At 32.4% G+C, this 72,089-nt stretch overlaps 2 protein-coding genes, 1 long non-coding RNA gene and 1 pseudogene across 4 annotated transcripts; 1 reads left to right on the top strand and 3 right to left on the bottom strand.

The window, feature by feature from the left end:
• LOC129891361 (uncharacterized) overlaps nt 1-7,152 on the top strand; it is a 14,886-nt pseudogene extending 7,734 nt beyond the window's left edge.
• A 27,812-nt stretch (nt 7,153-34,964) lies between these two features.
• LOC129886921 (uncharacterized) lies at nt 34,965-36,712 on the bottom strand. Its single transcript, XR_008766270.1, has 3 exons — nt 36,625-36,712; nt 35,640-35,692; nt 34,965-35,078 (listed from the first exon to the last, which is right to left on the bottom strand). It is a non-coding gene; the product is annotated as an uncharacterized LOC129886921 (long non-coding RNA).
• Nucleotides 36,713-46,316: 9,604 nt separating this feature from the next.
• Nucleotides 46,317-49,611, bottom strand: LOC129886908 (fibrillin-5, chloroplastic). 2 transcript variants are annotated; one of them, XM_055961808.1, is made up of 7 exons: nt 49,283-49,598; nt 48,337-48,452; nt 48,112-48,234; nt 47,834-47,932; nt 47,696-47,740; nt 46,724-46,797; nt 46,320-46,526 (listed from the first exon to the last, which is right to left on the bottom strand). In XM_055961808.1, exons 1-7 carry the CDS (start codon nt 49,527-49,529, stop codon nt 46,454-46,456), a joined length of 777 nt encoding a protein of 258 aa, XP_055817783.1. In that variant the 5' UTR covers nt 49,530-49,598; the 3' UTR covers nt 46,320-46,453. The 2 variants fall into 2 exon arrangements, with proteins under 2 accessions (XP_055817792.1, XP_055817783.1); XM_055961817.1 differs by lacking the exon at nt 46,724-46,797 and having other exon boundaries at nt 46,317-46,526; nt 49,283-49,611.
• Nucleotides 49,612-52,039: 2,428 nt separating this feature from the next.
• LOC129901334 (WAT1-related protein At1g68170-like) lies at nt 52,040-60,798 on the bottom strand. Its single transcript, XM_055976486.1, has 8 exons — nt 60,488-60,798; nt 58,594-58,656; nt 56,926-57,042; nt 56,166-56,418; nt 55,761-55,919; nt 54,904-55,055; nt 54,432-54,574; nt 52,040-52,328 (listed from the first exon to the last, which is right to left on the bottom strand). The coding sequence occupies exons 1-8, from the start codon at nt 60,685-60,687 to the stop codon at nt 52,291-52,293; spliced, it is 1,125 nt and encodes a 374-aa protein (XP_055832461.1). The 5' UTR covers nt 60,688-60,798; the 3' UTR covers nt 52,040-52,290.
• Nucleotides 60,799-72,089: the final 11,291 nt, after the last annotated feature.

Below are 72,089 nucleotides of genomic sequence, written 5' to 3'. Positions count from 1 at the left end.
CTTACATACTTTATTATTATTTTGTTTGTTTCTCAACATCACAAGTTAGATTCTATTTGCCTTTCTTCCTAACTAAGGTATCCAGGGTTTAGATTTCAAAGTTCAAGACATGAAGAGTTCATTTGGAACAGGATTCAAATAGTTCTAGTTTCTTGTTTTATTATTTCTATTTGAAAATTATTCTCTCTTAATTATTTTGGCATGTAATAATAAATTTTGTATATAATAAAAAGGGGAAGATATATGGGAGGGGATATACTTGCTACTTGCTTTATTTATTTATTTTTTAGTTTATCATAAATTTATGTGTGTTTTAGATACTGTGATCTAGTTATAATATTCATATCCCATGCTTAGGTCCATTTATTCACGATACGAAAATTTCATTTTTTACAAGAGGTTTGCTTTAATAAAAAATAATAAAATAAAAATGATCTAAGAATAGTTTGTTAAATATTGTTTATCATCATATATGTTTTAAAAAATAATTTATCTATTTTATATGTCTTATATTTGTTTATGACAAATCTCATTAAATAATTACTTTGATGATATTTCTACTTTATACCTGTATTTTAAGTTTAAAACCATGAATATAGTTTCAAATAATAGCTTTATAATATTAACTATTTAGACATTATATATGTAGGATCTACTAAATAATTTTAAATGTGATGATAATCATATTTAGATTTAAATGCCATTTTGTGTAACATCATGTTCATAGGATTTACAATTTTAATTATATCCTGTTTAAATATATTTTAATTAATATTTTTAACATGCTAGTCATTTGGAAATCATATAGCAAATCATGTCTATAGGACTCAATGAATATTTAAGTATTTATAATATTATAGGCCTTACGGAATATTTTTTAAGCTCATTATATGAATGTAATAAATATTTGCAAAATGTTATTAGGTAGTTTCAATATGAAATAATTCCTAGCTTGAAAGATTTTCCTTTGATATTTTATTTAGAGATCACACCAATAGAATTTTAATAATTATTTATCATATTATTTTTACATCGAAACTATGCCAAGAACCTTAATAAATATTTTACCATGATATTATGTATTGAAACCATGTTTATAAGATTCTAATAAATATTTATTATATTATTCCATTTTTGAAACCATGTCTACGTTTTAATGAATTTTCATCTCATTTAAAAATCATATCTATAGTATTTTAATAAATCTTCAGCATGTTATTAACTAAAACTCATGTTAGTAGGATTTTATAAATGTTATTAGTTAATAATTAAAAATTATCAAGAATGTCTTTATTTTATCATGTTTGAATTTTTCATTAAATCTCGTACATCTGATTGTATGCACACACATATAATTATTATAATTTTCACTATTTATTTGTGTTTTTAAGCATGCTAAATAATTAATTTAGAGGCTTACTTAAGATTTTATCTGCTAACTGCTCGTCCCATCTGTTTTGTTTGGCGATGTGTCTAATTAGGATGACTATATTTTCTTTAGTCTAAAACTCACCCTAATAGTACGTTCAATGCCTTTTGGATATTAAGTTGGGACGTTAGACACCTTTTAGGACGTTAATTTTATTATTTCTTTTAGATCGCTCTAGGATTATAATAACAAATGAACATAGGAGGGGTAGGGGTAGTTAGGCCCTTCGGAAATGATGGAAGTCGACCCGAGCAGAAAAATGACAAAATACTATATTTTTGTCTCCCGATTAATAAGCCAGCGTTGATCCGAAGAATATGAGTACATAAATATTTTTACCCTATTTTTAAATATTTCTGTTTGTATATATTTGGGGTAGTTTAAATATTATTTTGTTTGTCTTTTACCATTATTTAATTAGTTGGTGATATTTATTTATCATGTACTAATGCTACCATTAATTGTTTAATTTAACTTAATTAAATCCCCTAAAGAGAAACCATTTTGTTTCATTGATTTACTAAAATTATCTCTCCTTTATTTAATCATTTTTCGTACAAAATCTATTTTTATTCTAAATATTTTAAAATTTTATATTTTTCAAATTGCTTAATGCTCCAATTATTGTTAAAATACATTCTTCCAAAGTTAGTCAAATAAATTTTAAATCGTCGGACAACCGCATGTTAACGGCTATTTTAAGTGCTAAAACCTTCTAAAAATAGTAATATGAACCTCGTACCTTTTTCTCTAAATTTTTAAGACTTAAATCTGTTAGAGTTTTTTAAATTAAGTTTTCTTAATTTCTTTAAAAAATTAAGTGGCGACTCTTCTTTTACTAAAATTGATTCTTTCTCTAAAAGATGAAATCGATTTTAAACTCGTCTTTTTCCGACATAACAGAAATGGCAACTCTGTTGGGGAATAATTAGGTTCTACCCATTAGATTTGATTGTTTATTTGACTAACTATTTGAATTTGTAATAATTAGTAATTCCTGTTTTCCTTAATTGCACCCTACGTGTTTAGTTTTTATATTAAATTGTCATTTGCATTTCATGGCATCTTTCTATTAAACATATAGTATATTAAAGAATGGTTTTGCGGAACCGCAGCCGGACTTTTTATACTTAACCCTTTTCGGAATGACCGATAATTTATTGATACGCCATGCGTCCAATGGTTGTCGTAAGTTCCAGTCTAAGTTGTCCGCTTGGGTTACCAGTCTTGCAAAAGCCACTCTTAGTCAAACTAGCATAGAGCGAAACCAAAACCCTGATTTAGCGCATTGACCTAGGAAGACCCAATACCCAAGGCGTATTGGGCCCATTAGAAGCCCACCTTGTGCCTATTTGGCATATTGGTCAATAAAAGGCAATCATGCCTATGTGTTTAATTGAAGGATGAATATGTCATTTTAAGCAAATCAATTATCTAATAGGGGTGGGGTAATTTATTTTCTTTTGTAGGATGGACCCGATAGGCGAACCCTTGAGAATCCGGATGGTGACTATACCTCATCCTTACCTCCGAATGTGGTGGAAATTCATGAACAACGAAGATAAGAAAAAGGTTCGAAGTCACATAGGCCACATCCCGTCAATTATGGAAATGGAAGCTTGGCCTCATTTAGTTGGAACAATGGTGAAATTCTGGGATAGTGATAACATGGTGTTTAGATTCGGGGAAGTAGAAATGACCCCAACTATCGAGGAAATCCTTGCTAGCTACGAAAGTATAGGCATGTGTAACAAACGAAAACATAAGCCTGACAATGACCTCCTTATTCCTAAAATATGAGATTTTGACAAGATAAAAGAAAAACTTTCACTTGTCAAAGCTAAATGGATGGATAGGCTTTCCGGACCAAACATCCCACTCCAAAAACTTTACACTCGATTTGGACGAGCGAGGGCTTTCGAAAAGTATCAAGATGAATTTGTCTCAGAGGAAAAATGGAAGGAAACACGTCCCCTTGCGTTTGCAATATGCCTACTTGGGACAATGGTGTCTCCCCAAGGACCAAACTATATTATCCATCCAAGTGTAGTAATGGTCACTCATGCCATCTTCAATGGGGTAAACTACGGGTCCTCAACCAAGTACTACACTTTGGCGCCCATGATTCTTGCAGACATTTATCGAGCGTTGGATAAGTTTAAAGATGGTGGACGATTCTTTTAGGGATGTAATCTGATACTTCAATGGTGGATGATGTGACATTTACTCAAAGCTGATGCTCCGGAACATCCAGATCCTTTGAGACGATCAGATGAACTTGAAGGTCACGGTTGGTGGTTATATTGCAATCATTTTCATAGAACTGGAGGTCAAAAATTCTGGTATCCAAGGCTTCAGGGATTAAGAGAAGAAAATGTGCAATGGTCAATCAAGAGTATGGTGCTGCCAGAGAAAATAACGATTCGAGGGGAAAAGGTCCCTTACTTAATATTAACCGGATTAAGAGGAACCCGACCATATTCCCCCGCTCGAGTCCTTAGACAACTAGGAGGAAAACAAGAACTTCCACAAACCACGAGTATGAGAAAGTTTGCAACAGACCACGAAAATGGCCAAGTCTCTTTCGATGAACAGATACTTAGAACATGGAAAACTCGAAGGGTGTTGGGTGAGTCATTCCCGAATAGATTTCAACCTGAGTGTTCTGCGGAGTACAGGGAATGGACAAAGAATAACCTCATCAAAACCATCGAATCAGGACCGAATGTCCCCTATCACGTTTGACTCTATCAGCTCCAAGAGAAGTATGAGAAAAATGAATTAGATCATGTAACAACCCCTAAAATATTGTATGTCGGTATTTCAATTCTCGACGAAAATAATACAGCCTCTGTATTTTGGGCATAACTTTTCATAGGTTGGTCCAAATTAGGTGATTCAAATTTCTGGATAATCAAAACATCCTTACCTACAACTTTCATGAAAAAACATAACTACAAATTCGGAGTATAAGTAGGTCAAATAAATTAATCTTTGCAAGATATAGTGCTATGACGGAATTGAGTGTTGATAGAAGAAAATTCATATCTCACTGTAGGTTGCTCCAAATTGGTTGATTCTTGAATGATATGAAACTAGACTTCCATATCTACAATTCTTATGAAGACACCAAATCCTAATAAGGAATTTATCTTATTCAAACGCAGCTTCGAAAACGAGTATTCTGTTAAAAAGAACTCATCTTACCTACCATGGAAACATCTAGATTCATTTGACATCATGCATGAAATAAATTGTCCTCCATTTAACATCATCCATGAAATCAATATATTCCATTAAATTTTCAGATTTTTCTTTATAATTATTTTATTTATTGTTAGGTCCCTCTTTCCCACCTATAAATACCCACCTTATTTCCTCATTTTATTCATCAAGCTTTCTTAAGCATTTCTTCTCTCTATATACTTCTTCTCAAATATAGTTTTAGTTTTAGTAGTATAAAAATACTACTCCGGTGATTCTTATACTCCGGGTAGTACACAAAACGCTCCGGCGAGAAGAAAAGGCTAGGGGTCCAAAAGTGTTCCAATTCGGAGTAAACCTTCGGATTTAAGGTATGTAATGTTTTCATAGCATTGGATTGAGTTCGTCCATGCGCCCAATATTTAAATTCATTATAATTGAGTTATAGTTTAGTTTTATCCAAATCTTGAATTCTAAATGAAATAATTCTTCTTCTATTGAGTTTGATATATTATGCATTAATATTATTATTATTCTTATCTCTCATATTATTGGAATTATTGTTCATGGCTACTTTCCCATGAATCCTAATTGATTTAATGTTCATGAATATTTTTACACATGTTTTGAATAAAGATGTTGGCTTTTTATTATTTTTATTGATAAAAAGAGAGTTATATGAATTAATACTATATATGTATTTTATTGAGTTTTGAAAGAGCAAAAGAGTTGAATTTGAATGAATTTGAGAAAATGATATTTTGAGCAAGATGTTTTGATGAGATGTAAATGATGTTTTTGGAAGTATAATGATTGATGAACATGAAATGAGATGAGTTTGATGATTTAAATTAAAGTCCAATGAGACTAGATGATGAGTTTAATATGAGCACATATTTTGGGAGTAGTATTGAGCACCGAGTTGGGTAAGAGTTTAATTGACTCAAACCCCAGAACTACGTAGCCAGCGTAGGATGGAGGCTATGCCTCTTAAGTCCCAAAAAGAGGACTTTGATGAATGGATCCAAGATGGTGATGTCCTTTACCCTGGCAAGGTATTGGATGGATGTGGCAACGACATCGCTTCGTTGTATCATTGCTAGCTCATAAGTGATGGTTGTCGGTTAGAGAAACTCCCAACTGAGTAAGCATTGCTTATTACTATTATTTTTATTATTATATTTTAAACTTGCATTACATATTCATGTTGAGATGATGTTGAGTTCTGAGCTGAGTTTTCTTGAGAGGAGTTTCTTGATATCTGTCCTTACCTTCCTGCCATTTTACATACTCGTACATTCCACGTACTGACGTCATTCGACCTGCATTATTTTATGATGCAGATACAGGTGTTAGAGATCCTCAACAGGCGCATCGTTGAAGATCATTTCTTTTCAGCTATTTGGTGAGTCCTTCTTATATTCGAAGGAACTCCTTATCCTTTTATTATTGTTGAGTGTGATGTTTCTTTTGAGGTAGCCATGGATATGTCATTGGCACCATCTAAGAGTATTAGAGGCTTCATAGACAGAGTCTGATGATGTAATCGGAGTAGTTCTCCTTAGAAACTACTTCTTATAAGAATTATCTATTTTTCCTTTGATTATGACAAGCCCACATTAGTATTCTTAAGTCTTCCGCTGATGAATAAATAAGAAATGAGACCAAGTGGTTCTCTCGGAAGCCAGAAATGGTTTCTGAGTGCCGGCCACGCCTAGGGTACCCTCTCGGGGCGTGACAGATCATCAACGCCGACAGTCAGATGACACAAAAGTCATAGCCCAACTAAAACAAGAGTTACAAAGAGCAAGACAATGCATGTCTGAGTTAGATGATGGCATGGAGCAACAGATCCAGTCCATAGAAAGGTTCAGGCATCAAGAAGGGGATCAACTAGGTAGCGATCATCTATGGGCAAACAGATATGCCATATGGGAAGAGGTCAGCATATCCAAGAAAAACAAATTCAGTGAAGGATCAGAAGAAGTGTAAAGTTCATTATCATCCCCTGCGTGGGATTACTTCTATTTGTAATTTGTTTTGTTGTTTCCATTCTGAACTTCTATACCTGTTTTGGGATACGTTAAACATGTTGAATATTTTTTACTTTGGGGATAATGAATTGGCTTAAGAAAACATATACATCCTTCAAATCGCTAGACTTACCCTTGGCACAAAAGGGTCACACATCTGTTTAGGAAGCGCAATAACTATTTATGTGTCTTAGGTGTTTATCTGCTTCATTATATGTGATATTTTGCATTACATGCTATGAACAAAGACTAACATATTTGTTTTTGATTTGTTTTTCTTTAGCAAGGTATTTAAAATTGATCTGTGTTGATAAACTGGCCGAGCACCCTTATTTCACGAGATCAAAGGCTTCTAAAGATTCCTTCCCCGATCAAAATCTGTTAGTAGAGAAAAGGAAAATGACTGGGAATAATGACAATGCTGGTTCAACAGAGATTGTTGTGACAGACCCTGTCGTCGCTGAACAAAATGAGTTGATTGCATAGTTGGTGCAACAAATCGCCGAGATGAGAGTTGAGATACAAAAAAATCGAGAATTATCAAATTTGGCTATCACCGCCAACACGCCGGTTCCAGGCGAAGGAAGGCCTCCATTTCACTTCCCTTCTCCAAATTTAAGTACGGAACACGTTCAAAACCCATCCTTAAAAGCCGCTCGAAATACCTTCATTGTTGACCTCATTGCCTCAAATCCCCATCATGCTTCTGCTTCCTACCAAACGCCACCTCACCCTCAAAGTACCGACCCTCCAACCTTTCCTCCCCCACAAAATACCAACCATCAAGCTCGTTCTCCCCCACAAATCCAAAATGTTAACAACCCACAGACCTTTCCCCATCATCAAAATCAGCATATTAACCGTCAGACATTTCCCCAAAATTACCAAGTTCCTCAAAATACACAAAATACCCCATTTACCCACCCCTCACCTCCAAAAATAGCTTTTCAAATCCCAATACCAAATGAACCTTATGCTAACGGTTCCGAACTTGATCACTATGAAGAACAGGAAAAGGAGTGGAGGGCGAAGGAGGAGACAACCAAATGGAATATGAAAGAGGAGATCATGAAAGCTATGAAGGATTTTTATTACACTCCGGATGTGGCAGGATTAAATTATGAAGATTTGTGTATTCACCCGAATTTAGACCTTCCCGAGGGGTTCAAAGTGCCAAAATTTAATACTTTCGGAGGAACCGAAAATCCTTTGGCTCATTTGAGAGTGTATTGCGATCAACTAGTAGGAGTTGGGAAGAACGAAGCTTTACTAATGCAGCTCTTTAGCCGAAGTTTAGGCGGAAAGGCTTTGGAATGGTTCAGCGCCCAAGAAATAAAACAATAGTCTAATTGGAATGCTCTGGCCAAAGATTTTATCGAAAGGTTTGCGTACAACGTGGAGATCCTTCCCGATCGATATTCTTTGAAGAAAATCAAACAGAAATCCACTGAAAGTTATCGCGAGTATGCATACAAGTGGAGGAAAGAGATCGCCAGAGTTCGACCTTCCATGATAGAGAAAGAGATCGTGGAAGTATTTTTACGCATGCAAGAGCCCGAATACTATGAAAGATTGATGTTGCTCGTTGGAGCAAAATTTACCAAGATAGTCAAGGTAGGAGAGACTATCGAAGATGGGCACAAGACCGGAAAAGTAGCCCGTGTATCCTCCTCAACTGGGTCTTCAGGACTGTTTAAAAAGAAAAGAGAGGATGTATCTACCATCTCCTACATACCTGAAGGGAGGAGGTTTGCTAACAGCAAACCAGGAAAACCTACAACTTTCAAGACCTATCCACGAGATCCACAAAATCCATACCAAGTTTACTACACCCAACCAAACTACCAAACCCCACCTTCCAGTTACCAAACTCCACCCCCAAACTACCAAACCCCACCTTCCAGTTACCAAACTCCACCCCCAAATTATGAAGCCCCGCTCCAAAGTTATCAAACTCCACATTCTTACTACGCAGCACCACAATACCAAATTACCCCGCCAAACTACCAGACTCAACCACCAAAATATCAAACCCAACAGTATCCAAGATTCCAAACTCCCACACCTCTTCGCCAAAATCGTCCAAGTTATCATCATGTACCCCCACCCCCGCAAAATAACTACAACCTTTCCCAATCCAATTTTGAGAATAGGCCTGCTAGGACTTTTACTCCTCTAGTGGAAAGTCGGACTAAGTTGTTCGAAAGATTAAGAGATGCAGGCATTATTTATCCCATTGCACCTAAACTGGTTGATACAAGCTCTAGATTCTACAGAGCTGACAAACCATGTGCGTATCATTCCAACAGTGTCGGGCATGATACTGAAACTTGTGTCAATTTGAAGCACAAAATTCAGGATTTAATTGATCGTGAGGTCGTTACTCTCCAAACCGCCGCCCCTAATATCAATAGTAATCCTTTGCTGAAGCATGGAGGGGTTAATATCCATATTATTGAGATGGAAGAAGATTGGTGTGGAACAAAAGCCATAGTCCCAGCCTATCATAACAGTCTTGACATGGTTGTGGCTTCACTTAGCATAAAGGAAAAATTGAATTTTGTGATTTTGACACCTCAAAAGGTTATTGCTTTGGTGCCAAAAGAAATTCCTAACCAAAAGAAGTTCGTGATCGAAGCTGCAGCAACTCAGGGAATGACGCGGTCTGGTAGGTGTTACACTTCAGAAGAATTGGATCTAGGGGGCATAAAAAAAATCAACAAAAGAGACCGATCAGTGAAGCTGAGGCTGAAGAGTTTTGGCAGAAGATGCATCCAAAAGAGTATTCTATAGTGAAACATCTGGAGAAAGTACCTGCCCAAATTTCTGTGTGGGCATTGTTGATGAGCTCACAACAGCACAGACATGCTTTAATGAAAGCTTTGGATGACACTTATGTACCTGTGGGTACAGGTGTAGATAATCTGGCTGCTATGGTGAGTCATGTCATTCAAGGACATCGCATCAGTTTTAGCGATGAAGAGTTGCCTCTTAAAGGTATGATGCATAACAAAGCTCTTCATATCACTATTAAGTGTTGAGAAAAGATCATGAATCGGGGTATTGATCGATAATGGATCGGGTCTTAACATTTGTCCTTTGTCGACCCTCAAACAATTGAACTTTGATTTGGAAAAAGTCCGACAGAACCAAGTTAAGGTTAGAGCTTTTGATGGGGGTCAAAGAGACATATTAGGAGTTGTGAACTTGGGTATTCAGGTAGGTCCTGTTGATTTTGTTGTAGAGTGCCAAGTGATGGACATCACCACCAGCTACAACCTATTATTAGGAAGACCATGGATCCATATGGCTGGAGCCGTGCCCTCTACTCTCTATCAGATGATAAAGTTCATAAAGAATGACCGTGAGATGGTCGTTTATGGTGAAGAAAGTCATGCAAATGGTTGCGCACATATTATTGATGATATTACTAGAAGTACCGACTTCTATACAATAGAGCTGGTAAATGCCACTGGCGATGACTTGACCTCACAACCGCCTATGCCTTCTGTTTATAAGATGATAGCCACTGTCATGCTCCAAAGTGGTTTTGAGCCAGGTTTTGGATTGGGGAAGTACTTCCAAGGAATCGTCTTAGATTCCCGATAAAGGATTAAAGTATAGTTTGGGGTATGTCCCTATAGAAGACGATGAGACAGATGTGACAAACAGGAAGATTGATTGGGTACTGGCTAGGCCAATACCTTACTTGTATATGTCATTTCCAATGCAAGAATATGTCAATGATGACGATCTTGGGGAAGGAATCTGGGATCTTTTGGAAGAAATTGACGCAATCTTAGAGGAAGAAATGGGGACATCGAGCATCTGTCATACTGAGCCGGAGGAGCAACTATCTAATTAGACATCCGCACCACTCTTAGTCCCTCACTCATTTTGTAAAAATAACTTAAAACCTGCCAATATCATATCATGTCACAAGACAAATGAACAAAATGAGATAGAATGTGATGAGTTCGAGGATTATGATGAAGAGGCTACAATACTTGAACACCTCGCCGAGGGATTGAAACTATTTGAGGAGCAATACAAGCCAAATCAAGAGGAAACTGAGGCTGTGAATCTGGGAGATGACGAGTGTATCAAGGAAACCAGAATCAGTGTCCATCTAATAAAAGCTGAAAGAAAGAAACTTATCAGTTTCCTTAAAGAGTACATCGATATATTTGCTTGGTCTTATGATAACATGTCAGGTTTGAGTATGGATATCGTATCTCATAAATTATCAATCAATCCGGATTACAGTCCAATAAAACAAAAGACTCGAAAATTCAAACCAGATTTGAGTTTGAGAATCAAAAAAGAGGTTACCAAGCAAATTCAATCTAGAGTGGTGGAAGTGAGAGAGTATCCGACTTGGTTAGCCAATATTGTTCCAGTTCCTAAGAAGGATGGCAAGATCAGAATCTGTGTTGATTATATAGATCTGAACAAAGCTAGCCCTAAAGATAACTTTCCATTACCGAATATCCACATCCTCATTGATAATTGTGCCAAGCATGAGATGCAGTCATTCGTGGATTGCTACGCAGGTTATCACCAGATTCTAATGGATGAAAAAGATGCAGAAAAGATAGCTTTTATCACACCGTGGGGTGTGTATCCTTATAGGGTAATGTCGTTTGGTCTCAAAAATGCTGGGGCCACTTATATGAGAGCCATGATGACCATTTTCATGATATAATTCACAAGGAAATTGAAGTATATGTGGATGATGTCATTATCAAATCCCGTGAGAGTGTGGATCATTTGACTCACTTGAAAAAGTTCTTTGATCGCCTACGCAAATACAACTTGAAATTAAATCCTGCTAAATATGCTTTTGGGGTGCCAGCCGACAAGTTATTGGGGTTTATAATCAGTAGAAGGGGTATCGAGCTTGATCCCGCTAAAATCAAGGCGATTCAAGAATTACCTCACCAAAGACTAAGAAGGAAGTGATGAGTTTCTTAGGAAGATTGAACTACATCAGTCGATTCATAGCTCAGTCCACATTGATTTGTGAGCCTATCTTTAAGCTACTGAAAAAATATGCATTGACAAAATGGACCGAAGAATGTCAGATAGCTTTTGATGCTATCAAAAGTTACTTGTCTAATCCGCCGATGCTAGTTCCTCCGAGGGAAGAAGTTCCATTATTGCTATATTTGTCTATCTCGGATAATGCATTTGGATGCGTGCTAGGTCAGCATGATGAGACGTGGAAGAAGGAACGATCAATCTATTACTTAAGCAAGAAGTTTACTCCATACGAGGCTCGTTACACTCTTTTGGAGAAAACTTATTGTGCTTTAACCTGGATTGCTCAAAAGTTGAGACATTACTTGTCTTCGTATCTCATTTCCAAGATGGATCCATTAAAGTATATTTTTCAGAAAGCGATGCCTACTGGGAAGTTGGCAAAATGGCAAATGTTGTTGAGTGAGTTTGATATTGTATATGTGACCCAAAAGGCGATAAAAGCACAAGCCTTAGCTGATCATCTCGCAGAAAATCCAGTAGATGAAGAGTATGAACCGCTTAGAACTTATTTTCCCAATGAAGAGGTATTATTTGTAGGAGAAGATATCTCCGAGGCATACCCTGGTTGGAGGGTATTTTTTGATGGGACGGTGAATCATGAAGGAAGTGGAATTGGAGCAGTCCTAATATCAGAATTTGGCCAACATTATCCTATGGCGGCCAAACTCTGATTTCATTGCACGAATAACATGGCTGAGTATGAAGCATGCATCATGGGTCTGAAGATGGCAATCGATAAAGATATTCAAGAGTTGCTGGTAATCGGAGATTCAGATTTACTGATTCATCAGGTTCAGGGGGAATGGGCCGTGAAGAATTCGAAGATTGCACCGTACATGAAATTAGTGCAAAGGTTGTGTAAAAGGTTTCGCAAGATCGAGTTTAGACATACCCCAAGGTTGCAGAATAAATTTGCTGACGCTTTTGCTACTATCTCCTCGATGATCAAACATCCAGATACAAGTTACATTGACCCTATGGAGATATATTTAAAAGAATAACCCGTTCACTGTTCGCATGTTGAAGCAGAACCAGATGGGAGACCTTGGTATTTTGATATAAAAGAGTATCTAGAGACCGGGACTTATCCAGATGATGCGACTTTCAATCAAAAGAAAGCAATACGTCGAATGGCTAACAATTTCTATCCAAGTGGAGAAACCCTTTATAGGAGAACTCCAGATATGGGATTTCTCAGATGTGTCGATGCCATGGAAGCTATAAATCTTCTCGAACAGATTCATGCGGGAGTGTGTGGAACTCATATGAATGGGCTTACCTTGGCGAAAAAGATCCTTCGATCTGGCTATTTTGGATGACTATGGAGCATGATTGTTATAAGTATGTGCAAAAATATCATCAATGTCAAGTGCACGGTGATTTGATTCGAGTACCTCCTTACCAACTCAATGCTGTGAGTTCTCCTTGGCCATTTGTGGCTTGGGGCATGGATGTCATTGGTCCAATAGAGCCAGCTGCCTCTAATGGACATAGGTTCATTTTAGTCGCCATTGATTACTTCACCAAGTGGTTGGAAGCAGCCTCGTACAAATTAGTTACGAAGAAGGTAGTAGCAGACTTCGTCCGTAACAATTTGATATGTAGATTCGAAATACCGGATTCCATCATTACCGATAATGGAGTAAATCTTAATAGTCATTTGATGAAAGAGATATGTGAGCAATTCAAGATTAATCATCGAAACTCAACCGCATATCGTCCTTAAATGAATGGAGCCGTAGAAGCGGCCAATAAGAACATCAAAAAGATTCTGAGGAAAATGATTGACAATCACAGAGGTTGGCATGAGATGTTGCCATATGCTTTGTTAGGATACCGAATGACTGTCAGAACATCAATTGGAGCAACCCCATACTTGCTAGTATATGGGACAATCACAGAGGTTGGCATGAGATGTTGCCATATGCTTTGTTAGGATACCGAACGACTGTCAGAACATCAATTGGAGCAACCCCATACTTGCTAGTATATGGGACAATCACAGAGGTTGGCATGAGATGTTGCCATATGCTTTGTTAGGATACCGAACGACTGTCAAAACATCAATTGGAGCAACCCCATACTTGCTAGTATATGGGACGGAGGCTGTAATCCCCGCCGAAGTGGAAATACCGTCGTTGAAAATCATTCAAGAAGCTGAATTGAGCAACGCCGATTGGGTTCGTAATCGAATTGAACATTTGAATTTAATTGATAAAAAGAGAATGACTGCCGTTTGCCATGGTCAACTATACCAACAAAGAATGACTCGTGCTTTTAACAAGCGAGTGAGACTAAGAACATTTGAAGTTGGTCAGTTGGTTCTCAAACATATTTTTTCACATCAAGATGAGTATAAAGGAAAGTTCGCGCCAAATTGGCAAGGACCTTACATGGTTCGCAAAGTGCTATCTGGAGGTGCCTTAATATTGTCCGAAATGGATGGCCAAGAGTGGCCCAAACCAATCAACTCAGATGCCGTCAAGAGATACTACGTTTGAAGGTTCAAAGTTTTTGTAATTATGTCATTTGCTTGTAATCGTTTCTATGCTCGTTTGTTTTAAATTAACCCTCCTATCTTACAACGAACTATGTCTGACCTGAATTCTCAAGATTGAGATACGTAGGCGGCCTATGTCGGCTTCGGTCACCCTTTTACCTATTTTCAATATCCCCTTTTATTGTTTGAACTACGTCTGACCCGAATTCTCAAGAATGAGATACGTAGGCGGCCTATGTCGGCCTCGGTCATTTTTGTATCAAAATCTCCTATTTCTCATTTATCTCCCGAAGGGGAACTACGTTTGACCTGATTCTTGTCTCAACGGGATACGTAGGTGCCACAATGGTTCGGTCATATCTCCCGTAAGTTCTCTATTTATGATAGAAACTAGGACAGAAATTTTGAGAGGGACTCAAAATTTCAAAGAAGATCTGTTCACAAGAGAAAACAAGACTGAGGTGCATCAGAAAAGTAACTGGGACAGAATTTTTTTTAGGACCTCAAAAATTCTGCAAATCTCTTATTGGTAGTATGATATTTACCAAGACATCTAACTGGGACAGAAATTTTTGAGTATGACCTCAAAATTTTTATCTAATATCATCAGAAGGTTTTACTTAACTTCAAAGTTCAAGGTTGGCCTCGAATGATCCCTGACATTGTTGGAGGGTCAATGTCAACCTCAATAATCTCCAGCACCATCAGAGTTCAAAGTCAATTACAAAACTTTCTAGTTATGTCAGAACTTTGTAGCTTCAACCTTCAAAAATCCTCAATTTTTTGAACAAGCTAGCAAACATGCTCAAGGTTTCGAATCAAAGATGTTCATTTGAGCTATGCATGACATGACATCTGGTAGTAACCCTTCTCAAATTGCTTTTCAAAAATTCATCTTTCTTAAAGCTTTTAATACATCAAATATTTTTTACATAGAAATATTTTGTCTTATATCTACCGAGAAGTGGAGAATCAGAGCAAGCGATCGAAGATAACAAGACAAGGAGAAAACAAATGGAGAATTCAACACAGATCAATTCATTCAAAACTAACATTTTTTCTGTGGATGCAGATTTATAAAGGATCACCATATCCCTCCGTTCAGCAAGTTCAAAGATGTTAAAAGAACAAAGAATTGTCAAAACGATAATTTTTGTCATCAGGATTCATCAAACGAAGAGGAGACGTTCAAAATATGAACAACAATGCCTCGTTCAAATCTCCAGCAAACCATGAGCCACAATGAATATAAAGTGTTCAAAAATGAGCATGATATTCACACACTAATGTCAAAGTGATCAGGCACTTTGTACATATTTTCAAGAATTTTTCCTTAAAATTTTTTTACCCGGTCGTTAGTTAAGATGACCATGTGTCTATTACTTATTTTCTTTTGAGTACAGGAAAACACGAATGAGCTACTTTCAAGGCATGCAAGCGTTTATGATGACGTCAATAGTATTCTCTAGTGCCAAAGACGTTTAATGGGCATGCATAAGCGGCATCAAAAAATCAAAGAAGCATCGCTATCTTGTCAGTAGGACATCATCATGATTACACATTCTAATTGCCAAGAGGGCTATTCATATTTATTATTCGCCAAGAGGGCCATTCGTATTATTTTATTCATATTATATTACCGGAGGTGGTAATATCATTTGTCAAGAGGGCCATTCGTATTATTTTATTCATATTATATTACCGGAGGTGGTAATATCATTTGCCAAGAGGGCCATTCATATTTATTATTCGCCAAGAGGGTCATTCGTATTATTTTATTCATATTATATTATCGGAGGTGGTAATATCATTTGCCAAGAGGGTCATTCATATTTATTATTCATATTATATTACCGGAGGTGGTAATATCATTTGCCAAGAGGGCCATTCATATTTATTATTCGCCAAGAGGGCCATTCGTATTATTTTATTCATATTATATTACCGGAGGTGGTAATATCATTTGTCAAAAGGGCCATTCATATTATTTTATTCATATTATATTACCGGAGGTGATAATATCATTGCCAATAGGGCCATCATTTTCATATCATTGCCAAGCGGGCCATCATTTTCATATTATTGCCAAGAGGTCCATAAGTTATCATATCATTGCCGAGAGGGCCATCATTTATCATTGCCAAGAGGGCCATCATTTTCATATCATTGCCAAGAGGGCCATAATTTATCATATCATTGCCGAGAGGGCCATCATTTATCATTGCCAAGAGGGCCATCATTTTCATATCATTGCCAAGAGGGCCATCATTTTCATATCATTGCCAAGAGGGCCATCATTTTCATATCATTGCCGAGAGGGCCATCATTTATCATCGTCAAGAGGGCCACAATTTTCATATCATTGCCAAGAGGGCCATAATTTATCATATCATTGCCGAGAGGGCCATCATTTATCATTGCCATGAGGGACATCATTTTCATATCATTGTCAATAGGGCCATCATTTTCATATCATTGCCAAGAGGGACATCATTTTCATATTATTGCCGAGAGGGCCATCATTTATCATCGTCAAGAGGGCCACCATTTTCATATCATTGCCAAGAGGGCCATCATTTATAATATCATTGCCGAGAGGGCCATCATTTTCATATCATTGCCAAGAGGGCCATCATTTTCATATCATTGCCGAGAGAGCCATCATTTATCATCGCTAAGAGGGCCACCATTTTCATATCATTGCCAAGAGGGCCATCATTTTCATATCATTGCTAAGAGGGCCATCATTTATAATATCATTGCCGAGAGGGCCATCATTTATCATTGCCAAGAGGGCCATCATTTTCATATCATTGCCAAGAGGGCCATCATTTTCATATCATTGCCGAGAGGGCCATCATTTATTATCGCCAAGAGAGCCACCATTTTCATATCATTGCCAAGAGGGTCATCATTTACCATATCATTGCCGAGAGACCATCATCATATCATCTCATTGTATATTACATCAAAATTGAAACTATTTGTAGTCGAGAAATATATTATAAATCACATCAACTTAGGAAATACATTTTATTTTGCTCTACATCAAAACCGGAGGAAGTTGACATTCGTACACAGTAACGACGCTACCCCTTTTCCTTTGAGTTACATTTTTTTCTACTAATGAGTTTTATCTTAGTCTTTGGCGAGATCATCCAAGAGGATAGATTCTCAGTTAAACCACAAGTGCGGATGACGTCAAAAGGAATGCAGCACAACGTAGAACTTTTCTTAGTAGCAAATTGGAACACGAGTTGAATAATAACTTCCACTATACCACACTACTACAAGAAGGCATGTGGTATCCCTTTAAGTTTGTTAGTCTCAATTTCGCTCCGAAAAACTTCAACTTGTCACCGGAAGCAATTTCTCAATCTGAGTGACGATACACCAAGAGATTTGGAAATTATGTCCGTGTAAGTTCTTAATTATGGGTGTGAAGCTAGCCACATTCATGGTTAAGAGTTTTCAAGCCTCCTTTTCATACTCGATTCATGTGTCACTCCTCCTAACCAAAGGTTATCTGAGCATAAGAGATCTCCTTTTCAACCGATTGAGTTGAACTACAAGCAGTTTGATTCCTAAGTTTAAGGATATATAGGCGAGCTTAATATTGAAAACTCGACTGTACGCCAACAAACCTCCTCATCTCATCCTCAAGAATTTTGGTTTCTCCATAATTCGACACTAGGATAACTTTGGTATTCTTTCAAAAAATCGTGCTCCAAATCAAGCGTATTGAACTACAAGTTGTTATACCCCATTTTAACTCGAGGTCAAACGGTGTACAATATATTGATGATTCCTAAATTATTTAATTTTAAGGAGTCGCCACCTAATTATTTTTAAGGTAAATTAGGATACCTAAATAATTAACTTATTTAATGCTAAAAATGATCTCTGATTAGTGGTCTACTTAGCTTATGAGATTCTAGATAAGGGTTCTAGTTATCCTAAAGGGAAGGGGTTAGGCATCATTCAAGATTCGTTAAAAACGATTACCGGTCAAACTTAGGTTTAGATTAAAACTATAAAAAGTTGTTCAAAAGTTTTGAAAATGAAGCTTAGTAATTACATGGAAAAAGATTTTTTGAACTTGAAATTATTTGGCAAATATTGCTTATTGCATGAAATAAGTGCGTGTTTAAATGCGGTATTTTTTACTAATAATTTAGCCTTAAATAAAAATATAGGTTTCTTTTATTATGATGACCCATTTTAATTAAAAGTTCACAAATCTAAATATCTATATAATGTTAGCTATTGCATTAGTGAGAACATATTCACATTATAAAAGCAAATTTAACATGTAATGATAATAATAATAATACTAATAATAGTAGTAATAGTAATAATAGTAATAATAATAAAAGTAATAATAATACTAATGATAGTAATAATAACAACAACAATCATAATAACAATAATGCAACAATAACAATAACAATAATAATAGCCATAATAATAATAACAATGATAATAATAATAATAAAGTATAATAATAATAATAACGGTAGTAAAAATATATATATAATAATAATAATAATACGATAAATAATAATAATAATATGATAAATAATAAATATAATATGATAAATAATAATAATAATAATAACAATAAATAACAACAACAATAATAATGAATACAACAATGATAATAATAATAATAATAACGATAATAATAATAATAATATGATAAATAATAATAATAATGACAGTAAATAACAACAACAATAATAATAAATACGATAATGATGATAATAATAATAACAACAGTAAAAAATAATAATAAGGATATCGGCTCTATGTGAGGAAATGAAGATTACATTGAAACTCCATTTTTGCTCCCGAAGTGTTCATGCAAACAAAAAGAGAGTGACGAAATTAGGAGGCTAGCATTTTTAGGATAATATTTAAGCATAATGACAACGAAAAAAATAGAGGAATATGAAGTAAATATTACCTGTTGCAGGGCAGTGAACGGGGTGATTTGGTCACGAATCTACCCTCGTTTTTAAAGTAAAGCTGAGTGCAAATTCAAAAATACTTTGAAAGAAATATTCAAAATCAGTGTAAGAGTTTATTTTTTGTCTGCATTTTTTCTCTCCTACTGTCCGTGTAAGCCCCCTTTTGTTCTGTCTAATCCCTCTATTTATAGGGGTATGCAGATTAAGTAAAAATAAAAATAAAAACGGATGATTAAAATAATGTGGAGTGGATAAATTAATAAAATAATACAAAACGGGAAAAAATATAAAATAATGCGGAACGACGGAAAAATAATAATTAATACGAAATGGGCGGAATATTTAAATAATGCGGAATGGGGAGAATATTAAAATAATGCGGAATGGGTATTATTATATATATATTTTGAAATAGATTATGGCGAAAATTATTTGTTTGTTTTATTTATTTCGGACGAATATAATATATATATATATATATATAGTTTTTTTTTGAAGAATTATTTATTTTTTAATATATTTAATAAAATAAATAAATAAAAGGGGACAAGAAAGGTTTGGTAGAATACACGCGTGCCTATATTATATATTATATATTTATATTATATATATAGTTTATTATTTTATTTTTTTTGAAGATTTATTTATTTATTAATATATAAAATAAAAAGAATGGGACAGAAAGGTTTGGTGGAATACACGTGCATATATATATATATGTGCGGACGAATTTTATTTTATTATTATTTATATTATTATTATATTTTAATTCGGATGAAGTATATATATATATATATATATATATATATATTTTATATTATTATTATTATTATTATTTTATTTTAAAAAAAGAAACAAGGGACAAAGGGGTATGGGAAGGATTGTTATTATATATATATATTTTATTTTTTTTCTGAAAAGTGGGAGGGGATTTATTTTTTATTTGTTTTGAAATAGTGTCGGTTAGAGGGTATAAAAGAGATATAATATTAATATGGGTATATGTGCAGGGGATAAACGTGGAATAAAAAATGGTATAGGGATATGGGAAGGGGGACAAAGCATGAGTATAATAATATATATATTTTATTTATATTTTTTTATTTTAAAAAATCGGATGAATTATTTACTATATATATATATATTTTTTTTATTTTAAAAATTCGGATGAGTGTTTATATATGAAAAAATAAAAATAAAAATAAATAAATATAATTGTAAAGTAAATTGAGAAATTATCTTATTATAACAATGTGTAAATTAATTTATGTGCAATATATAGATAGAATGAGATGTAAAATTGGGGGGATGGTATATATATTATTTGCATGATGTAGTGTTCAATAGAAGAATTAAAGCGTTGTTAATATAAAATTAAAATGTTGTCAAAAACAATATACTTAACTTCATTGTAACTAATTATTAATTTACGAAATATTTAATAATAATAAATAATCTTTTTATAAGTCAATTTTAAATATTACTAAAAGATAACAACTATATAACCAAAAAATGCATATGCTATGAAGATGACAAAATTATTTACAATACACTTGAAATTATGCATGGTTTATAAAAGCCAATTATTTTAATTTGTTTAAAGTTGAAGAAGGCTAGAATTAACTTTAAAAATGTGAATCTATTAATTAAGTCGAGCTAATTAACAAAATATTTAGTTAAAAATAAAAAATCTTTTTGGGATAACTTTCGAATATATAATAAAAATATTAATGTTCAATAATTATTATATATATATATATATATATATACAGAAATTATTTTTAAATAATAATATATATGCATAGTTTTATTATTATTATTTTTTTAATTATTTTTTTTAAAAAAAATTACGTTGTGGATGGTCAAAATTGGGTGTCAACACAAGTGGCATGAATTCTCATTAAACTTGAGATATGTAGGAAGCTCGATATCGGAGTTCGGCCACAACTTTCTAAGTCCATGCCAAACCTCCTTTCGTCAGAAGGAAAATATGGACGATCAAAATTGGATTTGTCAATTTTCTTTGACCAGAATCTCTTTCATCGACCCTACTCAAAGAAAGGGACAACTGTTGACACCCAATTTTGACCAACCCATAATTATTTTTCGGATTACTGTCTTAATAAATAGGCATTTTTTTTCAAAATTATTTCTTTATTAAATAAATAATTTATATTTAGTTTTACCCAATAAATCGTATATTTTCACGTTCGTAATTTACAATATTTAAGCTATTTATTAATTTTATAACTATTATCTTTACTGTTTTTTTATTTTTTAAATAACGAGCCTCATACATTCAAATATTTTGCGTGTCTATTTAGCATATATTATATACGTGTGTGTTTCCTTTATATAAAAAATATTTGTTAACTAAATTTATTTTGTAATTTACTTGTTCATATTACATGTCTATTTTAATACGTTTTATACACGTGCATTAAAATTATTATTTAATTAAGTTTATTGTAAATTTTATTTAATTGTGTTAATTATGCATCTATTTTGGTACGTATTATATACATACGTACGTCATATATATATACATACATAGTATATATACAAGTAATGATATAATTTTAAAATCCCAGGTTTAATCTCAATCATCCATTACTTCTTAAATCGATGGCCACGTTTTGATCTTATCCAAACCCAAAAATCCTAAAAACTAATTTGTTTCTTTTCTATTTTGGTCCCTAATCTTTTGGACTCTCTCTCTCTATTCATCTTCTTCTCCAACAAGAGAGAAGAAGAGCCGCCGCCTCCCTCTCTAACTCTTCTCCCTCGCGAAACCACCACCACGCCACCTCTCTTCCCTCGCACCACCAACGCAGAAGCAGCAGCAGCAAACCAGCGACAGCAGCAGCGAACCAACGGCAGCAACGACGACGAGCAACGACGGACAACATCTTCGTCAGTGAGCAACTCCAACGACCTCCGGCGACAACGCGCAACCTCGGCGGCGACACGACAGCGGCAGCACGGCAGCAGCAACATGATGGACAACGAACTCCGGTGAAGATTGAGACAACGACGAACACCATCGAGGAACAAAGTTTAAAGTTTTGGTTTGTTGAAACGGATCTCGACAGATCCGTTCCAGGTGTTTGTTCATTCATCACAATTCAATATTTTAGATTTATTATGTGTGTGGCTGATGAAAATTTATTTATCTTTAGTGTTAATTTTGTTCAATATTTTTCAACACTTATTCCTCTTATATTGTTCTATACAAAATAAAACTCCCAAATGTAGTTCTGTACGGTTGATGATTGTTGTTCATAACAGATTGTTACTTGTTTTGAGTAAGCTAAGGATTTTAGAATCATAGGGCATTTTGCTTGATGAAATGGTATCTGCAAAACTTGGTTAGCTCTAGCAGATATGAAGAAGCTTGCTATGATATTTCTACTGTTTAATTGATGTGATACATGATCGATTATTTGATACTGATATGTCTTGATTTGATTTCCTTGGCAAGCTATAAGTTATTTAGGGTGAATTTTGTATGACTTGTTGCTTTCCTTACAATTTGAGCTCGTTGTTACTTGTTTATTTTGAAAAACACTAACTTAGCCCATATTTGGCTAACTTGATTATTTCAATCATATATTTATGGTAATGTCAATCAATTGAATCCTAGGAATATGGATGGGATTGGGAGGAACAATTTCTTTCCTTTATCTATTGTTACTATGCCATCTGTTCATCATATAAGGCAGGTTTTTTAGTTATTGTTTGGACATTATAGTTCATACACATTTGACGCTTGAGCAACTTTGCCATTTTAAAGCTCTATACACTAAAAACTGACATCACAGTGAATAAACATTTCATATCTCTGGATCACTAAAGTTGTAATATTTTTATATTTTGTTTGGATTCATACTTTGATATTGTTTGCTTGTGAGATCTGAAATATTATTACACTGATAAAAGTTTGATTTTTTACGTGGTTGAATAATTTCATTGCAATTATTATTGGTGGGTGCCTCTGACAAAACTTTTTGACTTTTGAAGCATACTTTTGAAAAAAATTGAAATTGGATCTTGAAAATCAGATTTGTTTTGAAAATTTGGCATCTCATTTAAGTCTCATGGACTTTTGGGGAAAAAGGTTAAAATAAGAAATCTTGACAGTTGCCTAGGTTGATTTTACGGTCTTTGATTACCCATTGATTTATTTATATAAAGGGAAAGACAAAAACAAAAAAACAAAAAAAAGGAGAGAGAAAGACAAGAACACAAAACAAAAACACAAAGAGTAGAGAAAGGAAAAGAACAAAAAATATATTTTACTTTATATCTCTTACACACCTAAAACGAAAAGAAAAGACAATAAGAAAAATTTCTTACATACTTTATTATTATTTTGTTTGTTTCTCAACATCACAAGTTAGATTCTATTTGCCTTTCTTCCTAACTAAGGTATCCAGGGTTTAGATTTCAAAGTTCAAGACATGAAGAGTTCATTTGGAACAGGATTCAAATAGTTCTAGTTTCTTGTTTTATTATTTCTATTTGAAAATTATTCTCTCTTAATTATTTTGGCATGTAATAATAAATTTTGTATATAATAAAAAGGGGAAGATATATGGGAGGGGATATACTTGCTACTTGATTTATTTATTTATTTTTTAGTTTATCATAAATTTATGTGTGTTTTAGATACTGTGATCTAGTTATAATATTCATATCCATGCTTAGGTCCATTTATTCACGATACGAAAATTTCATTTTTTACAAGAGGTTTGCTTTAATAAAAAATAATAAAATAAAAATGATCTAAGAATAGTTTGTTAAATATTGTTTATCATCATATATGTTTTAAAAAATAATTTATCTATTTTATATGTCTTATATTTGTTTATGACAAATCTCATTAAATAATTACTTTAATGATATTTCTACTTTATACCTGTATTTTAAGTTTAAAACCATGAATATAGTTTCAAATAATAGCTTTATAATATTAACTATTTAGACATTATATATGTAGGATCTACTAAATAATTTTAAATGTGATGATAATCATATTTAGATTTAAATGCCATTTTGTGTAGACATCATGTTCATAGGATTTACAATTTTAATTATATCCTGTTTAAATATATTTTAATTAATATTTTTAACATGCTAGTCATTTGGAAATCATATAGCAAATCATGTCTATAGGACTCAATGAATATTTAAGTATTTATAATATTATAGGCCTTACGGAATATTTTTTAAGCTCATTATATGAATGTAATAAATATTTGCAAAATGTTATTAGGTAGTTTCAATATGAAATAATTCCTAGCTTGAAAGATTTTCCTTTGATATTTTATTTAGAGATCACACCAATAGAATTTTAATAATTATTTATCATATTATTTTTACATCGAAACTATGCCAAGAACCTTAATAAATATTTTACCATGATATTATGTATTGAAACCATGTTTATAAGATTCTAATAAATATTTATTATATTATTCCATTTTTGAAACCATGTCTACGTTTTAATGAATTTTCATCTCATTTAAAAATCATATCTATAGTATTTTAATAAATCTTCAGCATGTTATTAACTAAAACTCATGTTAGTAGGATTTTATAAATGTTATTAGTTAATAATTAAAAATTATCAAGAATGTCTTTATTTTATCATGTTTGAATTTTGCATTAAATCTCGTACATCTGATTGTATGCACACACATATAATTATTATAATTTTTACTATTTATTTGTGTTTTTAAGCATGCTAAATAATTAATTTAGAAGCTTACTTAAGATTTTATGTGCTAACTGCTCGTCCCATCTGTTTTGTTTGGCGATGTGTCTAATTAGGATGACTATATTTTCTTTAGTCTAAAGCCCACCCTAATAGTACGTCCAATGCCTTTTGGATATTAAGTTGGGACGTTAGACACCTTTTAGGACGTTAATTTTATTATTTCTTTTAGATCGCTCTAGGATTATAATAACAAATGAACATAGGAGGGGTAGGGGTAGTTAGGCCCTTCGGAAATGATGGAAGTTGACCCGAGCAGAAAAATGACAAAATACTATATTTTTGTTTCCCGATTAATAAGCCGGCGCTGATCTGAAGAATATGAGTACATAAATATTTTTACCCTATTTTTAAATATTTTTGTTTGTATATATTTGAGGTACTTTAAATATTATTTTGTTTGTCTTTTACCATTATTTAATTAGTTAATGATATTTATTTATCCTGTACTAATGCTAACATTAATTGTTTAATTTAACTTAATTAAATCCCCTAAAGAGAAACCATTTTGTTTCATTGATTTACTAAAATTATATCTCCTTTATTTAATCATTTTTTATACCAAGTCTATTTTTATTCTAAATATTTTAAAAATTTATATTTTTCAAATTGCTTAATGCTCCAATTATTGTTAAAATACATTCTTCCAAAGTTAGTCAAATAAATTTCAAATCGTCGGACAGCCGCATGTTAGCGGCTATTTTAAGTGCTAAAACCTTCTAAAAATAGTAATATGAACCTCGTACATTTTTCTCTAAATTTTTAAGACTTAAATCTGTTAGAGTCTTTTAAATTAAGTTTTCTTAATTTCTTTAAAAAATTAAGTGACGACTCTTCTTTTACTAAAATTGATTCTTTTTCTAAAAGATGAAATCGATTTTAAACTCATCTTTTTTAGACATAACAATATGGTGTACAGTTAATACATAGCAAATCATGATATTAGCAAATACATAGGCTATTAACACATAAATAAGTATGGGTAAAGACAGAACTGATGTTAATACACCAAATCAAAAAAATAAATAGAAAATTATCTCACAATAACTAAAAGCAACATTACTAATACACATCATTCAGTATTATTTTTATACGCTCTATCAAACGATCCTCAGTACATTTATTTTGTCCCTTTTAAAAATTCTTAATGAATCATGAATAAATTATTTATAACAAAGTCTTAGCACAATTAAAGTCTTAAATTAAATACATTTTTTCTACTAAACTTTTACGTGTGTCTTCTTCTTTATGTGCCAAAAAAATATTCAAACACTTCATCCACCCTGTCCAACTATCAATTGGCAATTATCAAAAAAATGTTTGTGTAAACTTTAATTGCCTAATTTGTATATTCACAATTATTATCGAAACGATGTTTGAGAAGACGTGTCTATTTCAGAGTATCAGTTTGGATTCATACCGGGGCGCTCAACTACAGAAGCCATCCATTTTATGAGGAGATTGATGGAGCAGTATAGGGAGAGGAAGAGGGACTTGCATATGGTATTCATCGACCTAGAAAAGACTTACGATAAAGTTCCACGAGAGATATTATGGAGATGTTTGGAGGCTAAAGGTGTAACTTTGGAGTACATTAGCGTGATCAAGGACATGTATGAGAGTGCCAAAACCAGGGTAAGGACAGTAGAAGGGGACTCAGAGCACTTTCCAGTTGTGATGGGGTTGCATCAAGGATCAGCTCTTAGCCCATTTTTATTTGCCTTGGTGATGGATGGATTGACGCGACAAATTCAAGGTGAGGTGTCATGGTGTATGCTTTTCGCGGACGACATAGTCTTGATCGATGAGACTCATAGCAGAGTTAACGCTAAGCTGGAGGATTGAAGACATACATTGGAGTCTAAAGGGTTTAAACTGAGTAAGACCAAGACAGAGTACTTAGAGTGCAAGTTCAGTGAGACACCTCAGGAGGTTGGTGCGGAAGTTTGGCTTGGTGACCAGGCCATCCAAAAGAAAACTAGTGTCAAGTACCTTAGGTCTATAATGCAAGGCAACGGGGAGATTGATGACGATGTCACACATCGTATTGGGGCTGGGTGGATAAAATGGAGGCTCCCCTTTGGTGCGCTATATGACAAAAAGCTGCCACCACAACTTAAGGGCAAGTTCTATAAAGTGGTGGTTAGACCGGCTATGTTATACGGGGCCGAGTGTTGGCCAGTTAAGGTCTCTCACGTTCAAAAGATGAAAGTTGCCGAGATGAGAATATTGAGATGGATGTGTGGGCATACTAGGAGCGACAGGATTAGAAATGAGGCTATTCGGGATAAGGTAGGAGTGGCCTCGGTGGAAGACAAAATGCGGGAAGTGCGACTGAGATGGTTTGGCCATGTGAAGAGGAGAGACACAGATGCTCCAGTACGGAGGTGTGAGAGGTTGGCCATGGATACTTTCAGAAGAGGTAGGGGTAGACCGAAGAAGTATTGGGGAGAGGTGATTAGACAGGACATGACGCAGGTACAAATTACCGAGGACATGACCTCAGATAGGAGGGTGTGGAGGGCCCATATTAGGGTAGAAGGTTAATACAAAGTCTCGTTACCCTGCCTTATCAGTAGGCGCATTAGCGCACTACGATTTTTTTGTGCTGTGATTTCTGTTATCAGTTATTACTCTTTGTACTTTCAGTTTTTTATTATTTTATATGTGTCACTTACGTTATTTGCTTTTCGCATACTGATTTGTACTTCTTGACGTATCTGACTTCTTCTTATGATTTTATTGAGCCGAGGGCCTCTTGGGAACAGTCGTCCTACCTTGGTAGGAGTCAGATCTACGTACACTTTACCCTCCCCAGACCCCAAGTTGTGGGATTTCGCTGGGTTGTTGTTGTTGTTGTTGTTGTAATGCATACACAATTTAATAAAAAGGTGAAAAATAAAGCATATGCAAGAAATTTTTTAAGGAAAACTAATTTTCAACATTTAAAATTTCATGTTAAGTTGTTACAATAATTTTTACATTAATTTCAGATCGTCAAAATATTTGTCAGATGTATTCATTCTAAGTTGCTTAAATGAGATATTTTATAGAACCTAATTGTATTAGAATTTTGCATTTGTATTGTTATGTTTAAAAAGATAAATTATGCATATTTAGATATTGAATAAACAATCTTAATAATTCAATATTTAGATTTAGAGACAACATCTTAATATTTAAATATATATTTAGATTCATATATCTTAATTTTAATGCACATCTTAATATTCACATTTATATTCAAATTTAGACATCGTAATCTTAATGAAAATAAGTGAGGTTTATGCTAGCATTGGACCTTAGATTGGATGGAGTTTCAAAAATGTGTTTGGCTATAGTTCTTGAAAACATATTTCACTCTTTTTTCCCCCGAAAAATATGAAATATGACTTATAACCATAAGTTATATAAGCTATCAAAAATGCCCATAAATTTGGCACAAAATTTTCATTTTTATAATTAAATTTTTTCTTCACTTTATGAATAATCTCTTCTTTCTAGATCAAATGTCCGAAAAAGAATAAATATGAATTAGTTGGGATCATAAATCGATGTTTTTTCTTTTATATAAAATATAGAAAGTTGAGGTAAGTTTAAAAATTTAAAACGAGATCAATAGTTATATTTTAGCTTAAAAACTAATTTTTAGTAGATTTTAGGATTTGATTTACAAAATTTCACAAAACTAGAGATATCAATGAAAGGTAACTTGGAAATCCTAATTCAATGCAAATGAGAAAACAAGTGAACTCATTATTGAATGACAACTATAATTCTGGCAAGAATTATTTTGTGAATTTTGTAAGGTCTAAAAATAGAAACTTTCTTTATAAAAAATAGTTTTGTCCAATTATTTAAATGGTTGATAAGTGTGGGAATAATTTCAACCATTCTTACAGAGAAGATAGGAGGTGTGGATGACCTGTCATTGACAACCTTTCAAGCACCTTCTTTTGACGTGTTACATTTAATCTCAGCCGTTGGTTCAACTCCCTTTCCACATTGACTTTCTTTTTTTCTCTTTTACTTTTTGAGTTGTCACATTTTTACTCCGTAAGATTTGAAAGATATTCCTTTCATTTTATTTTTTTGCATAAATATTATTATTTTATTATTTTATTAAAAAAATACAAACAATATTTCATGTGTTGTGTTGGATAAATACTTTCATGATCCTAGTCATGTGATTGGCAAGTAAGAAATAAAAGTTCATATATATTGTTCTACGATGAAGTTTATATAGTCAAAACAGACAAACATGCTTGTAAGCTTCGAATTAAAGATATTGCTTTAAATTTATGTGCATTAATCATCCAGTTGAAGAGGCTATTTGAAAATTTGAACATGACGTAGTAGTCAAATATCCTAATTATCCGAGATTTCAGGTACAAAAATTTACTTATATGCTAAAATAAATATGAAATAATTGAGACGTGTAATATGAATAGAATTGTAAAAAGTTAGCATTTTGTTCTTAGTATGTTGGTGGTTGTGAGTTCTACCTTTTGAAGTATTGTTGAGTTGTTGAGTTATGCATGTATAAATGTATGGATAGTCCATTTACAAATAAAACTTTGCTAGGTGGGTTAAATTTTGAAATTAAGAATTCGCTTCATTTGATTCATGACTAAAATTGAATTTAAAGATGAATAAATATCATATAAGTAGGGAAAAAATGTTATCGATAAGAGAAAAAGTACATATAACATCTAATACTTATTAGTTCTTAAATCTTAGGTTTCCATCAAAGAATCAAAAGGAATTGTTCAAGACCCCAAAACCTAAATTTTGTGAGACCTATGCTCAAAGCAAGTTTTGCTACTATTTATTGTGTTATATTCTGACAAAGTTAGTTAGGATTCTGTTATCATTATTGCTAGGTTGTTAGAGTTTGTTAACACTGATAGGCAGTTAGTTATGGTTAGTTAGTCTCACTTACATGTCTCATCCATATGTATATATACACGTCAAAATGTAATACTTATTCACTCAATTAGAAAATGTGATGTACATATTCTTTATACTTCTAGAAGGGTATTTTACTCTAGATTTGCTTCTCTCTTTTCTCGCAGAGCTCGACCTCCATTAATGGAAGAAGTTTAAGGATTGTAGTTCTTTCAATCTCATTCTTAACATGATATCAGAGCCAGAGGAAGGCGCATTTCGTTCTGAGTTTGATTCTGATATGTAAGTACTGTTTTCAGTACTCATTTTATTCAATTTACAGATTTTCTTTCATAATTGAGGAGTTTTCTTTTCTTCTCCTTCTCATTCTATTTTCGGTCAATTCACGTATTCTAGATTCATTAAAATACTGTTGATCTATTGAAATTGCAATTTACTCGATCCCTATCACTTTTATATTGTTTCATCTGTGAGAATTTTTGCTTCCAAAAACTTCTATATAACCATGGTTGAAAATCAAGCTGATCAAGCTAATACCAATTCGAGTGTGTCTACCGTGAGAATGGAAACTGCCAGTCCATTTTACCTGCATCCATTAGAGAATGCAGGATCTACTCTATTATCAATCATTTTCAATGGAACTGGTTATAGATCCTAGAGACGAGCTGTACTAAGAGCTCTATCAGTGAAGAGCAAAACAGGCTCCATCAATGGCAAAATCGTGAAGCCTGACCCAGAGAATTCAAGTTTTCCATATTTGGAGAGTGTGATGATATGGTAACTTTGTGGATCTTAAATTTTCTATCATCATATTCAAGAGATGGTCTACAATATGTGAACAATGCTAAAGAACTCTGGAAGGAGTTGGAGGATAGGTTTGATCAAACGAATGGATGTAAATTGTGTCAACTCCAGAAGGAGATCAATGATCTGGTGCAAGGCAACATGGATATCATTGGTTACCACACCAAGATAAAGAAACTATGGGAAGAGATGAACACTATTGTCATTACTTCTCAATGCAACCGTGTGCGCATTTAAAGTGGAAAGACTAAAATGCACAAGGTTGGACAAGATAGGAGGCTCATACATTTTCTGATGGGCCTAAATGAGGTATTCATTCAGGTAAGAGAAAGTATACTGATGATGACTGATTTGCCTAGTATGGCACAAGCTATTTCTATCTTGTCCTAAGAAGAAAGACAAAGGGAGATAAAGCCTCATAATCACATTGCTTTGGATTCTACATCCCTAAATTGTTCTACTTCAACACATATGGGAGAGATTTTAAAACCAATTACAATTCCTATGGAGGAGGTGCAAGTAGCTCTAGGAGCCCCAACAACAATTGACCTAGTTGTAGCACAAATAACTCTTATTCACAAGGTAAACCCAACTTGTTCTATGACTATTGTAAAAGGTCTGGCCACACCAAGGAGAGATGCTACAAGCTCCATGTTTATCCAATAAATACTAGAATTTTTCAAGGCAAACGCTCAACATCTATAGCAAATACATATACATCAGAGGATGGGATCAACCACAATGAGGATAATTCTAAGATGAGAAGACAAGTATCATTGAATTTGTCTAAGGATCAATATGAGCAACTACTCAACCTTTTAGGAACCCTGCAGGTTAAAAACACTGGGGCTAATAACTCAGACAACATGTTGAGTGGAGCTGTGAACATGACAGTTATACTTGCTTGTTATTCTTCAATGACTAAAATAGGAGATCTATCATGTAATTGTGCTAAATTAACTGCTGGCTCATGGATCATAGACTCGGGAGTATCATATCACATGACCTATAATAAAATTATCCTAAAAAATATTACAACATTACCATATCCTTTCTTAGTAAGCCTGCCTAATGGATACAAGGTTAAAGTAACTGAAATAGGAGATGCTTATTTGAACCCAGCTTTAACTCTATATACAGTGTTGTTTGTACCTAGCTTAAAGTTCAATTTACTATATGTTCATAGTTTAGCCCTCCAACTCAAAGGCATGGTTAGTTTTAACAGTTTCACTTGTCTTTTGGGCCCTCCTCTGAAGAGCTTGGTAGAGCCAAGAATGGCTCATATTTTTTGTGCACCAGGTGCCATAACTGTTGTGCCTACTCTGATAGTACTAATTCATCTCTCATATGTCAGTCTATTCCTTCTTTGTTTAGTTGTAAAAACTTTTTAGCTAAAAATGAATGTAAAGTTTCACCATCCTCTATTGTAAGAAATTCTCCGTTAACAAATAAAGGAGTTCAATCTGTTGTTGATCCTATTTCTGTTGTTGATCCTATTTCTTTTACTGGTAATTCTTCTATTTATGATTCCTCTTCTATTTTTTCTACTCATAATACTGAACTCTTGTGGCATGCCAAATTGGGACATGTTCCTTTTGTAAAGATGAGGACCATTTCAATCATACCTCTAACTTTTTCCACCAAACAACCCTTCACTTGTGCCATATGCCCTATTGCAAGACAAACTAGGATGCCTCTCCCAGAAAGTACTAGTACAACTAGCCAGATTTTTGAATTGCTACACATTAATCTATGGGGTTCATACCATGTTCCAATCATGATGGTTACAATTACTTCTTAACCATGGTGGATGATCATAGTAGATCAACTTAGATATAGTTACTCAGATGCAAAAGCAATGTCTTGCAATTTGTGAAAGCTTTCATTTGCCTCATAGAAAATCAATTTCACACAAAACTAAAAATTATTAGGTCTGATAAGGGCCTAGAATTCACAAGTGGTGAGGCACCAAAGTATTTCCAAGAAAAAGGTATTATACACTAAAAATCATGTCCTTACACAACCCAACAAAATGAGGTAGTAGAAAGAAAGCATAAATACCTTTTAGAAATAGCAAGAGCCTTTTTTTACCAATCAAAATTACCTATGAGATATTGGGGAGAATGTATCCTAACTGCTACTTATCTCATTAACAGATTACCTACCAAAACACTACAAAACAAATCACCATATGAACAACTACACCAAAGAAAGCCCACATATTCTCACCTCAAAAGTTTTGAATGTCTGTGTTTCCCCACTACCTTGAAAAACCACAAAGATAAATTTGAATCAAGAGCAACACCCCATATCTTTGTTGGATATCCTTTCAATATAAAAGGTTACAAAGTCCTGCATTTGACAACAAAGAGAGTTCATGTATGTAGAGATGTTTCTTTTCATGAAACTATATTTCCCTTTGTCATTGCTCCTGATGGTTCTAGTTTTGACCATGTCTTAAAATTACTTGTTCACCCTAATAAATTGACTTGTATGTCTAATGAAATAAACACTTTAGTTGACGATGATTTGCTGGATACAAATACATCCCATGAAGTTACTCCTAGTCTAGTGGGCAACAATTCTCAACCAACAATAAACATATGTTCCAATTTAAACAATTCTCAACCCACAGTGAACATAGATTCACATTCACCCACTCCTAACACTTTTAACCCCACCATCTCCAATGATGCTCCAACAGCACCAGCACCCAGAAAAACAATTAGACTACTTCACACCCCCAACTATATAAAAGAATACAGCTATGCATTACCTAATTTGCATTCCCATAATCCTACCTCTATATTTGATTCACACCATTCTCTTGTTTCATTTCTACCTGTTGATACCCAATTTTGGCCTTCCACAACGCAGATTAGTTATCGAGCTTCTTTAATCTCGAACAATTTAAAATAATTAATTTTTAGAAAAAAAAAAAAATATTTTCTTGTTATTCTTAATTAATTTTGTCAATTTTTTTTTATAATTTTAGAATATATATATTTCTATCCTTAATTACTACTTTTATGATTACTCGAAAATCATCTCAAAAAGATTTTAATTTTATTAATTATTCCGTAGATTAGTAGCGTTATTTTCAAATTAAGCAGTTTAATTAATAAATTTTGTTAGAATTAAGAAGCTCATTAATTAATTAGTATAAATTCATCTTATCTAATTCTTAGCCGAATTTCCTAATTAATTTCAATTTGGCTAATTTCTTAATTCAATTAGGTATAATTGAAATCATGTGCCCTTTTTCTAATTTGCTAATCTTACCACTTTTCACCCATAATCCCTTATATATACCTATACACACTACTACTACTACCCGCCGACCCAACTTATCACAATAAGACACCTACACCCATCAATTCCAATTCATATACACAACAACATATATCAGCAGCCCATTTTTCCTCTCACATATATATTCCCCAACTTAATTCCAGCAGCCCATGATATTGATAACAATACCCAATTCCCAAAAACATATAGTGCATACACTTACTATACCCGCATACACATCTACGCATATGTCTTCTTCCCCAACGAACTCCGACAAGCCATACAGCCTAGCCGTTGGCTTTGTCCCTTTGCTTCCTGATTTTGCCACGTATGGCTTCGAGAGAGCGCGATTCCATCTTGTCCATCTGTCACGACCCAACTCCGTAGATCGTGACTGGTGCCTAGACTGGACACCCGTGCACATATCTGTTGTCTATAACCAATTCACAACTAAACATGATATGAGACTTAAGGAAATAGGATGTCATATCAAAACTGTCTCATATTTATATATTAATGCGACCTGTCTCCTGAGAAGTTATAACATCAAAGATAATGTGGTACGTAAGCCGACAAGGCTGCCACTACACATCACATTTCAAAATATACATGTATATACGCAAGCCGACTAGGCTGCCACTATGAATAGGAACGTTCCAAAATATATGTCATACTAGTACAGCTGGATAACATCTATATACCACCCACATATATGACTACAGACCTCTAAGAACATCAATAGTAACATATGACGGGACAGGGCTCCGCCGTACCCATGGATAAATAAATATATACATCAAAATATCTATACCAAAATTCTAGGCTTCGGGACAATGGAGCACTTTCAAAATAGCTGAGTGGAAATCCTAAGCTAGCGAATTCCCGAAATGAATATCTGTACCTGAGGGCATGAAATGCAGCCCCCCCGAAGAAAGGGGGTCAGTACGATATATGTACTTAGTATATAAAGCATAACATATCATAAATGAGATCACATCTGAAGTAGAGATTCAGGAGACAAGTATGCTACTTAAGAAATCACTGTACCTGTGCCTTATGAAATAAAATCATGCATGATCATATCATATATCATATCCGACCCATTATGAACTCGGTGAATCTGTCATATACATGTATATCATATTCAGCCTATCATGGGGCTCGACGCCATCATCATATCACCATGTCATCATATCATATCATATATATATACCGTACCCGGCCCTCTAGTGAGGGACTCGGTGAATAATGCAGTGAAATTGTGCACGAATACATATCCAGTCCGGGACTCGATGAAAGATACATTAAGGCATGCACGAGTAGAGTAATGAGTAACCATATGCATTTAAATCTTTATTTGAGACTCAATAGAATAATTAAAATGGACCATCATTTGAAAATCAAGACAATAGTCATTTCAAGTAACCTTCGATTGCCGTTATAAATTATGCCAAATATGAATTATACCGAAGCATAAATTGTACTAAAATATGAATTTTACCAGCTAGGATGGCTGGAACCATACATATAAGTCAAGGTATAACGATCTACATTCTGAAAATTTAGAACATTAGCCATCCTAGTATACTTAAGAATAAGAGTTTCTTTGAAATTTATACTTTCGTCGTTCGTTTGTTTCATATGGATCATGCCAAAAGAGAGAAAGGTTAGCTTTACATACCTTTAGGGTTACTTGCACACAAATATGTATATGCTGCCCAATATTGTTTCAACCTATATTAAAACGTTAAGCACTATGGTTAAGCTATGGTAAGGCATAAAACGTACTCTATCGTTAGTAGGTTGTTTCTGAAAATTTGGACAGCACCTCCCCTGAACTTCATCATCATTTTTCGAGTATATATGAGCAAAATTGGATTTTATAGCTAAAATAAAAGTTTTAGATCTACGAAATATATTTCCATAACATCTTTAATCTCTTAAAACGGAGCTTTACACAATAAGTTATGCTAAAATTACTAACAGCAGTCCCATCCAAAAATGGGTTGGCCAAATTAACTCCAAAACAACCCAAACACTGCATAAATTCTGCACCATTTACTTAACAACAACAACCACCTTATTCACAAGTTATATACCAATAAATACCTGCACAACTACTTCAAAAATGACCTTAAATTAGCCCACAACCAACACATGTCAACAATAATATTAGCGGATAGATTTCTGTCTCTAATTAGCTCTTGTAGTTAATTCAATTTAACCCATACAAATATGTTATTCTTCTTCAACCAAATTTTACACATACTTTGTAGTTTACACCTTAAACACACCTTAACCATATCATGCACAAAAACAACATCTAACATCCCCAACATAACTTCACAATACAATAGAGTATTTGAACTCAAAAGTCCTTACACCAAAAACATGTAACACCTCTTCTCAATTCTGTCCTTAAAAATATCAAAAATGAGCAATAAACCTTCCTTTAACATATTTAATTCCCTTATTAGACTTATACAACAATATCCTAAATCATTCTTGTCAAAACAAACCAAAGATCAAAGAAATTCTCAAAAGTTAGAAACCAAAATTTTTGGACAGCCTTCCAAAAATTTCAGATTTATATTTCCAACATCTATAGCATGATTCCAATGAATTCCATGGAAGAATCAAGTTAAAACAATAAATAATCAACTTACCTTAACCTTGGAGAGATTTATGAAGTTCAAAGAGTGTTGAGACGTTATTGGATAGGTTTTGAGATAAGGGAAAAGAGGAAGAAAATTCTGGAAATTTGTCAAGTGCAAATGCTAAAATTTCCTAACCCTTGTATCTTTTAATTGGGCTCTTTTGGGTCGATTTTTGGGCTAAATTTTGGACCAAAAATGATTTATTATGTGGACAACATATTAGGCTTTTGTCCCAAAATATTATTGGAGTTTGGTAGCCCAAAATCCCCATCCATTCCACCAACAATGGGCTGCCAGAAAAATTTCAAAATTGAATTTTTCCACAATTCACTTATATTGGCCCAACAATAAGTCATTACTTAGCTTAATAGTACCATATAACCAACCCATTAAATTTACACCATGTCCAAATCTTAATACCTCTTACTTCAACTTACTGTTAAATTTACACCATGTTCAAATCTTAATACCTATTACTTCAACTTACTACTACTCTTAGAATTTTAAAAAAAATATCACATGCCACCTTTTAAAATTTCAAACTATTGCCACACTCTCAATCCATTCTCAACCAATAAATTCACCTACAAGTCATGATTTCTCATACATGTATGAATATTCCACATTGAGTACAATATACTAAAATGTTAGCAAATAGAAAAAAAATACGGGATATTACACCATCCACCTCACCTCAAGTCTATTTGTTTTGTTGAAGGATTTGGAGGCATTTCGAATCATTTTGAGCATATTCCTCATCCTTAAAGGATTTTTGGAATTTTAAATTGGTTTTTATCCAAAATTTCGTCCTCTTTTCCCCCAAAAATTCCTTCTATAAATACCGTGCACTCTTTCTTTCTATGTTAGGGATTGGAATTTTTTGAGATTACAGAATATAGGGACACAAAAATTAGAGAGGAAATAAACAGAAATATTCAGAGGAAAAACACGTCTTATAAAGAGAAAAGACTAAGAGAAACTAACATTCTTAAGGTGTAAATCAGAGATTTGAAATCTAGATTGAGGTTTCTGTCATTGTTCATTGTTGAAATCGTGGTGAAGTTCACTGTTAAACTAGTCTCGGTCCCAGAATGCTACTTTAAGAAAGGTAAATCCCATTTCTATTTAGGAATCGTTTTAGTCATAGTAAATATGTTGTGGGATTTGATTGATGGCGAAATTCTGTTCCAGTTCTTTTTCTTATTGGTTTTCATTCTAAGTCCACTGGTGTTCAAATTTTATACTTGTCTAGTTGCGGTTCATCTTTAGTTTGAAATAATGTTAAATTATAAGCATGAATCTGTTGGGGTCTATTTTGTTTCTTCTCCTTGTCGCGCTATTTTTTTGTATTCATAAAGTCGGTTAAATCTAATTTTCATGCTTAATATGAGTTAGTTCTTCATCTAATTCATTTGGTTTTGTCTCTGTTAATTTTTGGCCTGCCTATACTTTTTCTGTTCTCTTTGTCAATTCTTTGTTTTGTTAGCTACTGTTAGCTTCCTTTTTGAAAGGCATAGGAGTCTTAAAGTTATTGATATGATTAGTCAAATGGATTTTGTTCTGATTTAAAGATAAATTTTTAGATTTATAAAACATGTTTCAAGTCTATAGCTATTTCGAATTTTATAATTATTTATACTTGGGTTCACTCAATTTTTGTTGGCCTGGATGCATTTTTTTGGTCTTATTTTGAGTTTATTTTGACATCTATCTGATCAAATCTCATCTCATGTTTTACCTTTTAAATGTGAAATCTTTTGTTAATGACTCTATCTTGCCGAAATTTAAAAGTGCTCATTTATATTCTATTATCTCATTCTTTTAGTTTGGGGTCGATTGTTAGTTTAGTATGATATAAATAGTCTTATAGGCGGTATGTTCTTGAGCCCTACTAATGTTTTGTGTATGTAATTTAAAGGGTTAAATGTTTTTCATATTACATGAACTTGTAGGGTCAGTTCAATATTTTCTGAGTTACTGTTAAGCATGTTTTAAGGCTTAGATTGTTAGAAAAGTCAAAAAGAAAAAGTAAAAAGAAAGGAAAAACACAAATGCAAGGAAGTCAAAGAAAATTGGCAGCAACTTTTTCAAAGAAGAGGCACCGTCCAACAAAAATTGGCAGCAACTTTTGAAAAAGTTATTGTCACTTTGACAGAAAACTTTAATAGGAAATTAATGCGTAAAATTTTTAAGCGTTTTTATTTCCTATAAATAGACGGCCTCTTGCCCTCATTTTAATCATCCCAAACATTCAGAAAAAGTGAGAGTAAAAATACAAAAAGAGTTATACACCAAGATAAATATTGTAGTCTTGAGTGTCCTCTTTAGTAGTTGTTTCTTTTACAAGAGAGATGTGTAAAATATTGTTTTCTCCTTGTATTTGAGAGCAGCGTACTTTCATATTATCATAGTAAGATCCTTCTATCCCATGTTTTTTTCCCTCTATCTGTTTGAGGGATTTCCACATAAAATTCTCGTGTCCAATTTATTTTTATTATTTATTATCATATCAAACTTTAGTTGTGGTGCTTCCTCTCACCAATAGTGGTATCAAAATCCTCGATTATTCTGTCTATTTTATGCGAAGGTACTATTTGTGAATAGTAAAATTCGGTGAAAAGTACTATTTACATGAATAGTAAATTTCAGTAATGGTACATTTTGTCATGATTATTCACAAAAATATTCAGAAACAATTTAAAAGGGTGTGAATCAAATAACAATGTCGAATACAAAAAAGTTTGACATCGAGAAATTCAATGGGACTAATTTCTCATTGTAGAAAATGAAAATAAAAGCGATATTGAGAAAAGACAATTGCTTAGCTGCAATTGAAGGCAAACCCACAACTTCACTGATGATAGCAAGTGGAATGACATAGACGGCAATGCAGTTGCTGATTTACACTTGGCACAAGCTGATCAAGTGTTATGTAGTGTGGCTGAAAAACGAACTGCGAAGGAAATATGAGATACTCTTACGGGATTGTATGAGGCCAAATCTTTACATAATAAAAAAAATTTTAAAAAAAGATTGTATACTCTTTGAATGACATAGTCCATGTCAGTTACTGAACACGTCAATACTTTGAATACTCTATTTTTGCTACTTACAACAATGAGTTGCAAAATAGAGGGGACTGAATGTGAGGAGCTTTTACTTCAAAGTCTGCCTGATTCGTATGATCAACTCATCATCAACCTGACGAACAATACAGACAGTCTAGTTTTCGATGAAATTACAGTCACCGTCTTAGAAGAAGAAAATCGGTGCAAACATAAGGAAGACAGACAAGCAAGTTTGCAGCAAGCTGAAGCTTTGATGGTGGTGAAAGGAAGACCAATGGAATATGGCCCCAGTGGGAGTCACAATTATGGTAGATCTCAATCAAGAAGTAAGAAGAATATCAAGTGTTACAACTGTGGTAGGAAAGTGCACTTCAAGAAAGATTGTCAGTTCAAGAAGAAGAGTGAACACCCTGAGTCATCAAATGCTCAAGGGAACGTTGCAAGTACCTTAGATGATGGAGATATTTTATGTAGTGAAGCAATATCAAATAATGAAGGCAGAAAATGTTTCACTGATGTCTGAATCATGAACACAAGAGCAACATGGCATATGACTTCCTGAAAAGAATGGTTCCATCAATATAATCCTATCTCAGGAGGGTCTGTGTTCATGGGAGACGATCATACTTTGGATGTTATTGGTATTGGGTCCATCAAAATAAAGATATATGATGGCACGATACGCACCATCTAGGAGGTACGACATGTAAAAGACTTGAGGAAGAATCTATTGTCTTTGGGACAATTAGATGATAATGGATGTTCATATAAGACTCATGGTGGAGTCATGAAAATATTCAAAAGAGCGCTTATAGTGATGAAAGCAGAAAAACTTGCTGCAAATCTCTATGTGCTTAAAGGTGAAACACACCAAGAAGGATAAGCATCAACCGCGTCAGCAAGTTCATTTGAAGAATCAACGATGATATGGCATCGTAAACTTGGTCATATGTCAGAATGAGGTTTGAAGAATTTGGCTGAGCAAAAGCTTCTTCCAAGGCTCAAAAAGGTTTCACTACCTTTTTGTGAGCATTGTGTTACCAGTAAGCAACATAGATTGAAGTTTAGCAGTTCTCTGCTAAAAGCAAGAAAATATTAGATCTAGACCACTTTGATGTCTGGAAAGCATCGGTGGAGTCCCTAGAAGGAGCGAAATATTTTGTGTCATTTATCGACAATTACTCTAAGAGAATTTGGTTGTATCCAATCAAGAGAAAGACATATGTTTATTCAGTTTTCAAGGAATTCAAAGCGTGGATGGAACTTGAATCTGAAAAAAGATCAAGTATTTGAGGACATATAATGAAGGAGAATACACTGGTGATGAATTTGATAACTTCTGTAAACAAGAAGGTATTAAACGGCAGTTCACGATGGCATATACTCCATAAAAAAATAGAGTAATAGAGCAGATGAACAGAACCTTGTTGGAATGGACAAGAGCTATATTGGCAACTGCAGCATTGGAAAAACCATTCTGGGCAGAAGCAGTCAAAACCGCCTGTTATGTGCTCAATCGGTCACCATCAACCACAATTAATCTGAAAACGTCAATGGAGATGTGGACAGGAAAACTAGCTGATTATTCTCGCTTACATATATTCGGAAGTACTGCTTATGTTATGTACAACACCCAAGAAAAATTGAAGTTGGATCCAAAATCCAGAGAATGTGTTTTCTTAGAGTATGCTGATGGAGTCAAGGGGTATCGCTTGTGGAATCCCATAGCCCGCAAGATGGTAATTAGTAAGGATGTTGTATTTGTTAAAAACAAAATACAAGTAAAAGCAGAAAGCACTTCAAAAGAAATATCAGAGACTACTAAAGTTGAAGTTGAAGAAATAAAAGAAGTTTCAGTTTCTTCTGAAGCAGCACCTGAGCACGAAAAACAACTCAAGCTGAGATCAAATCTCCACAAGTTCGACGGTCAACTAGGGAGAGAAGAGAACCAGCTTGGCACTCAGATTATTCTATGGAGGGCAATGTTGCATATTATCTATTAACAGAAGATGGAGAGCCTTTAACTTTTTACGAGGCTATGAAAGGCCAAGAATCATCTCTGTAGATGGTAGCAATGCAAGAAGAAATTGAAGCTCTTCATAAAAATAAAACATGGGATCTTGTTCAATTACCATAAGGAAGGAAGACTATTAAAAACAAATGGGTCTACAAGATCAAATGCAATGGTAATGATCAAGTGGAGAAATATCGTGCAAGATTGGTGGTGAAAGGATTCGCTCAGAAAGAAGGTATAGACTTTAATAAGATATTTTCTCCGGTGGTTCGACTCATAACAATTCGAGTGGTCCTGGCGATGTGTGCTATATTTGACTTGTACTTGGAGTAGTTAGATGTCAAAACTGCATTTCTTCATGGAGAACTTGAAGAAGAAATTTACATGCTCCAACCAGAAGGTTTTGAAGAACAGGGAAAAGAGAACTTGATTTGCAGGTTGAACAAATCTTTATATGGTCTCAAACAGGCGCCGAGTTGTTGGTATAAGAGATTTGATTCCTTCATTATAGGCCTTTGATACAAAAGACATAATTCAGATAATTGTGTTTATTACAAGAGATTTGGTGATAACAATATTGTTATTTTGTTGTTGTATGTTGATGACATATTGGCCCCAACAAAGATCGTTTCACAAATTTAAAGGCACAGTTGGCTAGGGAGTTTGAAATGAAGGACTTGGGACCAGCAAACAAGATTCTAGGGATGCAAATTCACCGAGACAAAAATAATAGGAAGATTTGGCTTTCTCAAAAGAACTACTTGAAGAAAATCTTGAGACGCTTCAAGATGCAAGACTGTAAGTCAATTTCTACCCCACTTTCTATTAATTTTAAGTTATCCTTAAGTATGAGTCCTAGTAATGAACCAGAGAGGATGGAGATGTCTCGAGTATCGTATGCATCAGCAGTGGGAAATTTAATATTCGCTATGATATGTACAAGACCTGACATTGCACAAGCAATGGGAGTGGTTAGTCGATACATGGCAAATCCTGGTAGAGAGCATTGAAATACTGTTAAGAGGATCCTAAGATATATCAAGGGTACCTCAGATATTGCAATATAGAGGATCAACCTTTACTGTTAAAGGTTATGTTGATTCAGATTATGTAGGTGATCTTGATAAAAAAAAGTCCACTACAGGTTATGTGCTTACTCTTGCTGGAGGAGCTGTAAGCTGAGTTTCAAAACTGCAATCTATCGTGGTTACATCTACGACGGAAGCAGAATATGTTGCAGCTACACAAGCTAGCAAAGAGCCAATATAGATGCAGATGTTATTGGAGGAGCTCGGGCACAAACAAGAGAAGGTTGCTCTGTTTTGTGACAGTCAGAGCGTTTTGCATCTTGTAAAGAATCCAACATTTCATTCAAGGATAAATCACATACGAGTTCAGTATCATTTTGTTCGTGAGAAAGTGAAAGAAAGAAGTGTGGATATTCAGAAAATTCACACTAATGACAATCTAGCAGATATGTTTACGAAGCCAATCAACAGTAATAAGTTTAAATGGTGTCGATCTTCTATTGGCCTAGCAGAAATGTAACATTGCAGTAATTGGATAGAAAAAATGGTGTGAAGACTTAATTGATTCTCAATTAAATCTTCAAGTGGGAGAAATGTTAGAAAGGTCAAAAAGAAAAAGTAAAAAGAAAGGAAAAACACAAATGCAAGAAAGTCAAAGAAAATTGGCAGCAACTTTTTCAAAGAAGAGGCACCGTCCAGAAAAAATTGGCAGCAACTTTTGAAAAAGTTGTTGCCACTTTGATAGGAAATTAACGCGTAAAATTTTTACGCGTTTTTGTTTCCTATAAATAGAGGGTCTCTTGTCCTCATTGCAATCATCCCAAACATTTAGAAAAAGTGAGAGTAAAAATACAAAGAGAGGTATACACCAAGATAAATATTGTAGTCTTGAGTTTCCTCTTTAGTAGTTATTTCTTTTACAAGAGAGATGTGTAAAATATTATTTTCTCCTTGTATTTGAGAGCAGTGTACTTTCATATTATCATAGTAAGATTCTTCTATCCCGTAGTTTTTCCCCTCTATCTGTTTGAGGGATTTCCACATAAAATTCTCGTGTCCAATTTATTTTCATTATTTATTATCATATCAAACTTTAATTGTGGTGCTTTCTCTCCTCCAAAATCTGTATATCAGCTTTCCGTACACTTGTATTAAATTTTTAATACTTGTTTATGTTTAGATCTTTTAAATTAAAATTTTCTTAATTTCTTTTAAAAAATTAAGTGACGGTTCCTTTTTAAAGTTGATTTCATTAAAAAGTTTAAATTAATTTTAAATTTCGTCTTTTTCTTGACATAACACTACCTACTCATGAATTTGTTTGTTTCACAACTTTATGCTCTAATAGTTAGTAGTTGGTCAAAGCTTTCTCACATGAAAGTGAACCTTCTTGCTATGAAGAATAATCTTGAATCCAGCTCGGCAAATTATAATGACACAAGGGTTTGCAGCATTGTATGCAAGTGATATATGGGACCTGGTCCCTTTACCAATAAGCAAGAATGCCATTGGTTGCAAGTGGGTGTACAAAATCAAACATAAGGCAGATGGTAGTGTGGAGAGATTCAAGGCTAGGTTGGTAGTAAAAGGATACACCCGACAAGATGGAATTGATTATACTGAGACATTCTCACCTATAGTTAAAATGACTACTGTGAGGACTTTGATTTGTTTGGTTGTAAAAATGGGATGGAGTTTGTATCAACTCGATGTAAATAATTCCTTCATGGTAACTTAATGAGGAAGTGTATATGGAATTACCAGAAGGTCTCATGGTTGACAACAACAACTTAGTTTGTAGACTCAAGAAGTCTTTGTATGGGCTAAAACAAGCTAGTAGGCAGTGGTACGACAAGCTGGCCAGCAACCTATTTTCAAAGGGATATGCACACTCAAATAGTGATTATTCACTATTTCACAAGTGCAAAGGCAGTTCCTTAGTTCTTGTTGTCATATATGTGGATGATGTAATCCTATCAAGTAATAATTTAGAAGAAATTATCTCTTTGAAGGCTTTCCTACATGATCAGTTCAAGTTAAAAGATCTTGGCAAATTACATTACTTTCTAGGATTGAAGATATTGTACAGGGAAGATGGTGTTTTTATTTTCTTAAGGAAGTTTACTACTGATCTATTGAAAGAATTTGATGTCATGAACTACAAAGCTACTACATATCCACTTGACTCTGCTGAAAAACTCAGTGCCACATACGGGGTGCTATTATCAGGTCCCACTCACTATTGAAAATTGATTGGTAAACTTAATTTTTTCACAAATACAAGGAGGGACATTGCTTTTAGTGTTCAACACCTTAGCCAATTCATGCAAACCCCCAGGGAACCACATCTAAAAGCTACATATCATGTCCTTAGATATCTGAAGCAAGACATTATTTTAGGGATTTTTATCTCAAATAAATCTAATCTTACTGTGAGTGCTTACTGTGATTCAGATTGGGCAGCATGCTCAAATTCAAGAAGGTTAGCTAGTGGATATCTGGTGCTTACGGGAGATAGTACTATTAGTTGGAAGTCTAAGAAACAAGCCACTATGTCACTCTCATTTACAGAAGCAGAATATAGGGTCGTGAGACAAGTATTTGGGGAATTAGTATGTTTTGAGAGATTGCTTGATGAATTGTTGGTGAAAAGTTCTTTGCCTATACATGTGTTTTGTGATAGCCAAGCAACAGTCCATATTGCTAAAAATTCAGTCTTTCATGAGAGAACGAAGCATATAGAAGTCGACTGTTATTTTGTTAGAGACAAACTTCAACAAGGACTAATTGCACTACACCACATTTCAACAGATTCACAACCAACAGACATATTCACCAAAGCCTTGAATGGAATCAAGCACTCCACAATTTTGGACAAGTTGTCTGTGATTACCTCACCTCCAACTTGAGGGAGGGGGGTGACAAAGCTAGTTAGGATTCTATTATCATACTGTTAGGTTGTTAGAGTTTGTTAACATTGATAGGCAGTTAGTTATGGTTAGTTAGTCTCACTTACATGTTTCATTTGTGTGTATATATACACATCAAAATGTAATACTTATTCACTCAATTTATAAAATGTGATGTCTTTTACTCTGCATTTGCTTCTCTCTTTTCTCGCAAAGCTCAGACTCCATTAATGGAGGAAGTTTAAGGATTGTAGTTCTTTCAATCTCATTCTTAACATATTCTTTAACTTTATGGTAGGTAAATAACAACTATTTAATTGTGAAATTTGTTAGACAAAAGGGTGAAAATTGATGAAAACACATAAAAGACAATATAAGACTTTTAGATAGGACAAAACGGTCCCTTCTTTTTCTAGAAAACATTTGAAACAAATGTTATAAAATTATCGAACAAGATATAAGTAGATACATAATTTTGAACGTAGTCAAATAAAATAAAAATAAAATAATACCATAAAGACGTGTGTCTGGGTGACAAATTGATCGACTATGAAGAACAAAGCTTTTATAATATTTTCGTGGATTTTCACTTGCATCATATATTACTATTAAGAAGAACCATCAACCGATAAATCTGGTTTTTAAAATGATACATGAACAGCCGGAAAAAATTAAGAATATATTGCCATAGGACTAAGAAAAAATTATGCACTTTTTTCTTTTCTTATTATACTTTATTGTGAATGTTATAACAGAAATTATTCTCTTCTATGTAGTAAGAATGTATTGAAATTTACATTTACATATAAATAAGAATAATTAGTTAACCCTCTCCAACACAAAAATATTGCCCTTGTCATCTCTGCCTATCCTCAAATTCTCATCAACATATCTGCATTTTCAAGATTAAGGATAATATATAGATTTCTCCTCTATGAAGCATTCCACGTTAGCAGAATTTTATGAAGAGTCGCACCTCAAAGAGTGATATAAACAGTCTATCTTAATATAAATGTTAGTGGGTGCTTCTATTTATTTTAAGTGCAACATTAAATAAAAGCTTAAAACTAATTAGGAAATAAAGGATACGTAATCTCAAGCCAACCTTCCGGGTTGAAGATGCCAAGAAGAAGATTATAGTTTTTCTGAAACACCTTCATTAACTGTTTCATGCAAAATCACACAAACTAAATCAATGTATATGTAACACTACCAAAATCCGTCGATTATTTTTGGAGAAAAAATATATGTAAAAAATATTTTTTTGGTAAGGAAAACGGTGAAGTCCCTTATTTTTTTTAGTTACAGGAACTGAGGGATTCCGTCGTTTTTTAAATGCAAAATTGAAGTTAAGGAGTATAAATTAAAAATAACGAAAGAATTTTTTCAAGTGGTAGAGTTGTCCAATGTCATAGTAAATACATGAATTTGATTCTAAATTGCTACATCCTTTTTATATATATTTTTGAAAAAACGACGAACTGAAAAACCGATGAAGCCCGTCATTTTTTTAAAAAATAAATTATATCAATTTTTAATTTACAAAACCAATGGACATCGTCCGAGGAAAACCTAAGGAGTCCGTCAATTTCCTTAAATCGATCCACCATTTTTTGACATATTATAATTCGTCGATTTTAGGGGGAAAAAAATCAATCGAAGTTTTTAGTCAATTTTGGCCTTCGATTTATACCCCTTTTGGAGGATGATTGAAGACCCAATGAATTATCTTTATGAAACTAATTAATTCTAAAACTTAAAGAATACATGAAAAAGTACTGAAAAAGATCCTAATATATTCTTTATATCGACTTTTACCCTGCATAATCACATGTGCATGTTCTGTGTTAAACTTTATCAATTGATATTTATGTTACTTTATCAATTTAATTTAACAAACGAGAAATCAATTTTGGATAAAGATAGTTTTATTTAAGGTATAATATATAAATGTGCCATTTAATTTAGTCTCAATTGATATTTATGTCCTACAACTTTGAACACACACAAATATACATTTAAATTTGTATAATTAATGCAAGAAACATAATTAATCCATACCTGGTCTGGTATTATTCCAGAATTGTTGTAGAAAATATCAACTCTCTACATTGAAAAAAAATAATAAGAAATGAAATTAACAAAATTGTGTATTCCTAAAAATAAAATTAAAAAATAAAAAGGTGGAGAAATCTCAACTGATTTTGATGCAATTTTGAAGGAGGCTTCAATCCTTAGCTCTCCACTCAATAAACTTAATCCTCTAGCATTAAACTTGATCACATTCACAGCTTTTCCCTCCATTTATCATAATTAAAATGTTTGAAATTAGTCGAAATACGACAAAATAATAAATAGTACTAGTAATATTCTCTATGTTTCATTTTATATGTTTTAGTCTAACTATATATAAGAATTTTAAAAGTAAAAAAAAAATAAAAAATTAAATCTTGTGATCTTAAATTAAAATAGCGTACCTCAGAAATATCAATATTTTGATATAAATCCCCCAATGTTATAAAATCTCTCAATCCTAATTTTGTTCTTTTTGATCCTAAAATACTTATAGTACTGTATATAAGCTTCCAACTTCCAGCCACCTACTCATATTCCAAATCATTTATTCTAATCAGAAATATACAACAATTAATTCAACTGTACAAAATAAAATAAAATAATGGTATGGCACAATACCACATCACCTTATCTAAAGATAAGGTTGGTTCAAGTGTTGGATTTTGAGATTCCAATTGCTCGACTAATTCTTCAATTTCAAATTTCTTGTCTGATGATACTCCAAAAACTCCTCTGTTAATTCCTAAACAATATTTTCAACAAACAAATTAAGAATATATGTATAATATGTTTGCTAACTAATATAAAGTGTTTCTATTAGGCACTTTCAATTTATAGTTTGAAAATGTTTGTGTGTACTTTTAAGTGTCATTAATTAGATAAGTTAAATACATAAAAAAATATGTTTCATTCTTTTAATTATTTATACATATCAACGACAATGGATTAGGTCCGAGTTTTTACAACTTATTGAGGCTAATGTACAAAATAAAAGAAAATAATGTATTTTAGATAATTAACTTATCTACGTAATAAACGTTTGAGAACACGAGTAATTTTTTTTTCAAAATTTTGAATCAGAAGAATTTAATAAAAATATTATATCATGTATTCAAATGCTTAATTAAAATAGATCATAATTCAAATATCTAAATAAAATTTACTTCTAAAATTTTTAAAAATTTTCTATGTATTCTGTCTAAAACAAATAATGTAAGGAGTGCCACCATATTATTTTATTTCATTTTCTATATGGAATAGCAATCCTACCATTTAATTAATACAAATAATTTCAAATTTATCTTAAAATTACCAAATTACCCCTAAAATAGACAACCAGTCCAAGCCCTAAACATAGAGATAGAAAAGCAGAGGTGCAGAGGGGGTTGGGGTTTAAAAGCAGCCATAATATTTATTAAAAAATTCAAAATATGACAAGTCGAATGAGATTTAATATTTACTTTATATATAATTAAATAGTATAATTTTTTGTCAAAGAATATTTATGTGAACCTGAACCTTAACTAGCTCCGCCCCCGATTAAAGGTAGAAAGAAGTTGAATGAATTAATACCTTGGAGGGCATCATAGAGTTGAATCTTGATTTGGGATTGTGAAACCTCAACATTACTCTGTTGTTGTTCTGCAGCACCACAAATGGTCCTTTGCTGCACAAATCTTGAAATCTTGTTAAAGTTTCTTGGACTATTATTAATAATAATATTAGTGGCTGAAACATTATATCTTATCATTATCATTTCAATGGTGTTTGGCAATGGAGGAGATAGAATTTGAGGCTTCATTAAAACCTTTGTGGCCATCTCTCTGTATATTGTTGCTCTTTTTTTTTATTTTTAATTTTAGCCCCTTTTATGAACAAGACAATGAGAGGATATGTCTATCTTGTCCTTGTGGTTATGTTTGCCATACCAATTTTTATTTATTTATTTTGAAAAAAACAAAACATTGGTAGTGGTGTCCAGTGTTTTATTTTATAATTATTTTCCACCAATGCATGTATCTAATGGTTCATTAATGGTTAAGTCATATTTTTTTAGTTTTCATTTATATAATATCAATTGATTTGATATAAAATTTAAGAAGATTTTTGAAATTTATGATTTATAATTTTATTATTTGTGTGATTATAAATTATTATTTTAATGATAAAAGAGGAAGTTTAAAATTAGGTTATTTCTAATTACAGAAAAAGTAATATTTTCTCCATTTCTATTTACTTGTCAAATATTTTTTAATTTGATTTTCTTTTTTACTTGTCAATTTTGACAAATTAAGAAAGAACAATTTTTTTCTTCCTATTATATCCTCAATTTATTAATATTGAGTTAATGTCTTTCAAAAATGTAGTGAGTAAATATGTTTAAAACTCTATCAATTAATAGAGATAAAATGGTAAACTCACTATGTCAATCATTGTTTTCTTAATATGTATGCTAAATTAAAATTTGAAAATTAAAAAAAAATGAATAAAATATTTTCTAAGAAAAATATCGCACATAAATTGAGACAGAATAAATAATATTTAATACATTATTTTTTTCTCCCCTTTTTTCCCACTTTCCTTCTCCCTTTTCAGTGATTTTCTTTTCTTTTCATGTGGTCTCAGGCAGGAGATGTGGATAAAACAAGAGGCACAAGGAAAATCAAAGAGAGATAGGAGTGTATTTAGTATTAACAGAAAACTAACTATTCTATTTGGAAGTAGGAAAAATAAGTTACATAATTAATATTCTAAGTTTACTGTCTTAGAAAAATAAGTTACATAATTAATATTCTAAGTTTACTGTCTTCTTCTACCCCTTTCCAACATTTCCGACTTCATTCCTTGACCATTCCACTCTCCGTCATCCTCGAACACCCGCTTCCCACACAGTTTTACCTTTCATATTAATTTTCTAGATTACACATAAATATTTTTGAAGTAATATTTTTTTGTTTGCTTACTTACCAAACACTAGAAAATAAATAATAACTTCCTTATTTCCTTCAAAAAAATATTTTTCATGAACTATATTTTGTCATATCAAACACACCCAAAATATATTCTAAAATTCTGTGTCACATATTAATTTTTTTTATATGACATGATCTGTAAGTAGAGCTGTCAATATGTGCGTTATGATTGAGCCGGTCCAGCCTAGTTTGTGATTTGATAAGATCGGTTTCAATTTTGCTGAAATTTCTATCTAACAAGATTTTATTCTTGTATTATTGTTTAAAATATATATTCATAAATTGATAGAGATTTCTGATTAAAGATATAATTGATAACCTTTTAAAAAAATGACATAAAACGCCAATCAATTTTTTACTGCAGTCAAATTTTAATTAAAATTCATCAAATTTGTAGTAAGACCAACAAATTAGTATCGACAATAGATTCACACACTGCTCTTGTGAGAATGTCAATTAGGTGTTCAATGGACATAGTTTCAACATATGTTAGGTGTTAAATAAGTATAAGTTTTTGTTCAATTATTTAATTAAAAAAATTAATTATGACAAATTTAAACGATCGTGTATGTAATTTGTGAAATATTGCAGTGTCAATAGTAGATAGGAGTATAGACGGTTTGATAAGTTATTTTATAAAATTTGTATTCTATTTTAATTTTTCAATTATATGTTATTCTATAAAATAACTTCGGTGAAACAAAATTCTTTTTAAAAAAAAGTTTTCACAACCCTATCTTTTTTATTGTTATTGCAGCAAAGATACTTTATTATTCCGTCAATCTCATTTATGTCTTTCTTTTTCCTTTATTCAGTCCAAAAAATAAATGATAGTGTTGTCATAAAAATATCCCGATAAATTTAATTTATTTTTTCAAAGTTGGTGCCTTGTCAAACACCTTCACAAAATCACGTAAATGAAGACGGATCAAAGAAGAGCAGGGAACCTCTCGCAGGTTTTTGGAATTCGACATCAGGAAGTGTTTTCACACTAACTAAAAGAGATTTCGGACCCCGGAGCGGGAGTAAATTTACATCCAGTTTGGCAACGAAAAATCAAATTTAAATTGGGGAGTATTAATTTCTAAAACCAGATAATAACAATATTATCAAAAATATCAAATTGAAGGCGGATTTTCCAGATTGTCAGTAAAAAAATAATTAAAAATTCATAAGTTAACGGAAATTTTCTGTTTATTTCACTAATTTCGTTAATTGTTTGTGAAAAAAGAGCAAGTCCAATTCACTAATATTTTCTTTTGATTTTATTATTTATTTGCAAAATTTAATGAAGTTTAAACTTTGCAGTCAAATTCAAATGTTTCTGTGTAAATGATTAACAATTTACAAAATTGAACATTGGAAGGCTTATCAATGATGATCATTATATATATACTATTTTTCGAATGTCCACTAATGGGTATACATATTGCCTTATACATGTTACAATTATCATTTAAGGTGGCTATATATGTAATATATATATTGATAGTTCCACATTTATATCAAAATGACAAAATTGGAACTTTTTTCTTCATTTGCATGATGTTGGGCCTGTTGGTAGTCCTAACTTTGTGCAAGAAATAGCCCACAAATACAGTCCAACTCTTATTGGGTCATGCCTTGCTTTATTGTTGAAGAAGTGCCTGTATCATAAAGTCTCATTAACAAGATGTTGAAACAACGACGACAACAACAACATACTCAGTGTATTTTATAAAGTAGGATTTGAAAAGAATTAAGTGTAGGCAGATCTTATCGATACCTTGGAGGTAGAGAGTCTGAATCTGATTAGGGGTGGCAATGGATGGGTTGGGTCATGTTTGAACGAATCATAATAGGTTTGGATAACAATTTAGTCAAAATTCAACCCAACCCAAATTAGTTTGGATCAAAATGGGTTAGGTAATGGATATATAACGAGTTAAGATCCAACCCAACTCAATTTTTGCTAAGTTTAATTATTTTATTTGTTCTTTTAAACTATTTTAGTACCTAATAAAATTATTTTTTTCTTTGTTATTGCTATATATAACATATCAAATTGAAAAAAAAGTTTTAAAAAATATTTTAACAAGATTTCTCATGAACCAATTCGCGTTACATATCAACTAAGGGTGGCAATTTTAGCCCATTTAAGTAAAATGAATCCATTTAGCCATATTTATTTAAATGGATCACTCATATTTTTTAAATGGGTAAATATGAATTGACATATTTCAAAAGCTCATACAAATATGGATAAAGTGGATAAAATATGGGTATCCATATACACTATTATATCACCCAAAATTTCTAATTGCACTAAAAATATTTTTTTATTTTTTTAAAAAAAGAAAATTGGGGTGGGTGCGGTCAAGGTGGGGGGTGGCGGGTGGGGTGTGTGAGTAGGGGGGTCAAGGTGGGGGTGAGTGGGAGGGGGCCAATTTTTTTTTGAATTCTTTTAAAAACAATTGGGGGGGGGGGGGGGTCCGGGTGGAGGGTTTGGGGTAGGGTGAGGGGCGGGGCAGGGGTGAGGAGGGGCAAAAAATTTAATTTTTGAATTTTTTTTAAAATTTTGGGGTGGGGTAGGTGTAGGGGTCCGATGGAGGGGTGGGTGTAGGGGTCCGATGGAGGGGTGGGGGTAGGGTGGAGAGAGGGTCAATTTTTTTTTTATAGAAATTATTTAATTTTTTTTAAAAAAAAATTGTGGAAGGGGTGGGGTAGGTGGTTCAAGTGGGCAAAATTGTTTTTTGATTTTTTTTTTTTTAAAAAATAGGGGTGGGCTAAAAAATTGGTTGTTGGGTGGGTGGGTGTGGGTGAGGGTAGGGGTGACGGGGTAGAAGAAAAAATAAATTTTTAATTTTGTATAAAAAATTAATTATTTAAAAAATAATAATTTAAGGGTGGGTTGGGGGTTGTAGGGGTAGACCATTAGCAATTTTGCTTTGATTTAATATTTTTTGGGTTTATGGGTGGATTTTAATCAAATCCATCCAAATCCAATCCAATCCAATTCAATCATTTGCCACTCCTAATATCAACCCAATTTTTTATGGATTGAAATGGGTTGAGCTAATGAATAGACAGGTCAATAACCAACCAAAACTTAAACGAATTGAATTAAGTTGGACGGATTGAATTTGATTTTGCTTCCCCAAAAATCTGACAGATTAAGAAGAAGTTGAAAAAGAGTAAAAGTGAATTACTATGATTTTCATGTCATCATATAATTAAGGGATAGTTCAATTGTATTATTATTCCCATTATATGAAAGAATTTAAGTACTCAACTGGAATTTATAGCATATTTGATCAAATTTTCCAAATCTTTTTATTTTGAGAAATGTTTTTTTTGTTACAACTACTTTCTGAAAAAGTATTTTTGAAAGGTAACAGTTTGTATTTGCCAATCAATTTGAAAAACACTTCTATTAGTATCATAATTCATAACAATACTTTGTGCTTGACCAATATTCCAAAAGTGCTTATATGAAAAAACTATTTTTTTTTAGCTTATAAACTATGATGATATGATTTTCATGTGTAGCCATATAACCAAAGGGATAGTTCACTAATTACTTGGTTGCTAGTTATGTTTTACAATTATTGTCATATAAGATATTAATTATGGGCTTCATAATTTTGAGATGATAGACAAGAGTGCAATTGTATTATTATTCCCAACATATGAAAGAATTTAAGTATTCAACCAAAACTTGTAAAGATTAGACAATTAAATTAATAAAAATTAAAGTTAATTAATGTTACCTTGATCTTGATCAGGAGCTTCTAAATCATTTTTCTGCAAGGCTCCTTTGGATAATATAATGGCCCTTGACGCCTTCATATCTTTTCCTTTTCCCCATAGCACCACATATAAGCCCATTATTATAAGAAATCCACCTAATATACTGTCCATGACCAACAAGCTAATAAGAAAAGATATCACAAAATACCTGGTGGTTTATCAAACGAATTTTTACGCTATACAACAATGTCCGCGATAAAAAATAACCAGTATGTTAGTGTATAATCAATGTATAACTGTATACAATTATTGTAAATCGAGTATACACCAATGACGACTACAAACTGTTACTACTTGATACCACTTATACCAATTATAAGTATGTTGAAACTATATATTCAAGCATTTATCATACTATATCAAGAGTTTAACATCTATATTTCGAACTTTAAAAGATTAAACTATATAATAAAATAAGAATTGAATAATTACCTTCCTAGATATAGGGTCTCATCAAGAAACAATGAACTAGCTAGTGCCACGAAAAGAAGTATTAAAGGGTTGAAGACTGAAACAAATAGAGGGCCTCTTTTCTGAGAGCACCATGTCATCAAAATTACCACAATTCCAGATCCTAAAGTTCCCTGCATAAAAAAAGTACTATATATAATTAACAACCATAGTACTATTAAATTGTCTAATAATATCCACATTTTGATTATATATAAACTTATATATATAAATATATTGATGTTCATTTGTCTTCGTGTTGAGGTTCTATCGTATACAACCTCTCTCACTACTAGAAATAGAGGCTTTTCCATTGCAAATCAATGAGACCCTCTCATTTTTCACTGAGCTGACCAGCTCACTGGGAAACGCATAGTGAGAAACAAATTCTCACTGAAATATTGGGAAGCGTTCTAATTTTTCCATGTGAAAACACTAAATATGTTTTTTTTTTCATTCAATATATCAAAAAATCTATGAGAATAGCCACCGAACGTTTTTCAGGAAAAATTTCATGGGACAATAGTAATTTTTTAGTAGTGTCTACCCCATAAAGGTCTACATATATCTGGTCACCAGACCCTACTTGTGGGATTACATTGCCGGATGTGTTTATCTTGCCACTTTGCTTTTGTTATTTTGCTTTCTAGCCTATTTTGGTTATGTTTCATTGTGCCGAGGGTCTACTGAAAATAACCTCTCTACCACATAAAGGTAAAGGTAAAGTGTGTGTACATCCTATCCTCTCATACCTTACTTGTTAGATTACACTGAATATATATGTTGTTGTTGAACATATAAATAATATATTGATAAAGTAATTAACATTGATGACTTACAAGATAGAGAACAACGAATAATCTTCTGTCCCAACCAAGCCTCCATTGAGAAACTTGTCTGTCGAAGCATAGTGCAAATAGGACTGACTGAATGGATCCCATTAGGCTCATCAAGGCTGTGCTTGAGTAGTGACATGGATAGTTTTTACTCACCTTTGCCTATTAATATTTGATCAAACAAAAGCACAATAATTAGAAAACAGCGTGTTGGTTACATGTTCAACAGAATTCAGTAATTTTGATTCAAACTTTGTATTTGTCTTAAAACTTTATTAAACATGTATAAAAAATAACATAAAAGAACTATAATCCCGACAAATAGACTTCAAATCTAAACACAAGCAATGATGTATGCAATTTAGTAAAAGTGAAAAGGGTAGAGAAAAATGAGCTATATATACTTACCAATAATACTATCCATAGTGAATAACAAATGCAAGAGGTGACAGCCAGTACAATTCCTAAAGCAAAAGTGCCACCAACCAACTTCTTATGAGCTGTTGCTTCATTAGCATGATGTAGCAAATCAATTTTGATAGGCCACATATGAACCTCTATTCCTTTGTATAATGTCAATAACATTGCTCCACCAACACATATCATTGTTCCCATTACCTTTGCTTTCCCACTTACTTTATCAAATGATAAGTTCTCAAACCTATGAACATTATAAGGAAGGGAAAAAAAAAATATTTTAGGTTCGTAACAGAATTAGAAATTTATATAATTAAATAGATTCACAACAATATTCAGCATCGAAATTAGGGTTTGAACTTAATTATGACCTAAAGTAATAACTTTCGAACTTCCTCTATCACTAACTAGAATTTCTTCTTATATTCAACAAATTCAATAGTTTATTTATAGTATGAATATTTTTTTTTTTACTCTGTTTGCACAATATAATTTTTTGGGCAAAGGGATGCAATTAAACCCTTTTCCTCTTTCTAGCTCCGCTTCTACTTTGGTGATCGTCAAAATGGGGGAAAATGTTTTATACCCTCATGATCACAATTGATGAATATGTAAGGCGCTATTCGAGCACAATTAGCCGATCTAGATTTATGAATTATTAAGGTACTTTTGTCCTCCTCTTTTGAATGTTGAGAATTTACACACAAAAAAAGAACAACATAAGAATAATAAAGCAAATATACATATATACCTGAGAAGGACTGCAATGACAAAAGTCATTGCTGGGATAAGATTGTATATTGCAGTTGCAAATGTTGCAGATGTCATAATCACACTTGTATAAAATAAAATCGAAAATAGTGAACCCCTGAAAAACAACAATTTTATGACATCAATTTATTAGCTCTAATATCTTCTTCTAAACAAAAATAAAATAATAATTTATCGTATTCTTTATCTTGCATGATCAATATAACCATATGTCACATTAGTGGCGGAATCAAAGTTTGAAAAAGTAAACTAATGAACTACAGAAGGAGGTTCAACATGTACTATATATACATAAAAAAATATTTTAATATGTATAAATAGTATAATTTTTCGTCAAAAGAGATTCGGATGAACCCCTAACTGTATGGTGGCTCTGCTCCTATGTCACATTCTTTAATTAAATTATACTATTTATACATATTTTAATATGTATAATATGTATAATTTTTTTCTTTTTGGAAATCATGTCATGTTATGTTATGATATAGTCCTAATTATGCATGATAACAAAAGCATAACCATATTGGGTATTATGCCTATCCAAAAGGGTACTAATCTGAATTTTGTCTCGAGAATCTTGAAAAGAGTAACAACGAATATCAATTGGATCGTTTTAAAAATATAATATTTTTATCTCTTTAAAAAATAAAATAAAAATATCATAAGCAGATATATTCTTAGAAAAAGTGTAAGTAAATTGAATGGACATCCTAGTTAGTTAGTGACATTGTTTTTGAATATTGGAATAGACATAAACGTTTTTCCCAAGATATCTTTAATTTTATTCTACGTAAATAGATTGAACCCCCTTTTTAAGTTGATCACTTATTCTTTTTATGAACTAATTTAAGCCCCATTTTCTAGTTTCATGATCATCTCAATTTTAAATAAATTTTTAATTGATGCAATTTGTAGATAATATATGAAGATATTGCTTGAGCTTTAATTAAGGAGTTACTGATTTGGATCCTCTCTAGTTCACATGTTTTAGTATTTTTTCTGTCTCAATTTATGTGACGTAGTTTGATTGGGTACGATATTTAAAAAATATTTTCTCTATTCCTATTTACTTGTCAAATATTTTCTAATTTAATTTTTTTTTTACTTGTCAATTTTGACAAATCAAAAAAGGATAATTATTTTCTTCTCATTTTACCCTCAATTTATTAACATTGAGTTAGTGTCTTTGAAAAATGTGATGAGTAATATGTTTGAAACTCTATTAATTAATAGGAGTAAAATAATAAACTCACTATACCAATCGTTATTTTTTTAATAAGTGTGAAGTCAAAATTTGACAAATAAAAAAAAACAGAGGGAGTATAGGAAGACTTTTCAATGTTCAAAAATTACCCTTCAAAAGAGTACATATTTGTGGATTTTTTATTAAATAAGTGGGATCCAATATCGTTAATTTTTTATTTTTGGAAACTCCAAAAATAACCTGCACTCAGCTAGAATTTTTGCTACAACCTCTACCCTAACATAACATGGATAAATTATTGATAGTAGTATTAAATATTTACCAAATAAAAAAAATATATCATTTTTAGACCGATTAAAAAGAAAAGTTGTTATAAAAATTGAAAGAGGGGAGTACAAAATCTCTACGTAATAATTTAAAAGTCAATAGTTGCATATGACTTACCCTAGTAGCCCTGAGAGAAATGCTTGCACAATAACCATCCAAGTTAGTTTTGGCCGCTTATTCCTACAAAAAAAAAAAGAAGTAACCAAAAACAATTCAACAAAATATTTTTGGGAGCCGCAATTTCAAAAATTAATTGAGCCTCAATACAAATACTGATGAAAAATAACAAAAAAAGGTACTATCTCATTGACACCAATATGCATTATGGTGGAACAGTTTAGAATCCCATCATATTTAACTAGAAATTTTAAGTTCAAACCTTTATGAATGAAAAAAAATCTAGTTAAAAATATTTTATTTAAAAATTAATTTAAATACGTAAATTTAAATTTAATCGGATCGAAAGTATGTCGTTGACTTCCAAGAACGCTCATGTAATCAAAGATACATTCATCATCACCAATAAAAAAGGGACAGATAATTATTTTGAAATTGAAAAAAAAAAAGAGAATAAAAAGGACAAACATAATATGGTGGAGCAATAATGAAAAGTGCATATAATAGACTTGGTGGGGTCAAAAGAGACACTTAAGAAAGATAGGGGCAAATATTCTTTTCTCAACAAGTCATGTACTAGATGAACATATATACCCATAAGTTTTTATTTGTAGTTTTTAAGCATATATCACTACTTAAAAAAAACTTTTTCTACTTAGAAAATCTTTTTTAATTGGTTTATCGTTAACTATTCCTTCCGTTTCATTTTATGAGGTAGAGTCGAGTATATTAATGATCAAATTATTCTATTTTTGGAAAGAATTATTTTTTTCCCCTTTTGGGGTGAAGGTGGTATTGCATCGTGTCTGTGATACCTCAACTATTTTACTAGGTATCTTTTATCTATCAGTAAAAATATTAAATAATTTTGTCAAAATCCAGATGTTGAATCTTCCATTTTTATAAATTAAAATTTATATTTAGAAATATCATAAAAGAAATAGTATTAAGTAAAAAATGCTATTATAAAATTCAAAATTTCTTAAAAATTTGTGGTCACACAAAATTCTCATGAACTTTTCAAATAGAAATAGTATCACATGGAGTGGAACAACGGGAATATCTTACTTTACTTGACATTTTTTCTTGCATGATTAGTATCGTACTTAAATTGTTGTAAAATAAAAGACATTTCATAGGATTATACAGACACACCAACCACAAATGCCCAAATTTATGGATTTGTTCAATAAGAAGGAAAATAATTCTCGTCAAAAATGTTTATTAGGAAAATCATATTTTCTAGAGAAAATAATTTAAAAAATTTTTAACCAACAAAAATGTGAATTAAAATCATTTTCCAAAAAATCGTCGAAAATATGAAATTTCTGACAGAACTGTCATTGAAAACATCTTTGACGAGCCAATTTCCTACGGATTCCGTAGCATTCTTTTAGCTAGTCGTATTGTCATATTTTTTAGCAAGGATTATATAAATTCATAGTGTTAAGAGCTAATTACATTCTATCTCTACTCTTTTTTAAATTACAAAAATTCCTTAAATTTGGTGAAATCCGGATACATCTCAAAACGTCCTAATACATCCCATAAAGTGATGTATCCAACTGATATATCGTTTAAAGTGATTTATCAGACTGATACATCGCGTAAAATGATGTATTTGACATCCTGATATATCACATAAAGTGATGTATCCGATCGATACATCCGTAAGGTGATGTATTCGAGAATAAGAGAGAATAGAGATTTTTGCAATTTTTTCGAATGGTAGAAATTTTTAGAGAATATGGTAAAATAAGTTGTGTATTTAAGTAATTTTTTCTATTTTGTACCCCTCTCCAGAAAGGCAGAAACGTCCACCATTTTGCTCATTTGATGGGCGTTGACCATCGAAATTTTATATGGAAAGAAAGCAAGTGAATGAATTACGTACCATTCAATAACTATAGCAATTGGAGCAAGAAATGCAGTAGCAAAAATCCATCTATAAGCAACCATAACTCTCATAGTCATTCCATCATCTGCTGCCACTTTTGACAATACAATATTTCCTCCTAATAATATTGCTGCCAAAGTCATTGCTCCTACATGTTTCACTCTTTCAAAACCTGTATAATTCTCAATTAAAGCCATAATATATTAATTCCCACAAACTTAGAACAACAAGAAGAAAAAAAGAGAGTGAGGTATTTTTTTTTGTTTTGTTTTTGAGAAGTACAAATTAATGGTACCAAATGAGCTATTCTTTGTCCCTTTTTATTAGAGAAATTGCGTGTTCATGCAGCACAATATGTTACTTTTTTTATTTTCTTGCATGCATGTACCATCTTGTAGACAAGTCATGTCTTATTCTACTTTAATTTTATTATTTTTCTATCATTTAATAAGTAAAAGCTTTATGGTGGAATAGCTAGTCTTTTTCGAAGGGGATCTTTACACTTAAGCTTATAATGACACAATACACAAACATGTATGTTTGGTGGACCACTCCATCCCCTTGTACTGTCCTTCTCTAATGCCTTTATTATTTTCATCATTTTAATTTGTTTGTTCTATTTTAATCTGCCATGAAATTTAATAAAATAAAAAAAACTTTTAAATCTTATAATTTTAAATTAAAAATACATAGATCATGTGAATTTAAATATGTCACATATAAAAAATTAAAATTATAAAATATCATTAACTCCCCCTCTCTCCTCCTCCCCCCTCCCAACACCCCAACTTGTGTGCTTTAATTTCCCATATTTCAATACACATGTTTTCTTTAGGTGATTGACTCATAGGGCGGCAGTAGTTAGCCGTTGCTGGCGGCAAATGTCACCCTTTCCCGAGGTTAATTAATAGTAATAATTGATTACCTTTTCATTTTATTTCACATAAATTATGTTTTACATAATCAAGAATTATTTCTTTCTCATAATTACCCTTGTTTCAATATAGGGAAAATATATGGAGTCTTACACCACTTAAGAGTCACTTGTTTCTTCAAAGTATTTAATTGGTTTTTATTTCTTCCTCTATTCCATATTAACTAAATTTCTAAGGTAATGCACACATATTAAAAAAAAAATTAAGAATAAAATTTGAACCATATTTTTCTATATTATCCTTTTATTTAATCAACCTTAAAAAGATGATTAAATGTAAAATCATAAATACAAGTAGTCCTTTATTGGAGTATAACTTTGTAATTAATGTAGTTTAACTCCCAGAAAATTACAAAACTTCATTAATGAAAATGGTAAACATGGAAGAAGTTTTAAACATTTCTCTTGAATTTTGAACAATTCAACTATTTTGAACAATGAAAAAAACTCTAGAAATCCAGTTAGTATGGAATAGAAGGAGTATTAAAGAGTGTGAACAAGCTAAAAACATCATTTATTTTGAAATAGAGGGAATCTAAGGCAATGACAAAGTCGAAATTATCATTAAAAAAATTTGAAATATTAAACAATACATCTATTATATATACGTGAAAAATAGTTTTAACCTTGAATGTATAATGTAATGTTTTACCCAAGGGAGTTCAGATGAATCCCTTCCTCTCACCAGGCTCTGCTCCTAATCTAAGGTGCGTTAAGTATTTGAATTTTATAAATTTGATTTTGAAATTCAATAACAATTTATTTAATTTATTCAGTTCGAAATCTATATTTAGAGTTTATTGGATTTATTAACACATGTACAGGATGTATAACAAAAGTTCATCCTGGTAAACGAACCCATAACTAATGCACTAGGTATGTCGCTGATTTACCCTAGTATATCATCAATCTACATTAAATATAAACAAGTACATACCCAAGATTATCAAATAATCAAATAGTATTAAAGAAAAATATTCATTTTATCGATCGGGTGTATAATTTAATTGATTAAAGCCCAAAAAGAAAGGAAAAAACAAAACATGGACATCTTTTTAGACATTGGGTATGTTGGTAGCCCTTAAAAAGCACATTTTTCAGTATGATCCGTATCTTCTATGGGTACCCTTCAAAAGCTTGGCAGTTGGCAAGGATATCTCTTGATTTGGTATCCTGTCACCTTTCAGATTTCGATATTCAAATAAAAAAAAAATGACCGCAATTTTTTATATATTTTTCTTTAATATCTTGAATTATTATTTTGATTTGTAGTGTTTTTTACATAGTTTATAAATATATAAATTTATTTTTAAAAATATAAAGATTTAATATTTGAATTCACAATCAAAATTGAATTATTTAATTCTCGAAATTTGAACGATGTCAAATAAATTAGTACAGAGGGAATAGTATCATAACTTTTATTTTGAGTGGTGGGTGAATAGGGAACAACTTTAAGAAAAAAACAATTTATTTAATTGATACTTAGAACATAAGGCAAATTCCTGGCAATTGGCAAGCACGTAGGGTAGAAGCAAAAACCTCGCAAGAAAAACTGGGATTACAATAAGCCAGACAGCAATTAATGTGGTTTGTATAATTGTATAGTTGCATTATATTGTGATCAATAATTAAGTGGTTAAGTTATCATCAACATTAATTGAAAGATTCTATATATCTTTTGTCAAAAAGGATGATCATCTCCCACTTTAGAAATAATGTATTTTTATTAAAATTAAGGAATCTGAATATATCTTTGAATATTTGAATCTGAATAAATAAAACTTGTTTAAGATATTGTAGTAAAACTTGAATATTATATATTCAAGACTTTATTTTTTCTACATGCATCTGAATATATATAACTTGTTTTAGTTTATCTAATATGAAAAATTAAGTTAATCTATCTAGTACTATTGATAAAATATTTTAAAAAAAAGTTATATCGTGGTTGGTAATTGTGTTGTCTAGTGATGTGATTGTAGTGCCGATTGGAGATGGTATTGATTAATGATATTATAGGTAGTAGTTAGTGGTGATGCTGACTGAAACTAGTGATTGATAATGCCGGCTAACAGTTGTGGTCGATGATAGCGATAGAATAAGGAGGTGGATTACAATGGTTAGCGATACATAGTGACGACTGATGATAGTGATTAATGGTTAATTAGATGGTTAGTGATGATAATTATAAATAGTGACTAGTAGTGGTGACAACAGGTTATAGTGATGGACAACAATTATGATTGTGGGCAGTGACTGGTGGGATACAATGGCGATAGTTGATAATCATGGACGATGGCAGTAGAAATGATATTAAAGATAGAATTGGTGAAGTGTTATATCTTTGTAGAAATTCTTGAATAGTTATTTAATCATATTAAGATTTAGTTATTGATCTTAATGATTCATATCAATTCATACCTAGTAGTTATAACATAGAAAAAATAAATACACTTAATAGTTAAGATCTAAATAATTAAAAATTCAAACATAATAAATAAATAAATTAAATAATTGAGATCTAAATAATTAAGATAAGATCCTATTAAGTATAAATAAATGTGGCAAATAATCTTTCTTATTTTTAAAATCATAAATTCCCCTTGTTGAGTGTAGGTAGATAGTTATCGCCATCATGTTTATTCATCCGTCTCAATTTGTGTGACATCCTTTGTCTTGGCATAAAGTTTATGAAAAAGAGAAAAATATTTAATTTTATGGTCTAAAACAAACCTTAGACATCCATATAACTATAAATCATTTTATTAAGGACAATAGATGAATTTTACAATTAAATAATTTTAATTACTCCATTAAACAAAAATTAAAATGAGACGGAGTAAAAAAGACAATATATCACATAAATTGGAATAAAAAAAAGTAATTAATGAGGAATTTGTAAAATAATTAATCTAAAAAATTAAGAAAAAGATAAGATTTATGTCTACTTGAAGCTAGCATACATTGAACAGAGTTGTTGTACAGAATTTTCTTCGTGGTACCCATAATTTGGAGCATCATGTTTTTATAGTCGTAGTAGTTGATAGAGAATGCACCCACAGAAAAAATATAGCGGAAGGGAGTGGTGTTGTGGCAGTGGGGATATAGTGGGAAAATGGATATATTTTGTCTCAACACTACAATAATTAAAAAATTTAAAGATAATTATTTAGAGTCAATAATATAATTGTCGTTATATCATATTTAGTGATAAGAACAATTATGAATATTTATAATCAACACTCTATATAAATGTTGTTAAGTTTTAGCGAATATGGATGCAGTGACATTAACTCAATTGCTGCTATGTGTTTTTGGAACAATAAAACATTGCTGCTTAAAGGAAAATTTATTACTACTTACAATGGTGGATCCAATATTTTCATTAAGGGGGGGTCGAAAAATAAAAAAGATAGGGTTTGAGATATTTGAGATTTGAACTTTGAACCTCAATCATGTGAATTTTGAACTCCTTCGATCACTAAGTCAATCTCTAATCTTATATTTAAAAAGTTTAAAATCTATATTTATATACATAAAAAGAAACTAAAAATAACTTATGTACACCGTATCATATAATTTTTTATCGAAGAGATTCGAGTGAACGCCCTCGCGGTTGGCTACTAAATATCTCTTTTGTTTTTGCTGTAGTGCAAGTATGTCAACATAAGATGAAAAAAAAATGAAAGAAAATGTGAACATAAGACATGAACTAATGTTGGAAAGATTCCAAGTTTCCCACGTTCTCCGTATGCTTATTGGAGAGGAATCTTAAAGACTAGTTTTCCAACCTTCTTGGTTTAATTTCTAAAGTTAATGGACATAATCATGTTAAATTATGAAATAAAACAAAAATTGGAGTAAGTAAGATGTGATCGATCTTGAGGTATTTGGTTATAATGTGATTATTTTAAAGAGTCATGTTAATTAATTCAATGTGTTACAAAAAAATAGTCTAATTACATGAGAAATGAGGATTAACTGTCAATTACGTAACACTTATAAATAAAATTCTATGATCATGTAAGTTTATCTATCTATCTATCTATCTATCTATCTATCTATCACTACAAGAAATAAGACTTATTGTGGCGCCATATGTCGCTACAAAATGCTCCACAGTCGCCGCTAAAGATATATAGCAGCGACAATTGCTCCGTTCGTAGTAGTTCCATAACTAAAGGTTATTTGTGACTATTAAATAATATCGCCACAATAAAAAGTCATCTGTGGCGACATAATTTGTCACAATATATAAACAAATATGCCACAAAAAATAATAATTTACAACACAAATATTTGGAAAGTCGCTCCTAAAATATGACCTTTAGTGGCGATATAGTTGCCACAAAAACTTATAGTTGCCACAATAAAAAGTCATCTGTGGCGACATAATTTGTCACAATATATAAACAAATATGCCACAAAAAATAATAATTTACAACACAAATATTTGAAAAGTCGCTCCTAAAATATGACCTTTAGTGGCGACATAGTTGCCACAAAAACTTATTAGCTAACTGTGGCAACTTTTATGTCGCTCCTAAAAGATGACCTTTAGTGGCGACATAGTTGCCACAAAAACTTATTAGCTAACTGTGGCAACTTTTATGTCGCTAATAAATATTGATATTAATTAGTAGCGTCTCCTATCGCTACACTTAATTAATTAACATCGACTTCTTCCACCGCAAAATCCACTAAATATCAGTGGCAACTTTTATGTCATTGCAAAAGGTAATATTCATCTTGTTACTAAAGAACAATATTTAATGTTTTAAAATCAAATTCTCTAAAATTAGTATATAGAGATTAAAAATATCTAATAGTATTTCACAAAATTAGAACAAAAGCATTTCCTAGTACGTACATATTAGCTAGTACTTCGGTTATCATTGTATCTATATACATATGATAACAAGAAAAAATTTAGTGTATGCATATACATATATCTGATCGAAAAGCAAAAACTTCCATTTCACGCCTTCAAACTACCTCTTGATTGGGCCCCATTGCATAATAACCTTGTCCCTGAAAATAGAAAAACACACAATCAATTTCTTATTCGCATAATCCAATCAAATGACTCGAATGAAATTGGTACTTCAAGGTTGTTTTCAGGGGACGAGACAATTCCTATACCAAGTTTGACGATGATGTGGTCGAGCAAACTCAATTGGGGACACGGATCAGTACAATAGCCATAGATATTAATGAAGAGGAATCCAGCAAAATCAACACTTCAGTTGGATTCGGCATCTCTAAAGCAATGGAAAACTTTCCAGAAAATATTTCAGTTGTTGTATTTATCTAATAACTAGTCCAACTTTCAATGTAACTATTTTCTACATTAAGGTAACAATTTATTATATTCCAAAGGAGCAAGAGTACCTATTGCATTCTAGTCATAATAGCAACCATTTGTTCTTGGAACATCTTGTCTACCTCGCCTTTCATGTGTTCACGCTCCTCTTCCAATTTTTTATGCAAATCTTCTTTCATATTCTTTTTTAAATCAGCAGTCATTTGTTCACGTTCTTCCAATACAAACATGTATTCCAAGAAGCAAACTTCCCTGCAGATACATTGTCCAAATACAGTCATATGCTTGAACATACACAACATTTCTATAATTTTCAGCAACTACCACAAGAAACTAAGGGCTACATCAAGTTGGACAAGCTAGGGATGACAAGTTTTAGAAGAAGAAAACTAAAGAGGATCAAACAACCTCCTTGAACTCTTCTTACAATTTTAGTGTTCTAACTTCTTCTTCTTCAATTTGGATGTCTCTATTTCATAACTATATCTACTTTGAAGATTTAATAGTTAGGACCTTTGTTAAGGGGAGAGTCTCCCTCGTTTATAGCTTTTCTAGACTAAAAAACTTATCATTTGAGATAAGGACTAGAGTAGGTATTTCTTCTTTGTTTCTGCTGTGCAGGTACATTGCAGACCTGCAATACTTGATCCAGCACTTGGAATTCCTCTTTTGTTTGCTTCCATTGTGCAGGTACATTAAAGTGCTGCAACACTTGATGACTTTGTTGTGGAATTACAGCATACATCTAGAACCTGCAGGTTGATTTAGCATGGTGCAATGAAGTGGATTACTACATCAACATCTAAGTTTACTGAATAGTTGCAACATCCAACAACAAATACCTCAACTACACAACCATGTACACATCTACAATACAATACACCTTACAACAGTCATACTCATCTTCACCTTCAGAACCTGCAGAAATATGGGGCAGAAACTAATCAGCTCACAGGTTCTATACCGCTATCAATTATCAATATTTCCACACTCGAGACTATTGAATTTTCCAAAAATAGTTTATCTGATAATCTCCGCTACTGATTTGTGTGATCATCTTTCAATACTCAAAGGGTTTTCTTTTTCTTTAAATAAGCTACAATGTCATATGCCACAAAGCTTGTCAAGTTGTTAATTGGTCAACTCCAATTAACTGTTAAAAGAGGTTTTACAAGAACAAAACAACAACAACATCATTTTTCTAGTTTAGCCTCCTAGTTTAGCATAATGAAAAATATTTACCATAACAAAATCATACAAAATTTTGCTGAAAATAAAGACAACATCACTTTTTCTTTTCTCTCTTGGCTGTGCAGGTACATACAAACCTGCAACATATCAACCATCAATTGGAAGGCCTTTTAAATGTGCATCATGGTACAGTAGTGGCATGATACAATACTTGAAAACCTGGACCTTGCCTGGGAGATGCAAGTATGATGCAGAACTGCAACAATGGAGCCAGCAAACTGAGGTGCAGGTTGTTGCAATGCAACCTCTTGTTGGTATATTGTACCTAGTACATGTGCTTGCCTTGGCTTCTTTTGGTGCAGGTACAGGATGCGGCAGGTAGTTAAGCAGCTGCAACTCTTAAACCATCCAACATACAACATCCAACAACAACAACATCATTCATCAACAATTCCAGCAATCTACAGCACACAAGGAACAAATCCAAAGTACAAGTTACAGCAGCCTGCACTTTTGTTTGCTAGCTTGTGTAGGTTGCTTGGTTGTGCAGTATCTAAGAAGATGCAGTGGGATTTGGAGAGCAAGGGCATAATGCTGAAGGTTTCTACAACAAGATACACTAAGAAGCTCCAACACATGAACCACCAACAACTCAAGTGATGAAACAAGATGAAGCAGCTAATCAGGAAGCTGCAAACATCTTCAAAGCAATATTTCAGGTCTTTCCTCTCTTGTTAGTTTGTGTTGGTTCTTTTTGGTCTTGTTTGCTGGTTTGTGCAGGTATACCACAGTACAAAACCTGGAATGATTCAACACCAGTAAGAACAAGAGGAGCAACAACTTTTTGGTTTGGTTGGTTTGTTTTTTATGAAGTTGCAGGTTGCTGGAATAGAGGCAGACATCAACAACAAAGCCATCAGAGATACTGCACCTATCATCTGCTCAAACTCTCAACACTCAAGACAAGCTGCAGTACTTATGATTTTTTCCAATGTGCATTATAGCACATTGGCAAACTTTGCAGATGGAGAAATGCAGCACATCCAAAGCTACGGAATTGATGTACCTCCCACATTTGGGGAACCCAAGAAGTTGCGGCTTGAATGGATAATCGAAGACGTTAGTCGAGTGATCTTGAAAATCTAGCCATTTTTTAAATTCCTTCAATGACGAACACACTATTCATATCCAAATCAGCAACATCATGACAACATATACTTGCCTTGCATGACGCACTAGCATTACATGGACAAACTCGGTATGAAAAGATTAAGAAGGACAATAATGACACAATCGCTCTCGATCCATGAAAATGGGAAGTTTCGTATACTTGCTCTACTTCGATTTAGCTATTTTTAATGTAGCTTAGTTGAATAGGACTAGTGTAGGGTTTTTTCTCGTATTTACATGAAAAGAGAGAGTCTCCCTCATATACGTTTTTCTTAGTCGCATTGTATCGAGAGGAGTCCTCTCATAGGTTTATCACTTTTCCACCTAGTGTTCGGGGATGAGTTGGCATACCTTAGTAGGTTAGCCGACTTATGAACCACCTTAAGTTCGGAGGTAAGGTTTATGTCCCCCTCTGTGTATTTTTATTATTATTTTTATTTATGATAAGGCTTGGGGGTGTTGCTCTACCCTTAACTGTGCACGAGAGGTAGGAGCCTCGTGTAGGGTCTGTTTCCAAAAAAAAAAATATATATATATATAGTAATGATTTTTTGTATTTACTTTATCTCACGAATATTTTTCAACCACTTCATATGTGTCATAAACAAAATAAGATTTAAAAGATCAATCCAACAACATATATGAAGCAAGTCACAAAATAATTGTCAAAAAGTAAGAAAGAAGAATTGTCAAGAAAAAGAGAAGACTATTTAAGGAGGAGCAAGCAAGTACCTGTTGCATTCTTGTCTTAATAGCAACCATTTGTTCGTTTAACATCTTTTCCTATTTGTAGAGGCCATTGACTTGGGTTACATGATTGTCCTATCTCTAGAGATACCTCGGTAATCCCTATTAGTTGTATTTGTGGGTAGATGTCATTTCCAAATTTCCATGTCCACAACTTCTCACACCTTTCTTGATTTTACCTCGTCCTACTTCTTTCATTTCCTACAACATCAGATAAACATAGGAAAAGGAGAAGCATCAGAATTAGAAATCAATAAGAAAGCCTAAAATATATATCTACCTGTCGGAGAAAATATCAACTCATATACATGAGATAAAAACTAATAGACAGCGTGCAGTCAAGAACTAGATTCTTTGCTTCTCTTTTACTTTAATGTGTCACAGGCAAGCACCTTTTCATCATGAAAAAGAATCATATTTCACCTCAACAGTATTATGTCAATTAAAGAGAAACTCAAAAGCTGTTATAGATCAAATATATGTGTCATTTATTCTCCCAAATTTTAAGTTTCCTAAGCTATTGAAGAAGCAAAAAAGAGTAATAAAAAAAATACAAGGACATAAATGTTAAGACCGATATTGTTGAGATAATGATGGTTTGTGAGAAGCCTTCCATGCCGATATGGACACAAGAAATGGGTTATTTGGGGTTAAGGACCATTCTAGAAATAGTTGAATTAACGATCAAAAGCTTGGGCAAATACTTTTTAATCTAAGCTTTCATATTGCATAGTTGTAAGTACTTCAGATATAAGGAGTCTAAAAAGAGCCAATTCTTTGAACATTATTATTTCATAGAGCTCTAAGCTTAACTATGCATGCAAGTATGATCAGGAAAATCAAAGTGCAAAGTTATTTCTATCATGAAGTAGCTTGTTAGTATGCCACTAATTATCAATTTTTAACTCTAAAATCAGTAATTTAGTACCAAGTGAAGACAAAGAAGAATTGCATTCTCATGGTCTAGGGAACAGATGCAAGAAGATTTAGAACAAAAGAGGACTTTACATGCACATGGGGTGAATAATTAAGGCTAAAAGTCAGAGGACTTTGTATATCAAAGTTAGACCATTTTGAAAATTTAGTCTTAAAGTATTAAAACTGAACAGATTATAAATAACAAGTATTCATTGTTCTAAAGGATCCCTCTTGATATTAAACAAGAACGGTGTGGGATCCCAATTATTAAATTGCAAGATGACATAAATTTACATCCCTAAATCAGGTATATTTACAACAAGTGAAACAATAGCAGAACTGAATGTTAACAGTTTCACACATCTACTGAATGAATGGATATGATGGTCGTTAGTTTATAGAACAAGGTCAACAAAAAATGTACACTCTTCAGCAAATAACTCTATAATTGACATCCTCAATAACTGATCAGCAAGATGAAAAGTGACATATCCATCAGATTTTATATAATCCAGTGGTCAACATTGAGATATTATAAAGAAAATCTACCAATTGAAAGTAGTATAATAATTGAAAGCAGAAAGACTAGTAAAATATAGAAATTATTTCTCCATACATCCTTAAATGAAAATTATAATTTGGTAAGTCGGTATTTTCTTGATTCTTTTGACTTATATAAGTTGTGCAAACTAATTCAAATTAGGATAACACGGTCAATAAAAATAATTATAATGTGATAATGTAAGATTTGCATAGCTTAGTGAATTGATTAATCATAATTGAATAAAGGTTGCCAGCCAGTAAATACTTCCTAGAGCTAAGCAAAAATGATCAATACTTCCTACTCCTACAATTTTGCTAGCTTTTGTTATCAACAGGGTGAACTGGACTAAATTTTTAGTTCAATGGTTAAAGCATTACACTAATCAACAAAAGAAAAAAACAAAAGACCAGTCATTATTTTCCTTACGGAAAAAGTTATCAAACTCACCAAATGTAAAATCTAGAGTGCTAATTAGCGCCTTATTACAAATAAAATGGACACAAAAACACACCACCAATCAAAGTTGGTGCTCATAAGTTAATAAAGCAATAAAAAATTAGTTTTACCCATCTCTTTCAAGAAAAAATGCCCATATTCTGCAAATTAAATACTTCAATAACTTTCTTACTACTCAATAATTGAAAATCAATATAATACATCATCTTCAAAACTAAAAATTGGTAATTTTTACAAGAAAAAGGTGATTTTTCGCTGCATAAATCAATAAATTCAAGATACCCAATGTACTATGAATATGCAATCACAATAA

This window comes from Solanum dulcamara, chromosome 1 (genome assembly GCF_947179165.1).
Source record: "Solanum dulcamara chromosome 1, daSolDulc1.2, whole genome shotgun sequence".
NCBI lineage: Eukaryota > Viridiplantae > Streptophyta > Magnoliopsida > Solanales > Solanaceae > Solanum > Solanum dulcamara.
This window is presented reverse-complemented; position numbering and strand designations above follow the sequence as displayed.

What these genes read in the sequence shown, in the direction of transcription:
- LOC129886908 (XM_055961808.1), bottom strand. Translation starts at nt 49,529, where the DNA reads ATGGCCACAAAGGTTTTAATGAAGCCTCAAATTCTATCTCCTCCATTG. An exon ending in CAACCTTATCTTTAGATAAG is followed by an intron (nt 48,235 to 48,336) that starts GTGATGTGGTAT and finishes GAATATGAGTAG; the next exon opens with GTGGCTGGAAGTTGGAAGCT. An exon ending in GAAGGTTGGCTTGAGATTAC is followed by an intron (nt 46,527 to 46,723) that starts GTATCCTTTATT and finishes TTGAAAATGCAG; the next exon opens with ATATGTTGATGAGAATTTGA.
- LOC129901334 (XM_055976486.1), bottom strand. Translation starts at nt 60,687, where the DNA reads ATGGCTTTAATTGAGAATTATACAGGTTTTGAAAGAGTGAAACATGTA. An exon ending in TATTCGTTGTTCTCTATCTT is followed by an intron (nt 55,056 to 55,760) that starts GTAAGTCATCAA and finishes TTTTTTATGCAG; the next exon opens with GGAACTTTAGGATCTGGAAT. An exon ending in AGCTCCTGATCAAGATCAAG is followed by an intron (nt 52,329 to 54,431) that starts GTAACATTAATT and finishes TTTATGATACAG; the next exon opens with GCACTTCTTCAACAATAAAG.